The sequence below is a fragment of the Pogona vitticeps genome, chromosome 5 (genome assembly GCF_051106095.1).
Source record: "Pogona vitticeps strain Pit_001003342236 chromosome 5, PviZW2.1, whole genome shotgun sequence".
Classification (NCBI taxonomy): domain Eukaryota; kingdom Metazoa; phylum Chordata; class Lepidosauria; order Squamata; family Agamidae; genus Pogona; species Pogona vitticeps.
In genome coordinates, this window is record NC_135787.1 from 8,473,886 (window position 1) to 8,545,974 (window position 72,089).

Sequence of the window (72,089 nt, forward strand, 5' to 3'; positions counted from 1 at the left end):
TTCCGATACTTGTCTACCATACAGTAATATTTCATGTGCAACTCATGGTGCTGGAAGGAATTCTTAGGGATGTCACTAGTGTCAAAACATGTCAGCATCTCGGGCATCCTGTCAATGTGGCTATTACAGGAAAAAGGAAACACTTGAAAATGAGACAGATAACGTGGGCCCCATGCATAAATTCCAATGTGTGTCTAAAGAAACTGGAGCATTTTAGGCTCATTATGTATATTTAATGTTGGCTTCCATGACTGTGTTTTGTATAGCCAAGATGTTGTTTTCTTTGACAAAACTCTGACCTCGGTAAAACTTCCTTTCTCCTGAAACGAGAACTCATTATTTTAGCACTTCAAAGATTAAAGCTTATCCATTGTAAATCAGTTGACAAATGTTTTGCATTAGCTAATTCCTGCTCCTAATGTGAGGATAAGGAAATCAACCCTGAGTGCTCACTGGAAGGACAGATCCTGAAGCTGAGGCTCCAGTACTTTGGCCATTTCATGAGAAAAGAAGACTCCCTGGAAAAGACTTTGATGTTGGGAAAGTTTGAAGGCAAGAGGAGAAGGGGACCACAGAGGACGAGATGGTTGGACAGTGTCATCGAAGCAACCAACATGAATTTGGCCCAGCTCCGGGAGGCAATAGAAGATAGGAGGGCCTGGCGTGCTCTGGTCCATGGGGTCACGAAGAGCTGGACATGACTAAACGACTAGACAGTAACAAATGTGAGGATGTTTATGTCATCAGTGCTTGAAGTGTTCATCGCCATCGCTAACAATACAGTTGCCATTGGCTGTATCTCACTTCCCGTGGTCTCCGTTCTCCTAACTCAACAATTAGTTCCCGCCACTCAACAAATAATCATTGATCCACATGGCACAGAAACATCGTGGTGCAATGTTGCATTCCACCTGTCTGAAGGATCAGATTGCAGTCCACCAACGCGACAAACGTCACTTTACAGGTGCTATGAGCCTTTATTGTTGCTATATACACCTTGAAGCTGACTTAACATGGCCATCTCTTCAAAAATCGTTGTCTGTTTTTGTCAGGAAACGGGTTTGTGCATCACTGGCGCAGATATGGGACAGCCGGAGAAGCGTGGGTCAGTTAGGGTGCCCTCCAAATCACTGAAGGTTGCTTCAGAGTTTGGGGAGTCAAAAATGCTGATATTTGAACAAAAATCCTTGGTTTGCCTTGCTATAGTAAAGGAAGCGAATGCCAAAGTCAACTGGCAACTCCAATAAAAGCCAGAACTTCTTAAGGTAACTCTGCTCGTTGAGCCCTAGGAAAGGCTCAGATTTACATCACTGGACACTATTCCCCAGCCACCCAATTAAATGACTCTTACACCACAACGCATGGCAAAGGGAGGGTGACACATCGCTTCTTAGACTGACTGCATTCTAGGATTTACTTGTTTTTTTCTCTCTTTTAAATAACCGCAGAGACTCTTCCCTGCCCATTCAAATGAGTGTCTGGATGAACATGGGATGGGTAATCGGCTCTTTTCTATGTGCTTTCTTTGGGAAAACTCTTATTTCACAGAGTTTCATCTCGTCCTGTTCCCTTTTTCAATCCTTTCTTCTTGTAACAGTCCGCATGGCGAATGGGTTTATTCAAGAAAATAAATGAATTAACAGTTTATTTCAATTGAAAAAGAAAGGTCTACATCTACACTTCCTGTTCCTTCTCTCCCCTTCTTCCCAATTTCCTCTTCCTCTTCTTTGCTGGATCTGAAACTTGTGATGTCGAGGAACTCCTGGTTCACTGTAGTACATGTAGGATATTGGAGGACTGTAGAAACAAGTGTTTGAACAGTAGACTTTCATGATTTAATCAATGGCTTTAGACCAGGAAGAGGAGGGAATGTTCCTTTCGATAGCAAAGACATACTCTCCTATGTTGTTCTGAATTTCTGGTTAAATTCCTCTAGTTGTGCAGAAGTGCAGGGATTCATAGAGCAGAATAGCTTCATCTTCTCCAGAGCAGACCACTCATTTCTCATTAACTGGCACTTACAGATTCAATAACTTGTTCTGAGACGTTAGCAAGAAAAAGAATAAAAAGTATCATTGCTTACAATTGATCAGACCAAACAGCAAACTGACAGACATGACTACTTTCAGCAACAGACTTAACAGACTCACTGCTTTCAACAGACAACAGAAAAGGGAAAAAGCACTGAGCAAAGAGGCAGAGCAGTCTTTGAATGCAGAGGCAGGGAAAGCATGATTGGTTAGTGCTGGATAGATTGATTGATAAGCCACCCCAACTCAGAAAGGTGGCTTCCAGCCAAACCTGCTAAAGACAGCATGCGAGGTTGCGAAACCTCCAACAATTTCAATGCAGTGAGTTCTACAGGCAGAAAGAAAGGTTGCCAGAGCCTTCCAATGTTAATATTTAAAGCCAAATATTGTTTGGGGTGGATAAGCATCCCCGCCAATGTCTGTTTGCCTGCCACAAGCCCTCTGACTTTTATCTCTGCCAGGCCAAGGATACCTTCCCTGTTCCCCCCACTCGACAATTAATCATTGATCCAGAAAATTGAAGGGGTATAAGTAGCAGGGTTAGGGGCTCAGCTATTTTTGCGAAGCAGCCTGAAAAAAGCAAGCTGGGATTAATCTACACTTTCCTTTATGCAAGTGTAATTGCTGGGAGCAAGAATGAAGACTGTGGCCATCAGCATCTTTCTGCTTGTCTTAACATACAGTCATGCTCTGGAGAGAGGTAAGCATTTCATACATTATACAGAGAGAGATCGAGGGAGGCCCTATGTTTCTCCTGTGAAAAAATTGAACTAAAATTGCTTCCATTTCTCTTTGACAAGAAAGAACAGGCTTTGACGTTTCTCTTTTTAGACATAATCCGTAGATATTTGCCACTGAACAATAAACTGTGGTTTAAATGGGCTGATAAATGCCTTGACTGCCTTTGGCCCTTTCATGGTGAGACTCATTGCTGCTCGCTGGGGGCAAAACGTGTGATCTGGATTCAGAAATATAAAGGTGTTCAGAAAAACTCATTAGGGCATGAAAAGAGTGGCTGGGGAAGAATGCAGGATAGCGTATGCCCGGCCTCCATGCAAGGCCACCTCTGGCATGTGCCAGAGAATCCTAAAACCATCCGGGGGCTGATGGCACAGACTATCTACAGAGATCAGGCATAACCTAAGGGAATCCACATTTCTGTCTCGCCCAAGAGCTCCTGAAATGCTGGAGTCAACACTATTCCACATGTTCATTTTAGGATCAGAAAAAGGTCTTTGGTTAGCTGTACCCTTAGGCAGAATGAGGCACCCAACTCAAGTGGCAGATCCTGAGCGGTTTGGAGGTAGCAGGGCCCTTGACGACTCCTTGTTTTGTAGGACAGGACTCTGTTGTCGAGGGAGCCTGCCCTTCATGCCATAAGCCAGCCCACTGACTTTGAGTTCCATGGGACCACCTACAGTGTTGTTGTTTAGTCATTAAGTCGTGTCTGACTCTTTGTGACCCCATGGGCCAGAGCATTCCAGGCCCTCTTGTCTTCCACTGCCTCCCGGAGTTGGGTCAAATTCATGTTGGTCGCTTCGATGACACTGTCCAGCCATCTGGTCCTCTGCCGTCCCCTTCTCCTCTTGCCTTCACCCTTTCCCAACATCAGGGTCTTTTCCAGGGAGTCTTCTCTTCTCATGAGATGGCCAAAGTATTCTCAGCCTCAGAGCCAGGATCTGTCCTTCCAGTGAGCACTCAGGGTTGATTTCCTTCAAAACGGATAGGTTTGATCTCCTTGCAGTCCAGGGGACTCTCAAGAGTCTCCTCCAGCACCACAATTGAAGAGCATCATTTCTTCAGTGACCTGGTGGTAATTTTTGGCTATTAAAGTCTCCCCTGTCCCTGGTTCAAGCCCCCCAAATGCTTCCGTCTGTCAAAATGGAACCCTAAGGAGCCTTAGAACCTTAAACAGGAGGACGGGAACTTTTCATTTCAGAATTAATTAATTAAAATTAATTAGTGGTCTTGCCGGTTCTGGATCTTTTGCCTCTACAATGTAATTTTGCACAAACAGGATTTTGGCCAATGTTACAGATCACCTGTCATTGCGAGAGATTAAGTCCTTGAGGACTGTGAGTACGTGTGATGATTGTTAATAGCAGGAGCTTTTCTCTCACTTCCCATAGTTTGCAAATGTGCTTGCTTTGTTTTGTGATCGGTTGTTGGAAGGGCCAACAGGGTGCCTGTTTGCAATCATGGATTGCTCAGTTATGTAGGTCTGCCTAAATCATGTATCTAAAACACAAGATGATAGCAGCTCTAATGTCGGGTTTTCTGGAGTTCAGAGCTTGCACTTTGAATCACCAGTCATTTAGCCCTTGAAACATAGGGAACACAGCCTGTCCTCTCCTCAGGCGGCAAAATATTGTGGGTCAGCCCTGCTCTTTTCACTGAACTGGATCCCCTGGTTTTTTTTAACATTCTTGGCCACATGGAGATTGGAATTCTTCCTCATAAATATATGAAGTTTGGGTTTGCATGATCTAGAAAAGCTTATTATGGGAAATCAGGAACTGAACTGAAGGTTGTTATGTAAACTGTCTTGAGTCCCTTTATTGGGAGAAAGATGAAATAAATTAATTCGGGGGGGGGGTGTAGTAGTCCTAATTGGTCCTATTGTGGATTGCACAAAACTATTCACTGCAACTTGCATAACTTAAAAATAATTATCTGGAGCAAATTACCATCTTTTTAATGAATGTTTTTGTGAGTCAGAGAAGATTAAGAAAGACTTTACAGGTAACTCTCTGACCTCTCTGTGTTTATAAAATTCTTGGCCTGCTCACTCGCTCTGCCACCTCTCACAATGTCTCTCTTATCGATCAATATTCCTCAGGGAATATCAATAAATTCTGAAGAGAACAAAACTAATTCTGATGCAGGGGCTGAAATCCTGTTGTTTAGCATAGTAACTCATGCTTTTTTTCTTTCGAGAAAAGAAGACCGACGGGAGATATGATCTTACTTTTCAGATATTATTCTGGCTATACAAAAAAACCCAGCATTTTGAGAATGGAGATAAGCAAGGGCTGAGCACCGTCTGCCCTCCAGATCTTTGGCACTACAATTCCCACAGTTCGTTGCCATTAAAAAACATGGCAGCCAACTGGGGCTGGTCACGAGGATAACGTAACCTCCTGTGACAACAGCTCCACTGACGGCCAATCTATTTCCACTAAGAATTCAAGGTGTTACTTCTAGCCTATAAAGCCCTAAATGGCTTGGGCCCAAGTTATCTCAAGAGCCATGTCTCCTTTTATGAGCCTGCCCAGGTGTCAAGATCATCATGGGAGGCCCTTTTCTCGGTCTCACCATCTCACAGGTGTGTTTGGTGTGGACAAGGGGGAAGGCCTTTTCTGTAGCTGCTCCTAGACTCTGGAACTCCCTGCCACTGGAGGCCCGACTGGCCCCATTTTTGTTGTCCTGCCGCAAGCAGACAAAGACCTTTCTCTTTAGGCAAGCTTTCCCTGAGTGACTGGCCATCAGTGAGGGGTTTTTAAATGGAGTGTTTTGCCTCATTGCTTTGATTCTGTTTTTCATGGTTTATGTTTACCATTCTTAGGGTGGTTTGTGTTTGATTTTTTAATAAAAAATATTTGTATACTTAGGGTTTTAAATATAGTTTTTTTAATGATATAAGCTACCTTGGGTCCTTTTTAAGGAGAAAGGTAGGGTAAAATAGAGTTTAAATAAATAAATAAACAAAACAAACAAACAATGCTTAAAATATATGGGGGTGGGGCATTGGTTTCTCACCTATGGTCTATGGTGTTCCTAAGCAGAAATAAACTTTTGGCATCAGAATATCCCCATTAAGAGCAGAATTCACAATAAATGGTTCATTTTTTCCCCATCAACAGCAAAAAGTCAGATTTTTCCATTCTGAAAGTTACCAAAGCAAGAATAGTCAGGATGGGAGGAAAAGGAAAAGCCCCATTACTAAACACAAAGATTATTTTGAGGAATTCTGCAAGTAGAATATGCTCTTTGGTGAAATTCTGAACACACCATGAGTAAAGCTGTAATCCTCTCCTCACTTAGCTGCGATGAATCAGTTTCATTGTACTTTGTGAGACTGGCTTCTGAGTAGACATGGATGGCTTGCCTGGTCATCTCTCCTCGTTATTATTACCTTTGGAACTTACCGTATTTTTCCATGTATATGACTATATTTTTGTCTAAAATCTTTAGACTAAAAAAATCAAGGGTTGTCTTATACACAGAAGTAAGCTGAAGAAAGAACAAAAACAAGTGGAGGGGAAAGCAGGGATCAAAGTGATCCTGCAGGGCTTTGATCCCTTTCCCCCTACACTTGCTAAGCCCCGCTTAGATTTCTTAATTTTGGATTTTAAAAGTGGGGGGCATCTTATACATGGGGGCATCTTATACACGGAAAAATACAGTATAAGCAGTGGAAGTTAAATGGGTGCCACTCTCCCTGGGCTGAACCTGGTCCATTTAGCCCAGCTTTGTCTACTCTGACTGGCAGAGGCCTTCCAGAATCTTAGCCAGTGACCTTTCCTTGCTCAGTTGCTTGAGATCTTTTCAGTGGAGATGAAGCACCCAACCTGATGTCATCTGCCTGATGTCTAGTCAACACTCCCCAGTGGGTTCCGGTCACTTCCAGATCCATTAAAGCAGTGGTTCTTAACCTTTGTTACTCGGATGCTTTTGAACTGCAACTCCCAGAAACCCCAGTCAGGACAGCTGGTGGTGGAGGCTTCTGGGAGTTGCAGTCCAAAACTCCTGAGTAACCCAAGGTTAAGAACCAGTGCATTAAAGTAGCTCCAAATAAGAGAATTTGAGCCAGGGGTGATCGGTGTCTAGTTTTGGAAGGATCGGTTGATTGACCTTTTGTTTCTGTCCATGGTTGACCCTCCTTGGAAAAGACCCTCATGTTGGGAAAGTGTGAGGGCAAGAGGAGAAGGGGACAACAGAGGATGAGATGGTTGGACAGTGTCACTGAAGCGACCAACATGAATTTGACCCAAATCTGGGAGGCAGTGGAAGACAGGAGGGCCTGGCGTGCTCTGGTCCATGGGGTCACGAAGAGTTAGACACGACTTAATGACTAAACAACAAAGTTGGTTAACTTGGTATTAATCCCATTAAACAAGAGGGATTTGGAGCAGTGTTCTACCCTCGGGGAAAGAGCCAAGGAAACAACCACTTAAAGCTCATGTTCTCAGCATCCACATCTCATTTCAGCAGATTAATTCCACCTTCACTTTCAAGGCCTTTATTTTCAATACACCAGTTTCCTGATAAACACATTTTGTTGTTTTTGCAGAAATGTGTTCTGTCCTGCCTCCCTTGCTCGATAAGCCCCGCCGTATTTTCCTGGGCTTAAAGATTGCAAATTATATGGTAATTAATTCTTCACTTGATTTGGAGAGGCGGTCGTAGCAGTGTTGTGTTTTATCAAGCTCCGAGTGGATTTTCTTGACGTAAGAAACTGGAAGTTTGCATGTAAAACATTTGAAACTGGTTTCAAGGCCAGCAGGAATGTTCCAGGAATGCCTCTTGGTGTGGAGAGATCTTTGGGTGAGCAGGCAAGCATCCTAAAGAAGGATAAAGGGCTTGTTCACTTCTGTTGCTCTTTGTTTCTCATGGAAGTAAGTAATAGTTTTCCAGAGGACTGGACGTGGACATGCTGGAATCACTGTGGTCCACAATCTCCAGGCTCTTCCCCCCACATGCACCACTTTCTCTATATTCTAGTGTTCCAAAAATATTGCAGAAGAACAGTGCAGAATGATTCATTAGGGTAAGTGGGGTACTGCACCCCCACTCCCCCTAATAACTTAATGAGCCTAACCCAAATTAGCCAACTCCTGCTTGTCTCTTTTCCAAAGGCAGAAGGTCACAGATCTGCTTTTCCCTTCCAGCTGGGCTCCCAACTAGAGATGGGCACAGACTGCAAAAATAGTGGTTAGTGACGGTTTGTGGTTCATCGCTATTCAGTTGACTAAAGACTACTTTCCTAGGGGGACCAGCTTTGGAGGGCTATACAATGGACATTTCAAATCCAATCTTTGCCAGAGTTTGAGGAGATGGGAAGGATAGTCAACTGAAGAGAGTCAACTGAAGACTTACTATGAGTTTGGCATCTCAACCTCAAGCAGGGGTTGTTCTACCACTCCCAGAAATCCCACATTTCAAAAACCACGAAGCGTGTGAATCTGCAACGCCAATAAGAGTTTGGCATCTCCTTTCATTCTGGGAAAGCACGTTTCTCCAAAGCACACCCCCCCCAAAAAAAAAACACCAGGAAATGGCCCAATTTGTAGGGTTATTTGTCTTTTTGGTTTGGTTTGTGCCCATCTCTCCTTGCAACATCACATTCTGTGTATTGGGAGGGAGAGGGATGCAGGAGAAGGTAGTAGCATTTCTAATTTGAGGTTTTGCACTGTGCCACTGAGTTCTACAGTGAATGAATGAGGTGGGAAGTAGTAGGGCAATGTCTGAATGAATGAATGAATGAATGAATGAATGAATGAATGAATGAATGAATGAATGAATGAATGAATGAATGAATGAATGAATGAATGAATGAATGTCTGCTGCCTGGCCAGCCTCCATATTACTGTGTGAAAGTATGTAGGACTGAATTCCCAAATTTGTCTCAGCTTTGCCTGTTGTCTCCCAGTCTCCTCATCCCTGGGTGCTCTGCCTTCCAACCCACCAACCACAACGGGCCTTAGTCACCGTGCTGCAGAATTGTTTTACTACAGAGTTGAAAGATATGTGAGTGTATGTGAAGAGCAGGAAACTTGCATCCCTTTGCCTCAATTCACGTGGCTCTCTGCCTAATTCCAAAAGTCCTTCAAAAGCAATCAGATGTCTAGAGGTATAATCTGCCCCCTATAAGTGTGCTGATGGGGAAAGTTACATTTCCTGTTTTCATGTTTCCATAGTCACAAGGATTCACACACAACAGCATATGGCCTGATACAACAACTTGATTATGTGCCAGTGCCTATTCTTCTAGAACGGTGGTTCCCAACTTTAGGTCCCCAGATGTTCTTGGACTACAACTCCCAAAAATCCTGGCAAGCACAGCAAGTGATAAAGGCTTCTCGGAGTTTTAGTCCAAGAACATCTGGGGACCCAAGGTTGGGAACCGCTGCTTCAAAACATTGTTTTGACCTTGTAAAATGGTGGAGGGAGAATTAACTCATCCTCATTGTCCCTAGCCTTCTGGAGGAGCCTCTCCTTCAGTAACCAGGAGCTACAGTACTTTAGGGACTCTGTGGGAGACACCTTCCTCTCTGTTCATTCAAAAACTTGTTGTAGGATTAATTTATTGGTTTGCTCTACAATTGGCCAGTGAGTGATATTCTAGATACAGATACAGCAAAGGACCAAGAAGGATCTTGGAATCGTTGTAGATCACAAGCGGAATATGAGAGCCAACAGCGTGATACAGCTGCAGAAAAGCCAAATGCTATTTTAAGCTGCATTAACAGAAATATAGTCCCCAAATCCCATGGAGTACTCGTTCGTCTCTACTTGGCACTGGGTTAGGTCTCATCTTGATAACTGTGCGCAGTTCTGGACCCCACACTTCCAGAGGAATGCTGACAAACTGGAACCAGTTTAGAGGAGGGCAGGAAAGATGATCACGGGACTAGAAACCAAGCCCAAAGAGAAAAGACAGAAAGAACGGGGCATGTTTAGCCTTGAGAAAGGAAACCTTGAGGGGAGGAGATATGATAGCATTTTTCAAATATTTGAAAGGCTGCGCTACAGAGGAGGGGCAGGATCTGTTCTCAATCATCTCAGAGTGGAAAACACAACAATGGGCTCAAGTTACAGGAAGCCAGATATCAAGAAAAACATCTTAGAGCAGTACGATAATGGAATTAGATACCTCAGGAGACGGTACGTTCTTCAATCCTGGAGGCATTCAAGAGAAAATTAGACAGCCATCTGTCCGATGTAGTTTGATTTGGATTCTTGCATTCCAGCAAAAGTTTGGACTCGATGGCCTTAGAGGCCCCTTCCAGCTCCATTATTCTCTGGTTCTCTGCCAAGAGTCAAAAGAACTGCACTTGTTGTTATAAAGCTGCTAATTATTAGCTACTTTCTCATCCCGACCTGCTTTTGCTGATTTCCAAGAGCCCTTGCAATATTGCTGGCACTCGAAGAGACCAGATGGATGTTTCATAATCTCTTGTATCGTGATATTGTTTGACATCACATCTCCCATCTCTGGGCCAATGAGATCCTGTTTTGGCAGCAATGTAAAAAACGTCCTGAAATTACCGAGAGACACAGACGACTAGAAACAGCACTGAAGTGCTAATTAAATCAAATATGAACACAATGTTTTGCAGACAATGGGAGAAAGTTCCCCCTGCTCCCTGTTTTGAGGGATGGTGCAGGAAGGACTTCCTCTTCCAAACATCTTAGCAAATTTTTCCAAGGACTAAACAGGGTGAAGAACATCCTGATGGTAAGAACGATTTGACGGTGGAATAAACTAGCTTAGAAAGTAATAGACCCTCTTTTATTGGAAGTTTTTTTTATCAGTGATCATCAATCAAGTATTCTGAAGCTGTGCATTTCCTGCAAAGACAGGGTTTGGAGTGGGCGACCCTTGAAATCTTTCCAATTCTGTAATCCCATGATTTTATGGTGGGTTTTTATGATATCATTCTTTAGGATATATATTTTTGGACTACATATCCCATAGCAGTTCTCCTTGACAGAAACCTAAATGTGGCTCAGCTGGAAGAAAGGCCTCAACGGGGAGGCTCTGAGTCACTGCTGGTAGGACCAGGGCTTTGTAGCATTAAAGGGTGTGTGCAATAGCTGTAATGCAAGGTTTTGGGCTTGATTGGTTGGTGTATTGCTCCTGCTTGTGCAAGGGGATATCCAGGGCCTCTTTGCTCAAGTGTAAGTTGTCTAATTGCAAGAAGAGTTTCCTCCGGTGTACCAGGAACATTTGTACAAATGAACAGTCTGAAACTGCTGTGCTTCCAAGACTCAGCACGCCTACAGTGTTTAACAGACGCCTGGCGTGCTGGAGGCGGGACTGGGAAATCAACTTAACTAGAAGAACAAATAACCAAGCCAAGAGGTTAATTGCTTTTCTTGATCTCCCAGAAGCTGTTAATCATCAACGCCTAGTAGCCCTTGCTTTGGTGGCCAAACTGTCTGTCTATTCTGAGAAACACTGTCATAGGAACAGAGACAGATATCTTGGACTGATCCATCTTAGTGCAGGGGTTCTCAACTTTGAGTCCCCAGCTGTTCTTGGACTATAATTCCCAGAAATCATGGCCAGCACAGCTAGTGATGATGGCTTCTTGGAGGTTTAGCCCAATAACATCTAGGGACTCAAGGTTGGGAACCACGGCTCTCGCTCCTTATTGCCTACAATGACCGGTTACGCTTCCAGGGTTTCAGTGGAAATACTTTCTTTGTCCTAACTGGCAATGCTAGGGATAATTCTAAGGCAGAGTGTTTGCCTTTGGACCAAACCTCTGGGATCCAAATTTAGGGGTCCCCTCTTTCTTTTTGAAATCAACCCATACTATTGAAAGCAGAACAGTTGTTATTTGGAAAAGAGGTCATAAGGAGCCACGCCGTGTTAGATAATAATCCACAAATTTGGCCTGACTTTTGACTCACCCCGTCTCTCGGGGGGGGCGGGGAACGCTCTTTGAAAGCTCATGGAAGAGCGACATTCGTGGCTTTTAAGGTTGCCTCTTGCCTTCAGCCTAATGGCAGTATCTTGGGAAGTCCAACCAATCGCCTTTGGCAACTAAATCAGCAACCACTTTGAGGGATTAGCCATTCCTTTGTAACTCCTCGGGCCCACGCTGTGGCCTCATGAATCATGGTGGCATTGCCTTTGGAGGTTTCGTAATAGAGGCACAGTGTGTCGTTTGTGAGGATTATTCTGTGTAAGGTGAAGCACAAACCAAAACCAACATCCATCCTTTCAACAGTGGGAAATGCAATATTACCCTCTGCAGGACACTTCCAGGAACAGCAAGCATTTATTTCTCCACAGCTGAGGATCCAGAGGACTCAAAAGTGTCCTAGCTTGAAGACGGCATCAAAGTAAATGCCTCGAGGCTGACGAGTAGCTTTATGAGAGAAAGACTATGGATATTCAACAACAAAGTTTGGCTTGCCACTCAGTTGTAATTTTTATAGCTCTGTTTGTTTCCACGTTCAGCGTTCTGCCTGCACTGAACATAAAAAAAAGGATCATGCTGCGTGGTGCTGTCTGGTTATAATAAACAGGCTTACCGCTGAGGCTGGCTTTAAAGCAATGCCTGGATCACAGCAAGGATGCAAAAAAAATCTCTAAATAATGGCTGACTTTCTCCTTCTCCTCATTGCAAGCTGATTCAAGTCCCCACTGGCATCAATTTGCAAAAACTGGCAAAATAAAACAACAACACCTGCACAAAACTTTCATATTTCATGTACATTTCTCTTCATGCATACAATTCCATAGCCTTCGCGCTTTCTAGAAAAAAACATCTGTAAAGTTTGTGCTTTCCTTTAATCATGCTTATAAAAATGTATCTCTCTGCTTGCAAACCGGATCACCGAATTCTGAAAAGTGCAGATTCCAGCATGTTCTAGTTTGTAGATAAGTCTAAATTTCGTTCCTCTCTTGTGGTATTGAAAGGGCTGTTCCCCTGGCCTCAGGTTTTGGCTCTGAAATTGGAGGGCGTGGGATGCTGTTGAAGTATCAACCACAACTCTCTCTGGTTAGGTGAAACAGGATGATGGACTAAATAGGTTTTTAGCCTGACCCTGCAGAGTTTTCCTTATAGTCTTCTATCTGAGTAAAGAGGCCCATGGCAAGACACTCTGTGCCCTTCCATTTTTAATAACATCATCTTCAAAGCATCCATTAACCAGTGAAAGCTTGCCTACTCCAAACCTAAAGAGCTTTCTTATTTTGCAGTACAGTCATTTCTCTCTTTCTTAGCTTTTTAGAAAACTAAACGCTGTAAGAACACTGTTTAATTTGCTTTAAGCTAAAAGAAATTAGCTTACACACACACACACACAGAGAGAGAGAGAGAGAGAGAGAGAGAGAGAGAGAGAGAGAGGAGTTATTTTTCCAAAGAAAGTCTTTGTACTGCTTGGTTGCTATGGTCAGAAATTGCTTTATGGCTGCACCATCCTACCCTTGGAATTTGGTACCAAAGAAAGTTGGTACCCCTAAAATATAGTGTTCAATGTCTCTAAAAGACTCTTCTGAGTACCTAAGTACCTTGTAAAACTACAAATCCCAAGTACTGTACTATAGAGGAAGGTTGTTCAATTCTCACGTGCCCTCGTCTCCAAATGAAAATGCCTTGTTTTTGTTCTTGCTTAGTGTATCAACAAGGGAGAAAGACCAAATTTCATGCATCCAGGTGAATGTACAAAATTTAACAGCTGCCTTCCTGTACGAACATTGAAAGAGCTGGAGCATGGAACAGATTGTGTGCATCTGTGTGAACAACAATCCCTGTGTTTTTCTACTTGATCTCTGTGCATCGTCAGCTTCAGAAAATAAAAAGGTTCTCCACAAATTGTCCAGAATACAGTACAACAGAATGAATAATTCAGAATAAGTAACTCAATTCTTTATGGTCCAGTGAGAGGTGGACCATAAAGAAGGCTGGCCGCCGAAGAATTGATGCTTTTGAATTGTGGTGCTGGAGGAGACTCTTGAGAGTCCCCTGGACTGCAAGGAGATCAAACCTATACGGTCTGAAGGGAATCAACCCTGAGTGCTCACTGGAAGGACAGATCCTGAAGCTGAGGCTCCAATCCTTTGGCCATCTCATGAGAAGAGAAGACTCCCTGAAAAAGACCCTGATGTTGGGAAAATGTCAGGGCAAAAGGAGAAGGGGACGACAGAGGACGAGATGGTTGGACAGGGTCATCAAAGCAACCAACATGAATTTGACCCAACTCCGGGAGGCAATGGAAGACAGGAGGGCCTGGCGTGCTCTGGTCCATGGGGCCACGAAGAGTCGGACACGACTAAATGACTAAACAACAACAACAGAATAAAAAGCTGGTCACTCTTTTTTAAAAAAAATTAAAATTTTCCTTATAAAGGTAGGGTAAAGTAAGGGGCAGCTGGGATGGGGTACCCTCAGAGAGAGCGTGGATTTGAACAGACACATTACAAATCAATATTTTTCATAGTACTTCTATACATTCTCTTCTAGTAATAGTTCCACATATCATGAAGAAATATAAACAGTGAGTGAGAGGGAAAAATCAAATTCAGACAGATATACATATTGATTATGTATAGCTGATAGTCTTTATCCATCATTTATTCTGTCTCTTCTGCAGCCATACAGATAACTATGTGTCAGTCCACTATTCTATCCATTGTGTAACTGTTTATATAATTGTGACCAAATTTTCCGATGGTCCTTTTTCTTTTGCATCTAGTCAATCTGATAGTATGTCCATTTCTGCAGTTTCAAGAGGGTTTTATCTATCACTTCATTTATTTGCAGTGTTCTAGGTTCTTTCCAGTGTTTCGCAAAAACTATTCTTGCTGCTGTTATAATATGAATAGTTAAATATGATTTTTTTTCTGAGTCTTGTGTATCTGGCAAGATATTTAATAGGAACAGTTCTGGTACCATCGGTATTGAAGTTTCTAATATCTCTTGTAGCATCTGATTCACTTTACTCCAGTATCTTTGGGTATCTTCGCATATCCACCACATGTGATAAAATGTTCCTTCTTACTGTTTACATTTCCAACATAGATTTGAAATCTGGGTGCTTATTTTAGCCAGTGTTGTGGGGGGTCATGTACCATCCGTAGAACATTCTGTATATATTCTCTTTAAATACAACAGATTTAGTGAATTTTATATTTGTTTTCCAAATTCGTTCCCATTGATCCAGTTCATTATGTCCTGCATTCTGTGCCCATTTAATCATATACATCTTTACCACTTCCTCTTGTGTTTCAAAATCTAACAGAAAATGATATAATAACTTAATATATTTCCCCTCTGATTCGAGAAGAATTCTGTCAAAAGGGGATATTTTCTAAGTAAAAGCCCTGTTGATTATCTTTAGCAAGCCTTGATAATAATTGCGATCGCGCCCACCAATCCATTTCGATGCCTTGATCTACTAATGCCTGTTGAGTTTTGATAGAACCATCAAGATTTAAAACCTCACCATGTCTTATTATTTTCTTGTTTTCTCTCAGATATGGTAGAGCAAATGCTTCAATTGGTGTCCCCCAATGCGATACTTTGATATACCTTTGGTTTTTCACTTTATTCCACATCGACAGAAGTGCCTTCCTTAATATATGGTTGCTAAATTGTTTAAAATCACCAGTCCTGTCATACCATAAGAAGGCATGCCAGCCCCATTTCAAAGCTGCTCACACTTGTTCCAGAGACAAGAATTCTTAAACTAGCCAGATATTCTTGAAAGGCTGTCCCGTAGTGTGAAGACAGCTCATCTCAACCAAGAAAGATGTGCAGGGTAGACGCAAACAGACATCATTCTGTCTAATTATAGAGACCCACTGAAAGTCTGGAGGTACTTTCATGTTTTCCAACATCACAGGAATGTAGGAGCAGCACAGCTGTATGCTGTCTTAAGATGTGGTGGGGAAGACATTGAAGAGAGTGCCATCGATCTCATCAGGTGTTAGACACTGACCTGAAAAGTCCTAGTTTTGCTGGAACCAGAAAAGAGTTCAAAGCATTGGAAGTATCTGTGGTTCATTGAAGCCCAGCATTGGGGGAAGAGGGATATTTATTTGGTTTCGGTTTTGCACAAAAGATCATCCAAAAATATATTCTTTTAGCTTTCTCACTGTTCAAAACGTAACAAGGATTTTAGACCACACATGTGACAGCCATGCAATTGGATTAATAACCCTTCCTCCTGTCTGCTTTTTCAGGAAAAGATTACTTCAGAGAAAAAGTTTGTCAAGAATTCAACCTCATGGGAAAAGACAAGTTCCATACCGTGTATGTATTTTGAAGCTTTCCCACATGTTCAGCTTTGCTGGCATTCTGTGCAACAGCCAAAACATGGACTATTGACTAGTACAGGAGATATATACTATCACTTATTATTTCTGGGCAAAGGTGCTCCTGTTTTAGTTTCAAAAATACTAACAGGAAGGCCTGACAGAGTCGGATCCTGAGCAGAAACTGCTGGATTAGGGCTGGTGGAGGCTGGTGAGTCAGAGATCCAGAGTATAATGTGGCAGAACATCATCTTCTAAAGTGGAAATGAGGCCTTACAAATGCAATGTGACAGAATCTAGAATCTATTAGGCTTTAAATGGCTGCTAGTGAGGGTAATGGAGTATGGAAAGAATATAAATCATTATGTACTTGTGGAGTGGTGGAGGGATAAACTTTGAAGGAAATGTACTCATCACAGTAGTTTCTACAGTAAGAATGGGGAAAGTGTGGCGTTAAAACCACCTACTACTGCAGATTTTTGACTTTTTGGTAAAATTCCCCTTGTGATGCACAGCAGAAGTTCAAAGATTAACAGAAGAGAACAGCTTCAAGTTCCCCATATAGTCCACCCCTTTCTCATTAGCTGGCACTTACTGTCTCAGTCACTCACTCTGAGACTTTAGTAGGAGAAAGAATTAAACATTTCAGTATTTAGAGTTGGGAACAGCAAACAGCAAACTAAACAAACAAATAAACGTACTGCAACAGGTGAAACAGAAGGAAACAGGATGGAATGGAGGGGCAGGGCTCTCTTTGAATTCAAAGGCACTATTGGTAAGTGCTGGATAGATTGGCAATCACGCCAGCTCAGAAATGTCCCTTCCAGCCATACCTACCGCAGGCAGCATGCAAGCTTGCAAAAACTCCAACCCTGACAGCCTTCCAGACAGTCTTTGTGGCCCCTGAATATCTCTCAATAAAAATACATTCTGTCTCCCCACCCCACCCCCAGAAATAGTCAGTTTTCACTCCTGGAATTCACCAGGAGCAGTGGTTTAGAGTAAAGCCCCCAACTCAAAAGACACAAAAAGGAAATTGGAAGCAGGTTTGTAGAAACATTTGGGATTTTTTTTTTCGTACATCAATCCCTGCTGGGTCCTGGTGGTGGGAAACTAGAGCCTCAGATCCTCTGAAGATTGTTCCTTAGCTGTGGCCCCGTATGAAGTCCAAAAACCAGGCAATGATATTGATCCCTTTCTGCAACAAGTACCAAGAGAAGGTTTTGTAAAGCTTCATTCTCCACTGGAAGCCAAATCACCCCAAAACTACTTTGTTTTACAATAACAGTACATTGCTAGCCGAACAAAATCTATTGTTGTCCAAGTCTTCTGAGAACTGAAGCTCACCTCAGAAGGACCAGAGAAGTTGAAGGAGGACAAGAAATCGTACTCTTCGCTCATCACACTCTCACCTTGTAAATTTGGGCTCCACTGTGCTCCTGGGAAGGGACGTGATGGCACTGTGGGCTAAACCGCAGAAGCCTGTGCTGCAGGGTCAGAAGACCAAGCAGTCATAAGATCGAATCCACCTGACGGAGTGAGCGCCTGTCGCTTGTCCCAGCTCCCGCCATCCTAGTAGTTCGAAAGCATGTAAAAATGCGAGTAGATAAATAGGGACCACCTCGGTGGGAAGGTAACAGCGTTCCGTGTCTAAATCACACTGGCCATGTGACCACGGAAAGATTGTCTTCGGACAAAACGCTGGCTCTATGGCTTGGAAACGGGGATGAGCACCGCCCCCTAGAGTCGAACACGACTGGACAAAAATTGTCAAGGGGAACCTTTACCTTTACCTTTACCTATGCTCCTGGGATTATGTTACCAGATAATTCGAATCTTGGGTCTTTGTATTACTGCTTTTCATCCCTTTTTAAATTGCCAACTTTTCCTTTAAAGGGATAGCAAGTTCTCCGAATCATTTCAGACTATTAAAACCCTTCCATGAAAACTCTTGGGTTTTTTTTTTCGTTCCTTAAAAATACGAATTTGCTTTCATATCTTTCATAAAAGAATTTCAGTCGTCATCTCCAAAACATACACAAGTTTCTAACTGGATCTTTAACTGATGTAAACCTTTAAACAAATAGGAAAGATGCTACCATCATGTTATTATTAGAAACAAGTTCTGTTTAAAGTGGAGCCTGTGACTCTTAATTAGAGCACAAAATGAACCACGAACCGAGTACCCCAACGAACTGGGTTGATTCACGGCTGGTCTCACTACCCAGTTCGAGGATCCTGTTTTGCCGAAGCAAAAAAGAGACACCGACCTTTTCTGCCTTGGGCATTTCATTTGCTTCAGCAAAGGGGGATCCCCGCCTGCCCTCTTCACACTGCCCTCGTCGCTTCCAACTATCTGCTCCTGCCACCTCCGCCTTGGGTGGCATCGTCATAGGCAACAGACCCGGCTTCCCTACCAAGAGCTTGTCAGTGTCTCTGAGCATGATCCCACAGTGGTTCATTTGTCAGGGTGGTTTGTGGTTCATGGTTAGCCATGGACAACAAACCACAAGTTTTGCCGTCCATGCTCATCTCTACTCCTAAGCTAAGAAGATGGGGGTATTTGTATAGGAATATGAATACCCCACACACAGGTGGCGTTAACAAGGGTCCAGCCCCATGGGGTTGGACGGTCCACTCACCGATCTGCCATGGACACATACATCACAATTCTATGAATGGTGCCGCAGCGCACAATCCGCTCGCCACTCTTCGACCTTGCAGTGAGGCTTGTCCTCCTGCCTCCAAGAGTAGTGAGCAGATCGTGCACTGCAGAACCATTTGTAGAATTGTGCCATCCACATCCACTGTGAATCGGTGAGTAGACCATCTGGCTCCATAGGGCTGGACCCTCGTTAATGCCACCTGTGCAAGGATCTTCGTATACGAATACCCCCATCTCTAATGTTTATTCTTATTTTTGACCTCAATCTGGTGTTTCTTTTTTAAAAAAAAATGTAAAGAGATTTTTCAAGGTTACATTAAACCTACTTATTTTGGGGGGGGGGGAAGAATTAGATTATGAATCCTCTTCAGAGATTATAATGACTCCCTCCTTTTTTTCTACGCAGAGCAATTGCCTTAAACAGCAAAAAATATTCCAATGCCACCTACGAGGAAGTCACCAACATTGTGACTGAGATCGTAGCCCTTGCAGAAAAATGCTGTGTGGAAGGAGCAGACCCTGATTGCTATACCACCGAGGTACGTTTCTGTAAGGCTCTTTCATTCTATTCGGCTCCTGTCTTTCTTAGCTTAATGATGTCATTATGAAATTAATGGATTATTATTATTATTATTATTATTATTATTATTATTATTATTATTATTATTATTATTATTATTATTATTATTATTATTATTATTATCATCATCATCATCATCATCATCATCATCATCATCATCATCATCATCATCATCATCATCATTATTATTATTATTATTATTATTATTATTATTATTATTATTATTATTATTATTATTATTATTATTATTATTATTATACGGGGAACTTTAAAAAAATATGCCTCTGTGCTTCAGATTTGCCACAATGCCTCAGAGCAATGCGGTGTCGGGCCTTGTGGGAAATTTAAATGTTGGCTAAATCCAGTTGTCTAATGATGCTGAGAGAGCCACAGCTAAACCAGTTTTCCACTGCTGAGAAGCCCATTTAGCCCCAAAGGAAAAGAGCCTTTAGATGATGCTTGGCCTATGCCACGACCTTCCAAATTCTACAGCCAGCCATGTTTAATTAGGTAACCCTCTTGTTTGCTTCTTGGCTATGATTCCTTCCTGGAAACTGTTATTTGTCTCATTAAGGAAACCAGCTCGAATTCCTGCACACATATATGTAAACAAACACATATGTGTGTAGGATGTGAAGCATACCCATTGTATTCCTTCTACTCATCTATTTAATCATCTTCCTCCTCAACTCAATGAAAAAATTGTCACACCCTTAATAGCCAGCAGAAAATCAAGACAAGCAGTTCCCTTAAGGCCTTTGCGATTTGCACAAAACCTTTCTGTGCAAAATTAATTCAATTCATTTAAAAAAAACCTTCCGTTTTATGAATGTTGGATGTTGTGCTTCATCATTAAAAATGCCAGGAAACGGCCCAATATTGCTGCACAATATTGTGCCCGCGTTGCCAGCAGGAAAAAAGGATGCCAAGCTTTACACAGCAAAGGGCAGCCTGAATGTTGACAACACCCATGGCAGCAGCCAAGATGGTCTACTGGATACCCTCTTCTGCTCGCTACCATTCACAAAGGAAAATTCCAGAAGCTGATAGCTTTTTCCATCCGTTAACCCCTTCTCACCCAAAACCGTCAGGGCTGCTTTTCGACAAATGTGAATGGTAGTTAGCGGGTGATATAATGTATCACCTGCACATTAGAGAGTTTTCAAAGAGGTGTGGGCACCTTCATGACACAGAGATTGGGCAAAGAGAGCCCTTGTTTAGGAAGACTAAATATATAGTCCATTTTCAGAAGCAACAAAACACTTAGTACCATGTGCTAGGGACGTGATGGTGCATTTACTGATGACTGAGAAAACAAATATGCACGAGTAATAGCACAGTATTACTTGAATCCCTTAAACTTGTTTGCAAACTTGGAGGTATGTTTCACCTGGCAGAGGCAGCTTCGGAGTGGCAGATTTTAAGGATCGTCATTGTGTCGTTCACTTCAGCAGCAAAAAGTCTTGAACCATTCTCCCTGGGACAGTGAAATCACGATGAAAACATTAACCACCTCCCCCTGCCTTTCCCTCCCTCCTCCTGCTGTTCCTGTCTCTCTCCTGCCCATCATCTCCAGTCTTCAGCCCTCTCAGTCAAGTCCTGCGATCCAAATGCTGTTTTCCCAAAGCATCCGGGGACGGCTGCTTGTTGTACTGAGGAAGGCTTGGCTCGGAAGCTCTGCCTGGCAGCCTTAAAACACCCACCCAAGGAGTTCTTCTCATACGTTGAGCCCCAGAACGATGAGCTGTGTGAAGCCTTCAAGAAGGACCCCAGAGGCTTTGCAGATAGGTAAGTTATAGAACGAGGTGCTCACTTCCAGTGTCCCATTAATTGAAGACTAGACATGGGAATGAATATGAAAATGAACCAGGATATTTGTTAAATATCCCCGATTTGTCAGATATTCGTTGCTTTGTACTCTTGGGGTCCAGAGACCCCAACGAATATGAAGCAACAAATATAACCCTTTTAATATTTGTCCCTTTGTTCCCTATCTGCTTATGCTTCTGTGGATCAGCTTTTGCTCAGAGGGATTTTTCCCTTTGGGCGGCTTGCTTAGCAAGTGGAGGGGGGAAAGCAGGGATCAAAGCAATCCTGCAATGCTTTGATCCCTGTTTTCCCCCTCCATTTGCTAAGCCCTCCACAGGAGGCTTAGCAGGTAGAGGGGGAAAGCAGGGAGCAAAGTGCTACAGGATCGTTTTGATCCCAGCTTTCCCTCCTCTTGAGGGAAAGCAAAAAACCTGAAAAAACCAACCAAACAACTGACAAATGACGAATTGATTTATCACAAAGGGACAAAGAGCAAAGGAAAATTCCAGAAGCTGACGGCTTTTTCCACCAGTTAACCCCTTCTCACCCAAAACTGTCAGGGCGATTTTTTTTTCTTCCTCAAGTTACTGGGGGAGCAATTCCTGGTTCATGGGTTGTCAAGTCTGATGACCCATGAAGCAAGACGCGCTTCGTCCCCATCTCTACTGAAGACTCACATTCCAAACCAACATTTTGCTGTACTTTTCAACTGTTACAATGCGTTTTTTAAAAAACAAGAATTTATTTCATTTCGCTTTATTCCAATATAAGGGCCCACAATGTCTTACAAAATGGTTAATAAATATGCATGGCTAAAACCTGAGATTACAATACAGTAAGACTCCCTTATCCATGGGATCAGTATCCGCTTATTCACTTATCCATAGTCTGAAAATATTAAAAACATTAAAAGAAAAATCCTGAGAACATGTATTTCCAAAGATGAAGTTATCAGAACAGGCCACTAGAGGGCACAAGAGACCATGCTATGTATACCATTCACTATATAAATAGCATTTGCTATAACCCATGTTTTTCTGCTTCCATGACAGGCCTTGGAACCCATTTAATTAGTAAATTAAAATATTTTAAAACAATTCAAAGTATATCATAAAAAGCTAAAAGGAAGAAACACCGCATTATGCTTTAAAAGCCATTTGTTCAGCTGCCTGTTTAGCAGCCCAAAGCCTGTACTTTCTGAAGAAAACTGGAATGGAGATCTATAAAATCTTCCTTGCCTGAGAGCAGCCACTTTAAAAAGGTCCTCTCTTGTGTCCTCACCACCTATCAAGGTACAGTGGTGCCTCGCTAGACGATGATAATTGGTTCCACTGAAATCACTGTTTAGCGAAATCATCATCTAGCGAAAAGCATTTTCCCACTGGAATGCATTGAAATCTGTTTAATGTGTTCCAGTGGGGAAGAATCGTTGTCTAGCGAAGATCAGCCATAGGAAAGCTGCTTTGCGAACCGCTGATCAGCTGTTTAAATAGCTGTCTTGCGAAGCTTAGGTCCCGAAAACACCTGTTTTGCGAGTGCGGAGGGAGCTGTCAAAATCGTCGTCTAGCAAAAATCGGTTTGCAGGGACCAAACATTGTCCAGCGAAATTCCCCCATAGGAATCACTGTTTTGCGAATCGCTATAGCGCTCGCAAAAAGTCAATGTCTAGCGAAAAAACTGTCATGCGGGGTAACTGTCTAGCGAGGTACCACTGTATTGGGATTAAAAAAACAGCCTCCCCCAAAGATATTAAAACCCTGGGGAGACTCATGTGTTAAGATGCAACCTGTTTTGTGTTAGAGGAGTGCTTCCCAGTCTTGGGTCCCCAGATGTTCTTGGACTACCACCCCCAAAAATCCTGGCCCGCACAGCTCGTGGTGAAGGCTCGTGCTAAAGGCTTCTGAGAGTTTTAAGCCCAGGAACCACTTGGGCACCAAAGGGTGGGAAGCACTGCATGAGGTTCTGTAAGAAACAAGATCACCTTTGGGATCATGTGGGACAAACATGAGAAAATACAAGTACAAGAACAGGATTTTTTTTTCAATGAAAGACTATGATGACTAGAATTCTCTCCCCACTATGGGGAAAAATCCATGAGGCGGGACACCTAAAAAAAATGAACATCTCATCTGGAAGTCTCATCCGTGTACATTGGCGATAAAAAACCCCAAGTCTGTTTTGCAGACAATTCTTACTTTAAGTTGACTTTCTGGGTTGAACTCATCGCACGGCACCTTCTTAAGGTCTCTTCTGTGTTCCACTGTCTAGGTTCCTGTATGAATACTCCACCGACCATAGCCATACCCCAATGCCGCTGTTGCTGGCCTCTGCAACAACTTATCTGTCCATGGTTGGGACTTGCTGTGTCCATCCGCAACCCACCGTCTGCTTCCTGAAAGAGGTCAGTGCCTTCCGTTCTTCTCCACACAAAAATGCCTCTCATGTTCTTGGCTGTGTTTCCCTCCCCCCAAAAAAAGCAAAAAGGGAATTGTAACTCAGCTTAATGGCAGCCCAAAGCAGAGGAGCGAAGACAAGATCAAAGGCAAGTCAAATGTGGAGAAGTAAGACATATTTGGGACCACTCAGCTCTGTGGCTTCAAACAAGAAATGTAAACTCTAGATGCAAACTCAACTTTCCATCTGCTAAACTGGGCAAAAAAACCCTGCAAATTACTACCTGCAGGTGGTTAAAGCACGGAGTGGATTTCTGTGTCCCTGCCAAGCTAGCGGCAATGTTCAGGTCCTACAGAGAGGAGTGGCCAGTAGGGCCATTTGGAAGGCCTCCACTCAACCAGGTGTCATACCATCATGTATACTGAGAATAAAACCAACCAACTGTAGTTTCTTAGCTATAGAAAACTCTCCTTAATGGGCCCTCTCAGATTTGCTTGGAGCTGCTACTGCTGCTAAATATGAACCAAGAGATTTACCCAAGGTGAGGGAAGGAGTCTAAATCCGAGTAGACATGGTCTAGAGGTAAAAATCCAATCAATCAGTCAATCAATCAATCAATATGGAGGCCGAACGACATTCAAGCCAGAGTGATGGGGGTACAAATGCCAGCCGTGGATGACGTTACTCCAGTGCTGGCATGGTGTTCCAGTGTCACGCATTCTGCAATTCACTCACAGAGAGAGAGAGAGAGAGACACAGAGACACACAGATACAGACAGACAGACAGAGACAGACAGACAGACACACACACACACACACACACACACACACACTGTGTGGGAAGGTCCTGCCTCGAGAATGGAGGAGGACTTCTCCCTGTTTCGTGCGACCGATTTGTCCAGCTTTGTGCAAAAATGTACTCTTTGCCACCGCGAGGGCCAATTGAGAGCCACAGGAAATCTCAGCCAGCCCTTGCAGGTAGGGAGAAGAACATGCTGGTTCTCGTCCTCACCTGCCAAGGTGAAACAAAATTGAATCTTCGCATCCCTGCTGGGAGGGAGAATGGGAAATTCCTCATTTGTAATCCTTGACCGGAGGTGAGGCCAAAAAGAAGCTGGCAGGCTAAAGTGGGGGATGGTTGTGGGCCGTACGAAAGTATTCCTGCAACTGGTTTAATCTCTTCCCTTTCATTCCCATTTCATTTTGCAGAGATTGGAGCGGAAGCCTCTCCAGGGCCTTGTCCATCTGTCCCACAAAGCGTGTTCCCGGTATGAGTTGTTTGGGAAAGAAAAAACAACCCTCAGGTAAATCCTTGTGTGTCCTTCAGAACCACCACCTTGGCCTCTGACCCAGAGATAGCAATAGTTAAGAGGGAGATCTCTTTGGGCTCGAATAATCACAGCACAGAATCCTATTTTACTGCCACATGTCAAGGGATGCTTTTAAATTACTATTCCCCAAAATGTGCCAGAGCTAAGGAACCCTAATTCTAAAGGACTTTCTCCCGGGTAAATGTGTTTGGAAGTCCTTTTTTCCCCACCAGGCTCTTTCCTCTCTCTTTTTTTTTAAGTGCACTTTGGTGGCAGCAGAATAGTTCTTTCCTAAAGAAATTTTTGAAGTGTGCAATTGGACTTTCCTTACAGGGATAATTGGGATTGGAGTCCCATTACCCCCTTGGAAGTACAGAGGTGGCTGGAATATATCCCTGTGTCTTGGGATCCATTGACTCAACAGGCTGTTTACTGGAAGCAGCAAAGTTCATTTTGCTAACAAAGCTCACAAGGTCCAAGCATTGAGCAAAGGTGGTCCACATACCAGACCACAGAGAGCAAAGGGCTCCTTTCCCCCCCTCCAAGACCCAAAAGACAGCCAACCACTCTCCACTGCCTCCAACCAGTCCCCCTCTTCCTCCTCCTTTGTCTCCTTCTCCTCCTGGCGATCCATGCCCCTCCTTCCCACCCCACTGTTCCTCCATCTGTCCCTGCCCTCCCAGGGACCACCACTGAGTGACTTTGCCTTCAGGCTGCCCCAGAACTGAGGTCTCCTGATAGTCCACTGGAAGGCCCATGGAAGAGGTGGACCGCCCACTGGGAAAGGTGGAAGCATCTCTCTACAGGGGTCCAGTGAGTTGGGTTAGATCCAGGGGGCCCTGACAGACTGCATTTGCCTCAACCCCCCTCTTCTAAATTGTGTATGAAGAGGAACAAAATGAATCTCTATGTGTTCTTATTAGAGATGGGCATAAATCAAAAAATGATGATTTGTTTTGATCCATTATTCGTCAAGGTTAACGGATCAGCAGATACAAATATACGAATATTCTTGAATGAATCAATGATCTATCAATTTATCTGTGCTTTAAATGGCTATAACACTGGCCCCCAACAACCCAAAGGGAACAAATATGCAGGGACGCTTCCACAGACACTTTTCTACAACTCCTGGAAGTTTGGTGAATATTGGATCACGGATCCCCGAGTTATGTAGTCACAGAGAGGACCCCCCAGGAAAGCTTCCCCCCCAGTACTTGGAGCCTCCAGAATCTCAACAGGGCTTCCTATGTCTTTCTCCAACATGCCTGCCAACGTTGGTGAAGATTGGATATCAAACATCTAAGTTATTCACCCACAAATTGGGTCCCCCCAGGAGAGTTCACCACATGGCACAGAAACCCATTCTGCCTATTGGCCGCCAATCAGCTGATCAGCAGCAGAAAGGCAGCAACACACACACACACAGCCACCCAATACCACAGCCTACCCCACCCCTTCCCTTCCCTAATTTAGGCCCCATGCCACCCCACTCCCACTGGCAACCCCTTACCTTAATCTCTGCTGCCAGGTCTCCATCAGGCCTCAGAGCCACACATGTAAAAAGGGAGACTGGCTGCCCTTTGCAAAGATGGCAGCTGTGGCTTCATTTAGGGGAGGGAAGCTGCAGCTGCCATCTTTGCAAAGGGCAGCCTGGATTCCCTTAAAGCAGGCTAAGGGAATCCATCAAACAGGCTGAGTCCCCATCAAACAACGTATCAAATTGTTGTGAGATTTTTTTTTTCACTCTTGCCTGACAGTGGAAAGAGCAGCACTTTTTTCAGAATTGGAAAATGAACAAATACATAAAGACTTCTGTCCTCCACCAAATTTGTACTTTCACCAAAAAGCTTTCATTTTGCAAGGGGGGTGGGGAGAACCTTGGATTTTGCATATCCGATGGTGTGGGCAGGTTTGCAAAAATATGGTTTTTTTACACAAAACATAAGCAACCTTTCCAAACACACACACACACACACACACACACACACAATGTTTCCAAACGTGAAAAATCCACAAAAATTATTGTAATCTTGCCTTCAGGGAAGAAACTGCTGTATAAATAGATGGCATGCTCAATTCTGCTGTGATAACTGTAAGAAGGGAGGGTAACATGTGGTTCACTAGATAAGGCTGGACCACAACACCCATCAACTCTATCCAGTATAGTTTATGGTGAGGAATCATGGGACCTGTAGTCCAGCAACATCTGGAGGGCCAGAACATCTGCTGTCTCTAACATCTGTTTAGCAGAACCAGGCCAAGTAAGGAAGCTAATCTTCTTTGTTTTTCATGCCCACCTCCAGCTATTTAATAACATTTACTCAGAAAAGCCCCAATGGTTCCTTCGAGGATGTCCTCTCACTCGCTGAAGGTGCGTCTGAGCTGCTCTCCAAGTGCTGTGACTCGCTAGAGGAGGACTGCCTCCAGAGAGGGGTGGGTATTCAAGTACAACAGGCATTTGTGATGGTGGTGGTTGGCCTTCTAAAAAAAAACTGAGCCGTGTGGCTCAGGCTCACGTTTTCCATCTTTGTACAGCTTGGAAAGTAACCCTTCCTGGAAGTTACCACTTGCGTTGCATATAAAAGTGAACGTTAACGGTGCTAGCTTCGCCTTTGTTGTTTTCTCTATGCAGAATGTGGGTTTTTTTATGCAGCGGAATTCAAATACGTGGATCCCCCAAAGTAGAAAATGGAAGTGAAGAAGAGGGACGAGATGTTCAGATTTCTTGGACTGCAGATTCCCTAATTTCATATTCAAGAAATTCTCCCTGATTCACATGCACCATACAGACACCTAAATGTGGCTCGCCTGAGAGATGAGGCCTAAACTGGAAGGCTTCGAGGTTTAGAAAAGCCCGACTCGGCCTAGCGTCCTGTTCAGAAAGAGATCTCCCAGTTAGCACTGGGGCAGGAACAGGAAGCTCGTTATGAAAAGGAATTTATTCATTCATTCATTCATTCATTCATTCATTCATTCATTCATTCATTCATTCATTTGTTCGTTCATTCGTTCGTTCGTTCGTTTGTTCATTTATTCATTTATTTATACCCCACCTATCTGGTCATTTCGACCACTCTAGGCTAACTTCAGTTAAAAAAAAATTAAAAATGGAACTGAAATGAATTTTTTACCAATATCTATTGTGGATTTTATAAGAAAACAGATTCCACGTATAAATTTTTAGATTTGAGCAAAACGTTTATCCCTTTGTCCTCATATTGTTGCAGATGAAATTGAGGAGTTGCCTCCGATGGACACAAGCATTCTTCTGCAGATGCAATCATTCTGGATTCAGATTTGTCCTAAAAATCATTGCCAGTCTTCTGTTCTCCTTCCTCCAGGTCCTGGCACACACCTCCAACATCTGCAACAAGCTCTCAGCCCATGATGAAAGAATTCAAAACTGCTGCTCCGAAAAAAATGACCTGACGAAATATTTATGCATTTATTTCCTTCCGTGGGCGAAACAAGTGGCTGATTCTCAAGATACAAAGGGAACTGAGGAAGCCTTATGTGGTGAAGATAGAGAGCGAGAAATCTACCAGTAAGTGGGTCTGAGCCATCCTCCTTTCCTGGTGGGCAACGGCCATAGGTCTGGGGTCCATTCATGCCCATCGCTGGAGTTGAGAAGGCTGGACCCCCTCCTGTGACCTCCCACTCTGAAATATTTTCCTCAGAAAAATGGAAGGATTGCTGGAAAAAAACATCATTTGCACTCAGGTGGCCAAACATGTGTTTCGTAAAAATTAACAATTTGGAAAGGGGGGGGTGGTCTCAGGTGTGGTTGGCAACCTCCTAAAACACAGTACAGTTGACCCAATCCCTTCTACAGAACACAAGAGAGCTGTTTCAATAATAATGATGATGATGATGATGATGATGATGATGATGATGATGATGATGATGATGATGCGGAGTTCAGAGGGGCCACACATGAGCTGGGTATAAGTTGACATTTTTCACCATTTGGGGTGCTTATTAGTCATTTGCAACATCACCCCCATTTTATAGAAACAATTTCTGGGCACTTTTAATTCTTACTCCATCCTTAGCAGGATGAGCAGAAGATGCTCATGTGCTCATTAATCATCTTCCCCCTATAATCTTGTATGGGGGAAGAAAGCTATCTTAGAAACATTTTATCTTGTATGGGGGTTAAAAATGGAAGCCAGAATTTGGGTTGTCTCATGACATCAATGTAAATGGGAAAAGGCTCACAGATTCCTCTCTCTCTCTCTCTCTCTCTCTCTCTCTCTCTCTCTCTCTCTCTCTCTCTCTCTCTCTCTCTCTCTCTCTCTCTCTCTCATAGGAATATCCACCACTTGGCTCAGTCCTTTACACATGCTCCAGAAGCTATTCTCACAACTTATTATGATATAATCCATGACATGGTAAATGCCTGCTGCAGCAGTCCTGACGTCCACGCTTGTTTTACCCTAAAGGTAAAAAAGGGTGTTCTACAAACTTTGTCTCGTTGTCTCTCACATAAGAGCTACAATCCCATGGCTTAGCGTAGTAAGTCCCAACTAGGGCGGGCCCATGGAGTTCATGGATCGTAGGGACGAGTTGACTCACCAGATCCCCATGAATTCAATGGACCTGGCTCCAGTTGCAACCGACTACACTCAGGATTTCAGCCATTGTCTCATCACATCATATCAGCTGAGGAGGGCAGAGGAAGCCCCTGCCCTCTGCTCACAGGCCCTTTTCTTGAATGCCTGAACAGGGCTTTTCTCTGTCTCTGCCAAGGTGGAGCACCAAGGCACCAAAACTGAGAAAGGACCAAAATTTAGAGATGAACCTACTGCTAAGGGTTAGAAAAAATGAACAGCAATGTTTCCTGGCCCTTCCTTCCTTTCCCTTTCTTTGAAAGCAGAAATTTCCTCTTCCTCTTGATGGGACACCACCTCCTCCTGTTCCTTTTCCATGAGGATCTCATGCCTATGCTGAACCGGCTGCAGGTGGGACATGATGGTTCTTGCCCCAGGTGTGAGCATAGCTAAAAGCCTAGCAGCTCCAATGGCTCTCACTGTAACATCATCCCCTCCCTGATCCTCTCCAGCCCATTCTCCTCTTCTTATTCCAGCAGCACCTTCCCTTCTCTCTCTCTTAGCTAATTAGCAGTCATCTCAAAATTAGTTCTCCCTGGGCATTCCAAAGCTGTCCGTTGCTTTCCTTGTATACCACCAACTACAGCTACTGTGTTGCCCACTATATTGCAAACTATTCTTTAGAAAAAATAGGTAACATCATTGCATAATTGTCCTTTTCCTCCCCTCAATGCCAGAGGCAAGAGAGAACAGTCGAGTTCCACGATTTGCTCTCAAAAGGAAATGCACTCTGTGCGGATTATACAGAACACCCTTTCCTTGAATTCAAGAAGAGGTGAGTGGGGATGCAAAGGTGTCCATTTGATTGTGTTTCTTGAGATCTTCCAACCATTGTTCTGTATCATATGCTGCTTTTTTTCAAATACATGAATTTTTTGTTCCATGAATAACTTTGACTATAAAAGAGGAGAGAAATAACTAGACCTCAAATTTCCCTGGAGACTTTAGCCTGATTCAGGCATTACTTGGTGTGTTGATCAAAGGGGAGTCCATTAACTTCCATTGCCCATCTGTCGTGACTTTCCTTATACAGAAAATGCTTATTCTAGACAGGATGGCTCTTTGCATCTATGGATCCCCTCCGCAGACAACAATCCTGATTTTCCAGGGTTCTTGCTCCCATGGAAAGACTCCATAGACACAGAGCCTTTACTTTTTGCAGAAGCCAAATAACACCAGAGAAGGTGGAGGGATGGGCAACCTGGAGTCCTCCAAATCCAACTCCCACCATCTTTCACCAGTAGGCACACCTCCTTGTGCTGGTGAGCATCACACACCAAAAACACCAAAATGGTCAGTTATTCTCCAACAATGGCTTTAAAGGTTCACGTTCTGTTGACCCAACTGACCTCACTATCTTCTCCATGTCAGGATGGGTGAAGTGGTGGGTTGGTTAGTTGATGGGTTTGGGGGGTTGGTTTTGAAGCTCGGGAAGGTTATGTTGTGGGTATAACTCCCATCGTGCCTCAGGCTATGCTAACTGGGGGATTCTGGGAGCTGTAATCCAAAAAGTGACTTCTCCCATTTCTGGTTTGCCGTCATAAGAATTAGCAGCATCATAACTGTACTTAACCATCCTTCAGGCTCAGAGAGAATTATCACAAACTGTTTACTACTGCTACAGAAGATGAAATTTCTGCACTGGTTGAGCGTAAGGCCACTTTTGCCTCTACTTGCTGTCTTTCGAATGCGCCTCCAAGATATTGCGGGTTGAAGGTAAAGCACAACCTTTCCTATGTGGCTCTTCAAGGAAAGAGCGTTCAGGGTCCTGGGTTCCTGGAACCATGCACAGGTGGAAAAACAGTGGAGGTTCCTAATTCCAGTGTTTCAGGAGTGTTGAATCTACTCTAGATTTATTCTGAACTCTATGAGAGCTATCCAAGGTTCTGAATCTACATTGGAGGTTGGATTCAGTGGCATGGATAGCTCCTGTAACGTTCAAGCTAAAATCTGAAGCAGATTCATCATTTCCACAAGATCACGAGCATTTACTTCTTGGGATTGCAAGATGCATGGAAAGCCTACACAGTCATACATACATACATACATACATACATACATACATACATACATACATACATACATACATACATACATACATACATACATACATACATACATACATACATACATACATACATACATACATACATACATACATACATACATACATACATACATACATACATACATACATACATGTTTTTCTTTGCAACTGCCACACCAAATATGTCAAATGATGGGTCAACATAGCAAAAGCAAAGGGGAGGGGCCAGTGGCATATTCCCAAATCCTCATGTTGTGTATGATATGTCTCTTCATGCAAGGAACATCTGTAAAAGGCTTAAGAAGCCATCGAAACCCAATATAATTGGGAGGGGTGACCAATTTAAGTTCCGTTGATTTCAACTGAATTATTCAGTCTGGCTGTTGAGTTTCAGAAATATTTATGACAGACTTTAAAGGATCAAAATATATGTCCCTAAGCAAATCAAGGTGGACACGTCTGTTTGAGAGGAGCTATAACATTGCCAGAATACCTTGGTCCTAAAATGCAGGTCTCTAAAACAAGGATTTGCAAGCCACAACTCAAATCACCCTTCTCTGTTTCCCTTTATTTTCAGGTAAGAGATAAAATTGTTCACCTGTGTACCCATGATGTCTGTGTGAAGAACTAATCGTGACGAGATTGTATGCAATTGTTTAAAGCTCAGGTAGGTGGGACATCATAAAAAGTGAGATATCTGTGCGTGGATGGAGCAAAGGCTGAAGAAAACCTTGAGGGTTTCAAATAATTCTCACAGGCATGCAAAACCTGAACTATTTTGAGAGATAATTGTCCAAGTTTGGGGAAAAATATTTTGGGGTGACTACAAATGCCAGAATCCCCAAGCTAGTCAAGGGAATCTGGAAGTTCTAGTCCACAGATTAACTTTCCCAAGCTCTCACTATCATTCAGAGTTCCACAAATGTTAGACATTCATGGGAGAGGATTAGCTCTGATGCCTGTATTGACCTTCCATATATAAAGGCAAGCTAGCTCTACACCAGGGGTTCAAGAGATAGAATTGTGAATATAGTTTTTTAAAAATACTGTACACAGTTCAGCTTAGCCAAAGAAGAGCCAAAAAGAGGATGATTTGGGGTGAAATTGATGAGAAGATCATACATCTAGCTTGGAAAAGTTACTCTCCTGTAGCCCAACAAAGGCACAGGACCTGTAGCCCAACAAGGTAACTTTTCCAAAAACTTTGGTCTTACAGAAATTAAGAGCATGACACCCACTGCATGCTTGCCCATCCAAAGTTGAAAGACCTGTATTCAGGTGACTATTGCACTTGACCTGACAGCTGAGTGATCTGTTTTCAAAGTAGGTACATACATTGTTTTTGTCACAGAGTATCTCTGATACTCTCACCAGGGACGTGGTGGCGTTGTGGGTTAAACTGCAGAAGCCTCTGTGCTGCAAGGTCGGAAGACCAGTAGCCGTAAGATCGAATCCACGCAATGGAGTGAGCTCCCTTTGCTTGTCCCAGCTCCTGCCCACCTAGCCGTTCAAAACCATGTAAAAATGCGAGTAGATAAATAGGTACCACCTCGGTGGAGAGGTAATGGCGTTCCGTGTCTAGTCACAATGGCCATGTGACCACAGAAACTGTCTATGGACAAACGCTGGCTCTACGGCTTGGAGACAGGGAGGAGCACCGTGCCCGAGAGTCGGACACGACTGGACTAAATGTCAAGGGGAACCTTTACCTATCTCTGATCCAGTGCAAACTGTCTCAACCCTGACCAACCACCCAGCTACAGACACACTCCTAACCCATGTTTTCAATGAAAATCCCATTTATTCATTCATCGTCCAAAGTGGGGAAATGATCAAACAGGACAAGGAGAAGGGGAGAGAACATGGTGAACACTTTGAGTTTGTTCCTGCACAAGCGTTTCTCACTTGCTAATGAATATGTCTTCTGCCTACATCACTGTAAGACCTCATTTTTGCTTTCTTATCTAGGTGCAACTCAAAGAGAAAGAGGAGACCAAACACTCTAAGTCATCAATGCTGATGAGCACCCTGCCTCCAGTTCCTATTAAGATCTTAATAAAGGCTCACATTCCTATTTTTTGGCTGTAATGATTTTAGTGGAAGAAGTAATCTTAACATTTTCCAAGCCGTATCTCAAAATAAAGAGAAAGCCTTGTTCATTGTGTAATTGAGGGTTATGTCATTCATCCCAACTTCTACAGGTCATCAGTTTTAATTGCAGTTTAGTTGAGGTCTGAAAGACACAATCCATGTGCCTATTTTACAAACAACAGGATTGGGTCAAGAAAAGAATATTGATACAAATAACATAGATGATAGTCAATAAATTCAAAGCCCTGAGAAATAAATTAATGCATACATACATATAAATATACATATACATACGCATATACATATGCATATACATACACATATAGATATACATAGCATTAAAATGGAAGAAAACATTGGCAGACAGACCTACCTAAAAATGTATTTTTTAAATAAAATAAATATTTGTCCTTCTTATTTTGATTCAGAGCGTGGAAATGATGAGTTTCAAATAATGTTACTCATTACCTTTACTTCATTTCTTTGGGGTCATGAGGGATAGTGAAGTTAGATTTCAAAAGTAACGTAACATGTAAAAGCACAACTGTGAACCCAGTTACAATATTCAGATGCCTCAGAATATGTGGCAGTGGTTTTTGATTCAATTTCAAATCATGTGATAGTCACGTGGCATTTGAATTGCTGTCGTGGCCAAGCTCTCCAGATAAACAAGCATCAGGATCAACAAGAAGCACAAAAGTGGTGTGTTTACAGGGGGGCAGGATGAGAAAGAAGCCATGTATTCACCATTTTTTTAGCCATGATTCAAACCATGCTAAACCCAATTTAAAGGGAGAGGGAGTGTAATTTAGTAATGCGACGCTAAACAGTAAACCTGTTTCCTAATTTCCAATTTTTAAAATTCAGTTTTAGTTGTGGTATTTCAAATTTTGGAAACATTATTGGGAGAGGCAGATTTGAAAGGAGACGTGAGATCATTAGGTTAATCGGAGGGGGACATGGATTTAAAAGAGAGAGAAAGAAAAGAAAAGAAAAGAAAAGAAAGAAAGAAAGAAAGAAAGAAAGAAAGAAAGAAAGAAAGAAAGAAAGAAAGAAAGAAAGAAAGAAAGAAAGAAAGAAAGAAAGAAAGAAATAGTGGCCTAAAGAGCAAGGTATCACAAAATATATTATAATTTCCGACGAAGTCTTTATCGTTGGTATGCTTAGTATTTTTTCCCCTGCAGATGGCAATGTTGCACCATCTGATACACAGCTGGAGAAGGAGCACCACACAACAGTTCTTTAGAACCAAAGTTCATAAATCCATCCTTAACCCCACATTTAATGACAAAGAACTTCAACATCTTTCTCGTCCGCAAAGATGGCAAGAAACATCCTCCAGTTCTTGACCAAGTCCTTCTCCTCTATGAGAATGATGTTTTGCACAAGATTACTGTTTTTCCTATGTGTAACCCAATAATTTGTGTGTTGTAGGATTGTGCAATTGTGCAAATTTTGTAACAAACCTGGCTGCTGCTTAAATTAAGGATCTGGCGCGCTGGATGGGTGCTTGATGGAGACTCTGAGGAGGGGGGAAGAAAGATCCCTTGAACTTAAAATCAGCTGTAGGCAAGGAGGCTCACGTGGCTTTGAAACTTCTTGTTCACCTATAACTAGCTTAACAAACCCATAACAAAGACAGGGCATTGGGACTTTGACCCCAGACCCCAAAACAGAAAGAGTGCAAAAAGTTGTTTCTCTAAGGATTAGAATTGACCCACCGGTATTGATGCCAGAAAGGTGCAAACCTGCCTTCTCCAGGTGTATATCACCTCCAACTGCTAATCCCTGGGCAAAGGAGGACACAAAACAGGTACAGAACAGCCATCACAGTGCTCAGACCCTGGTATTCTTCCTCATTCCTTGACCCCATCCTGCCATGCGCCCATCTCCTGTAACCCTATTTTAACCAACAGAACAGCAATGTCCCTGCACCCAATTTTAGTATTCTTTCATTTCCCTAGGACAATATGAATGTTTAGCAAGACTCTGACCCAATATCTGAATTATGGAGAGTGGGGAGCAGTCCTCTTACCTTTTATTTTTCCCTTCCCTTTTACTTTTTGCCACTGCTTTCTGAAAGTTGGAGAGCATGTGTGCTGTGTTATATATATATTAAATATCCCTTTCTCCAACATCTTCCTCATATTTCAGCCCTCCTATGACCCAGTGATGGAAATCAACTCAGTGTAACGAGAGGTCCTGTAATTTGCTGGAACTCTATTTATGTTAAGGGGGTTGTCATTTAGGAAGAGTTCAAGAAATTTTGTGCAGTCATTGAGTAAAAAGGCTTAAGTTCCCTGTGAGAGCCAGTGCTCTACAGCAAATAGAGTGTCAGAGTTGGACTGAGGGGACCTGGGTTCAAATCCCCACCAGGCCATGGAAACTCAGTGCTGGTTGACAATGGCAAGTCACTCCCTGAACATCTCTGACAGCTCAAAAATTTGGTTGGGACCCCCATCAATAAGAAATATCTTGATAGTACACAAACCGGTACACACTAAGGGTGGTTACTCTTCCTCAGGAAGGACTCATGGGGTTTCTAAGAATAAAGTTGTTCTTTGGCTTATTTCTCATTCTTTGGCCCTGTTTGTGAACACTGCTTGATGACAGATGGAGAGGAGGAAAAGGACAGTTTAGAAAAGAAGGAGGGTGGTCAGTTTCTGGCCATGCAGTTAAAAATGGAAGATAAATAACTGTGGAAAACACTCCTGGAGAAAACCATAAATGTTCTTAAACTGGAAGGATTTTTTGCACATATGGATACATTGGCATCTCCACTGAGCTTGCAGCTGTTAGAGGAGACTGGAGTGAATTGGGAGAAGTGTAGAGGGTGAGTTGATAGCTACCTGGCGCAAAGAGAAAACTAATAAAATCAAATCTTCAGTTTTTCTCCGTACAGCACTGAAAATATATTTCTCCCAGTTCAATTTGACATTTGTTATAACAGCATTTGGGACTTAGCAAAAGCTCACATTATCATCTCATTCATGGAGGTATCCACTCCCTCAAAATGGTCCTAGAACAGTGATTCCAACACTTGTGTTCCCAGATGTTCTTGGACTAAAACTCCAAGAAGTCTTCACCACTAGCTTTGCTGGCCAGGATTTCTGGGAGTTGCCGTCCAAGAACATCTGGGGACCCCAGGTTGGGAGCCACTGTCCTAGAATATACTCTATGTATGGATTTATGATAGACTTTGGCAGCAGATGTGATTCCAGAAGGGAGGCAGAGAAAACTGTAACATTCAAATGAAATATCAAACATACCCATTTTTGAATTCTCTCCCTCATTGATTTCAACTGCTAAAAACCTGATGAAGAATGTTGCTTGTAGCACACAGCATTTAGTCTCAGCTTTCATTGGTCAAGTTGCCTCATGGAAAGGTCTACCAAAAATATGATCAAGAAAGCCATTGATGGGAGTGATGACATTTTCAAGTCTACACTGATTTACAGTATCACACCATTGAAGAATGATTCATCTCTTGCCCAGCTCTTAATGTGAAGGCAGACTAGAGCTAGTTTGTTGAAAGCTGAAAATTTTCTCCAGCCTCACACCATTGCTGGTCCAGTGAGAAGCAAAGAAGTCCAGAAGGTGAAACGAAAAGAATATCATATTGAAAGAACAACCTACATGCTTCCAGAAATTAAATTGAGAGACAAGATTTGTCTCAGAAATTATTCTATGAGCAGTCAGGACAAAAAAAAACCCGTCTAGTCCTGGAACAGCTGTCAAGATAAGATATTTTGTGTGTGTGGAGAGTTAAAATTATTAAGGGGGTATAGAAGAAGCTGCCCTGAAAATGAAAGTGCTTTTAGAAATGAGATTTGAACAATAGCTTACTATAGTCATTGCAAAACAATCAGCTCTCCAGTCAAGCGAGCAACATAACATTCCATTATGTTGCAATGTATAAATATGGAGGCGGTCCATCTAATTGTCAACTTTGTTTTTTTCAATTTTCTGGTGTTCCAGAACCTTGGGACATGAGATCATTTATGCTACAGGCCTTTATACCTCAGGCTTTGCAAAACATTTCCATGGATCAATAAATTAAAATCAAAATGCATAGATAGGATTTGTAAGCGTATATATGTTGGATTGGTTAGAGTGATGGCGTAAGACTCAAGAGATCTGGGTTCAAAATCCTCATTCAGACAGGAAACTCATCAATCACTTTGGGCCAGTACAGCCTCTCAGGATTGTTATGAAGATAAAATAATGAGGAGGGGAATCATTTATGACACTTTGACCTCAATGCAGGAGAAGCAGGATCTAACTGCAGATATTGATAAATATCAATATCTTCTGATATTCTGTTTTCACCTGTGGAAAGCTGGAGGACACCAGATTCACTTCAGCAGACCTACCTCGCAGGGTTGTTGTCAAGATTATGGCATTGGAAGGAGGAAAGCCTTTAAGTTCTTCAGAGGAAGACAAACTGAACAAACTGTGATTCACAGCAGGAAAGGAAGTAAAACAGACATAGATTTGTGGTTATCATCCAGAAGAGCTACAAGACTATTTCTAGAAGTTCCCAGAAATCCATTCCCATTTCCTTCACAACAAGGAAAGATGGTTTAATTAATTGTGACCCACAGACCATTGGCATCAGCAGGAAGGGAGGGGGGAGAGAAGACCTACCAAGGTTTGATGTCAGTCTTACAATAAGCGGTCAATTATGTGTTGTGTGCATGTGATACACTTGAAAGCTTGGGGAGCAAGAGTCTGAGAAAGTTTCAAAGGACAGATTTCCATCCCTTTAAAGATTAAACCGGAGAGATCTGAGAAATGTCAGCCTCTAAAAAGCGAAGCAGGGGATGAAGAATATGAGGCCACCCTGGGAAGAGGAAATGCTTGGCAACAAGGCTCTTAAATGCTTGCATAAATCATTAAGATGCCAGAAAAGGTACTGCTCAGAAAAATCACACAAAACATCAAACCTGATTTTTTTAAAAACTTATCAGCTTTGGAATAAATAAAGAAAAATGTTGTCCTGTCCCCCTGCTCCAGTCATAGGGGAAAGATTAACTAGAGATAAAGAGGAGATTGGTATTTTGAAATATCTAAGAGTCCATATACTGCACTGGATCCTGCATTAGACAAGAGCAACTGGGCTAGATGGACAAGAGTTTCCCTACCTCTTCCTTCCAGTGATGGGCCCTCTGCAAATCCTGCACAATGAGGGAGAGGAGCTTGCTGAATGTGGGACTAATAGTGTTGGGGACTAAGGAGGATCTGTTAAAGTTGTTCCTGAAAAACCAGGCAATCGGTGGCCTTTGGTGAGCACAGTGGTTTCCAGCCTTGGGTATCCCAATTGTTCTTGGGATTCAACTCCCAGAAATTCATGGTGGTGAAGGCTCCTGGGGGCTACAGTTCAAGAAGACGTGGGTTCATCCAAGTTTGGGAACCACTGATCTAGCAGAAGGCAGATCCCACGTCCAACTTTTTTTGCAAGTCATTGCCTGCAGTGGATGGAGAAATACTGGTACATGAGAGAAAGAATTCAATGTTGGAAGAAAGCATGAAAAGGACTGCAGGGTCATAGGTTATAGGCAGGGACCAAGCCCAGATAAGATGTTGAAAGTATCTTGAAGAATTCCAGCAAATGATTCCCTTCTTGGCTTGATTGAAGTCTTCCAATCAGATGCCAAAGCCAAAGCAACATCTTGCAGTGTCTTGAGGAACAATCTTGGCTCTCTTGACAAGGAGCAAACAAAAAGTACAAGAGAAAGAAAGATCGACTCATGAAGAAATGCCTAGGGCACATCAATAGGGTATCTATGACCCAAGAGAACCAACAACAAGAAGCATAGCATAGATTTGTCTGGGAGCAGAGCTGGGCATGTTACCTTTTTTTTGGAACAAGTGCTTTTCCTTTGTCACCTCCGCCTGAAAAAGCTACTTTCTTGCTCTAAAAAATGTGAGGACGCATGCCATACTTTGCCTATTCCAGCACGAAAGTGCCTAGGCTTAGAGCTTGGAAAAGTTACTTTTTGGAGTATAATTGCCAGAATCCTCCAGCCAGTATGTCTACTGGTCAGGTTGGCTAAGGGATTCCAGAAGTTCTAATTTCAAAAATAATTAAATGTCCAAGCCCTGTTCTGGCTAGTTTTAGCAGGGAAAGAAAGGATAGAGAGAAATAAAGAGAGAGGGAACTTCTAAGGAGATACAGGGAACACCAGTCAAATTTTCAGATGATGCAACATTGGGTGGAATAGATAATATCCTGAGAGAATTGGGTATATTTAGCCTTGAGAAAAGAAGACTGAGGGGAAAATAGGATAGCACTTTTCAAATACTTGAAAGGCTGTCGTACAGAGGAGGGGCAGGATTTGTTCTTGATCATCCCGGACTGCAGGATGCATACAAATGGGTTCAAGTTACAGGAATCCAGATTTCAGCTGAATATCATGGGGGGAAAAACACATCTTAACTGTTAGAGCAGTATGAAAATGAAACCAGTTACCTCAGGAGTTGCTGAGTGTTCCAATGCTGGAGGCATTCAAGAGAAAATTGGGCAACTGTCTGTCAGATGTACTTTATTTATTTATTTATTTATTTATTTATTTATTTATTTATTTATTTATTTATTTATTTATTTATTTATTTATTTATTTATTTATTTATTTATTTATTTATTGAGCTTATATATGGATTCCTGCTCTGAATGGGAGGGTTGGACTTGATCGCCTTATAGGTCCCTTTAAACTTCATCTTTTATGACCATATGATTCTAATTGTATTAATAATAGCTCAGTCTGGGCCACATTGATAGTTACATGCAGAGTACCTATGAGAACCAACTCACATTGGTTTTTAATGCAAAGTATAACCTGATACCTTTTGCATGCTTTTTAAATTCCCATCCATAATTCCTAGCCGAGTAAGCAGAGCTGTTCGATGGAATCATTTGGACCTGCTCCCATTTATGGCTGGGTGGGCCATCCAGGTTTCAGATCAAGGCTTTTATATAACATCTGTGCTGGCAGAATTGTGTCTGAGTCACAGGGCATCATCCAGGACGTAAGAACAGGGTGTCGTTAATTTCCAAGGCACACTGGGGGGGGGGCGCCATTTCTCCATCTTAGGTAAACAACTCTTCCATCATTTATTTCAAATAATGATATTTCCCTCCCTGTTCCTATCTCCAAAGAGCAACTAAAAGCATGAGAAAAACAGCTCAGTTTATCAACGCATCAAATATTAACTTGACAGACCTATGAAAGGGTTGTCTGTGATTTAGCTTAGGATCAGCCGTGCCTTATTTCTGGAGGAACAATAAAACAAAGGGCTCAGCTGAGCTTCTGGAAGGGCATCCTATGATATCCCCACATATGCTGGATGTGACAGGTCACAAATAATATGGTCAATTGTAACTTTTTGCTTTTGGGGTAACAAGTTGTCACAAACTTATTTTTAAAATTAAAATAATGTGGGTGTTTTTTTCCCCCAAGAAGTTACATCCTGGACGGAATCTTGTTGTCGCAGCTCAGTAGGATTCCAACCAAGGAATCTTTTCAAAGGACCTTCCCCACCTTTGTAACAAGTTACATAACAAATTCCCCTTTCAAAATACGCTTCTCGATTCTATGACAAGTTACAGAATGACTTCAACGATCCCACAAACTGCACCAGAGGACAGGCAGAGTTCTGACTCCTGTCCTCTGAAGAGGCCGGCCACAGAGACGGGTGAAACATCAGGAAGAACAACCTTCAGAACATGGCCAAAGAGCCCAAAAAAACCCTATAATGACCATCAGATCCTGGCCATGAAAGCCTTCGAGAATACAAAATGATTTCCTTTATAAGCAATTTTCCAATTTCTGAAACAATCTTGGGCCAGTCTAATCTCCCTCACAAATTCTTCTTTGACTATAGTATAATCATAAGTAAAATAGGTAAAGGTTCCCCTTGACAATTTTTGTCCAGTCGTGTTCGACTCTAGGGGGCGGTGCTCATCCCCGTTTCCAAGCCATAGAGCCAGCGTTTTGTCCGAAGACAATCTTCCGTGGTCACATGGCCAGTGCGACTTAGACACGGAACACCGTGACCTTCCCACCAAGGTGGTCCCTATTTATCTACTTGCATTTGCATGCTTTCGAACCGCTAGGTTGGCGGGAGCTGGGAGAAGCGACGGGCGCTCACTCCTTCATGTGGATTCGATCTTACAACTGCTTGGTCTTCTGACCCTGCAGCACAGGCTTCTGCGGTTTAGCCTGCAGCGCCACCACCTCCCAGTATAATCATAAGACTTCAAGTCAATTCTGACTGATAGTGGTCATCCTTTTCAGGCTTTTCCAGGTTGAGAGTATTGAGAAGTGGTTGATCGTTCCTTTCTTCTGGGGGCGTCCTGGGGCTGTACAGCTTGCCCAAGGCTACCCAGGTTGACTCTACTCAAAGGAGGCACAATGGGGAATTGAACACCCAAACTCTGGCTCCACAGCCAGATAAACCACTTGAGCTATCCCGTCAGCTTGACCCCATAATGGAATAGAAATTGAAATAGTCAGTCAACCATCAATCATTAAAAAAAGACAGAAGCCTGAGCTTGAGCAAGCTACTAGTTGCGACTACAAATCCCAGCACACCTTGGCCACTCAGCCATGCTCGCTGGGGGGGTTTGGTAGTTGTAGTTAAAAAAGTGTTTTCATGCTCGGGCAAAAGGATTGCAGATATATAAAGTTTTTATGAAGATGTGTCTATGTGCGGTTATCACCAGCATTGCTCTGACTAATACACTCGAATCAACCAAAGTATTCTCGGTCTCCCCATTTAAAAGCTAGCCATCTTTTTGTTGGAAAAAAAAGAAAAATTAATAATTAGCAGAACGATCTAAGAGGACTCCATGGCAGGTCATATATTTAGCCCTATCATTTAGCAAATAAATAAATCATGCCCAACAGATTCCGATAAGAATAGTTCTCAGTGTGACGGGGCAGTTGTATCAAAGATGGTTATACAAAGGGCACAGAAAAAAAAAAAAGAGGAATGAAGTCTTCAGGTTGAAGGCAATTCCCCCCTGCCGCCAAACAAAAATGCAGGATGCTCGGAATGGCCCTCAGAAAAACTATGTGTCTAAACCCAGTGGTAAGTCCCGACTAGAGGAGACCAACGGTGTAGTGGATCCAGGACTCACTGCACTGACATCACAGGATTTTCTGAGTGGCAGGATTTGTGACATCATTTTCTCATACCTCACCCTTCCCTATTTCTTTTGAGCTTGCCTGCCATTCTTACCGTACCTGGAGATGAATGGTTTTTCTCAGGAATAACATCTCAGTGCAAGCCCGTCTTAATATAGAGGATTTTAAGGTACTTTTATCTCAAATAGCTGCCTGGATAGTTCGGTGAGTTGAGTACCCAGCTGTGGATCCAGAGTCTTGATTCCCCACTTTTCCTCCAATGAGAAGAGCCAGCCTGTTTAGCCTTGGGTATGCTGCAGAGTCCCAGGGCGCCCCTAGAGGAAGGGAAGGGTAAAGTACTCTAGGCTGAGAAAACCCTGAAAAGGGTTGCCGTAAGTCAGAATTAGCTTGATGGCACATGGTTATTCCTATGATTTATTATTCATCTTGAATGAGAAATTAAGAGCTATGGGTTTTGCAAAAGACCTGCTCCTCATTTGCTGATATGGACCAAACAAGCTGCTAGCATTTATTTTATTTTATTTTATTTTGGACTTTCCTTGTTGAGGTTGCTAACAAGGAGGAATGTCATAATGAGCCTCTGCATGACCACATTTACCACTATACCACTAGAGTGGACCAAGGAATCAATACGAACTTGGTAAATCCACAGTTATGTTTTGTTCCATTGATTGTCATAGCTAGGACAAGCAGACGGATTTAGGCAATGAAAAAGGTTGATGTCTGCCACCCATAAGGATCAGGCAATTTGTTGCACACTCTGGATCTGATTTCTGTCTCCATCTAAGTCCAATCCAAACTGAAGTCAGATTCAGCTGCCATCTTCTTTGCCTTGGCATAACCCTGGAAATCAGCCTGGATTCACTGTTGGCTTTTCTAACAGGGGTTTGTTTCAACTTTCAGGTGTGTGTGTGTGTGTGTGTGTGTGTGTGTGTGTGTGTGTGTGTGTTTGTGTGTGTGTGTGTGTGTGTGTGTGTTCCACTCTACAGCAATGGGATTTCAATACCTCCTCCTGTTCCAAGAGCAGCCCAACCGCAATGTTGACCAAAACCATAATCCCTCAGCCTCTCATGGGACAAGGAGAATGATTTTTAGTACCTTGCTTTCCTCTGAGAAAATAAGAACAGTGAGGATTTACATCCCTATTCCTTCCTATGGCTTTGTTCTTGTCTACACACTTTTTAGAGGAACGTCTCTAACTATCGCTTTCAGGGCTCTGGAAGCCAATTCGAACTGGGTTTCTCCAAAACTTCAGAATTTTCCCATGAAATGGGCAGAGGATGAGTGTTTATTTTGCAACCTGTTAAGAACCCTTTACATCAAGTGTAAGGATGTGTCCTTGGAGAAATGTGGTGCTGGAGGAGAGCTTTGTGCCTACCCTGGACTATTAGAAAGATGAACAAGTGGGTCCTAGAGCAAATCAAGTCTGAACAATCTCTGGAGGCAAAAATACTGAAGCTGAGGCTGCCGCATCATGAGAGGACAAGCTTCTCTGGAAAAAGACAATAATGCTGGCAAAGGCTGAAGGCAGCAGGAAAAGAGGAAGACCCAATACAAGATGGATCAACTCTTTAAAGCCGTGGTCCCCAACCTTGGGCCTCCAGATGTTCTTGGACTTCAACTCCCAGAAATCCTGGCCAGCAGAGGTGGTGGTGAAGGCTTCTGGGACTTGTGGTCCAAGAACATCTGGAGGCCCAAGGTTGGGGACCACTGCTCTAAAGGAACCAAGGTTTGAGTTTGCAAGAGCTGAGCAGAGTTGTTGAGGAGAGGACATTTTGGACATTGTTCATTCATAGGGTCGCCATAAGTCTAAGCCAACTTGAAGGCACATAACAAAAACAAAGATCCTAGCAATCAATTAATTCATTGCCTAATGACCCTGAATGACTCGCTTCCTGCAAAACGACTGGCCAAAACACTGACTGCATGTTTTGGTTTCCAACTCAGCTTCTGTAAGAGCAACATACTTAATTTTTTAATGAACGCCCAAAATCTGGGTCCACTGATGGGCCGAACAAGCACCAGGTAGAATGCCTGGGAGCTACTAAAACCCAGCCCATTGGGTGCTATGACAACCCGGAGAGGGGCAGATACTGGAAAGGCAAAAATTCCTTCCACTCCGAACAGTGGACCAAACCCTGGAGAATAGTTCACTCTTTCTCTGTGTTACAGAAAACTACAGAAATAGCCCTCCTCTCCCAATAATCTTCCATAATCATCATAATATACTGTAATAATTTCCCAATAAACGTAGAACTGCAGGGCTGGAAGGGACCTGATGGATCTAGTCCAGCTCCTGTCAAGGAGGCACAGTGGGGTATCGAACTCTCAACCTCTGGCTACACAGCCAGAAATTTAAACCACTGAACTGTCCAGCTTTTCCATGTGATGCCACACATACACACACAAAAACACACAAACACACACGTCTACACTTCTGCACTCACACACATTGCTCCTCACAATGGTGGACCTTTTGATAGAAATTAACATTCATGTATTAATATGAGAGACCTAGTAGTATGTTGACGTCCTTTGAGGGGGCTGCCTGCAATCCACAGCTTGCGTACTAACTCAGGGTTGACATGTGGGTTTTCTGAGCCAGGTTTGCTTCCTTACGATATTCATCTCCTATGACCTGCAGTTTTGTATGACAGCGTCTTAAGACGCACAGCACGTTGCATGTAAGGTGACATTTAACTTGATAGCTTGGCCTTACTATAAATAAAGCATAACATTACCCCTCAGCTGTAAAAATATTTTTCTCCTGAGCCTCAACCCCGTGCCAAATATAGAAAGAAAGAAAGAAAGAAAGAAAGAAAGAAAGAAAGAAAGAAAGAAAGAAAGGAAGGAAGGAAGGAAGGAAGGAAGGAAGGAAGGAAGGAAGGAAGGAAGGAAGGAAGGAAGGAAGGAAGGAAGGAAGGAAGGAAAATGAAAGAGCAGTGGAAAGGAAGGAAGGAAGGAAGGAAGGAAGGAAAGAAGGAAGGAAGGAAGGAAGGAAGGAAGGAAGGAAGGAAGGAAGGAAGGAAGGAAGGAAGGAAGGAAGGAAGGAAGGAAGGAAGGAAGGAAGGAAGGAAGGAAGGAAGGAAGGAAAATGAAAGAGCAGTGGAAAGGAAGGAAGGAAGGAAGGAAGGAAGGAAGGAAGGAAGGAAGGAAGGAAGGAAGGAAGGAAGGAAGGAAGGAAGAAGAAAGAAAGAAAGAAAGAAAGAAAGAAAGAAAGAAAGAAAGAAAGAAAAAGAAAGAAAGACTAGCAATTTAAGGTGGTCCTTCACTGTTGTACAAAACTCTGTGGCATATGAAATTAGCACTTTTCGTTTACCTGAAAGGGAGTCATACAGAGGAGGATCAGGATCTGTTCTCAATCATTCCAGAGTACAGGACGTGTAATAATGGGCTCAAGCTATAGGAAGCCAGATTTAGGCTGAATTTCAGGGAAAAACCTCTTAACTGTTAGAGCAGTAGGACAATGGAACCAGTGACCTCAGGAGGAGGTGAGCGCTCCAACGGTGGAGGCATTCAAGAGAAAATTGGACAACCATCTGTCAGATCTGCTTTGGCTGGGATTCCCACATTAAGCAGAAGGTTGGCCTTAGAGGTCCCTTCCAAATCCATGATTCTGTGCTTCTTTGAAAATAACGCCCTCTTCTACCCTAGTGGGTAGGACAACAAAGCCAGAAATGACACAAGGTGACTTACAGGTAGAATCAACTGGAAGATGTATTAATGTTCAGCACAAAGACCATTGTATTTCAGCCTGAAATACTCATGTGTAGGGTTTTCACATGTCAAGATTTGACACTGAGGCTCAAATCTGAGGCTTCGTCTTTCATCTCACACTTGGGCCATGAAATATCCCCATCTTTGCTATCCTTCTGCAAGGAGGCAAAGACTTTCCTTTTCAAGGAAACTTTCCCTTAGTCTCTGTCTGTCCCAGAGAGGTCATTTAATAGATTGTTGTGCCTTGTTGGCTTTAATATGTCTTTGGTTTTCATTTTGTTTACTATTTTTAGTGTGGTATTTGTTTTATTCTTTTTAAAAATTTGGATGCTAATTGTTTTAGCGTTTAAATATTGTCTTTTACTGATGTAAACCTTCTTGGGTCCTTTTTAAGGAGATAGGCAGGGTAAAAATATTTTAAATAAATAAAATTTTCCTCTCCACAATCCAATCTGAGATAGTCCTTCAAAATCTGTCTCACATTTGGTTCTGCTGATCATGTGGCTTTATGCCAAAATAAGAACTATATGCTTCCCCAAAGGCTGGCAGTTGATTCCATAAATTAGAAGTACACCTGAATCCACTTCTGCCAGAGGATTATGTATCTAATTATAAAATATGTAGCTTTTAAAGGGAAAAAAAATCGTTCAAACTGACCTCTTCCCTTCCACTTATTTGGGTCTTTGTGTGCTTACAGACAACTTCAAAGATCCGTCATTCCTCACATTTCATTCCTTGCTTGAGCAATAAAATGTTGTTGAATGGAACAAACCGTAAAACTTTCCAGATGTCTTTTTGCAAAGATATGTGTTTCATATTGACCCGAAGAATTCAAATTATTTTGCAAACTCATCTTCTAGGTAAGATGGTTTCCAGTTGCCAGAGCAGGAGGGGACTTACTTGAGGAAAAACAGTTGAAGGATGGAAGTGGTTTCTTTTGTCAAACATAACCAGAGGAAAAGTGTGAGTGTCTTCCCCCCCCAAAGAGCACATGAGCCTCCAACTGTTTCAAGCTGCAACTCCATATTAAGCATTAGCCAGCATTATCTAAGGGAGAATAATGGTGCAGTGGTCCTAGGCTTTCCCTTCCTTACCTATTCTGTAAAGTCTGTCTCAAAAAATTCTACTCCGAATCAACATAAATGCACTGAACTGTGCCAGAAAGTCTTCTATCCCAATAGAGTTTTTCCATAGTCACATAACACTCCTTCATATACCGACCCATGGACTGAAGCTATGTGGGATTGCACACAATGTTCCCATTTTCCAGTCTCCATGGCCAGAATCTTTTTGGTATTTTACTTAGGAGTAAGTGAACCATGTAAGTTGTAAGAGTGAATTGCACTTAATTAACAAGGTGCCAGTTGTGTACCTGGTTGTGCACTCGGTCACATGATGGGTGTACAAGCAGGTATGCGAGTGGCACCTTGTCGAGCTGCAACTTGCTACCATGACATGCAGTTTCATTTCTGGAGTAAAAGCCCAATAGGGTTCTGCTCCACGTGTTGATTCTCAGCTCTCAGAATCATGTTGTCTGAATTTGAACTGCATAGATAAAAACATACATACACAGCTTGTTTTGATTTACAGCCTTCATTTAAAAAAAAAAAAGATATACAATATGCATATGGAAACCTCAGAATGAAGGCTGATAGAGTAGGGATTGAGGACAGCACCAGTCACCATAATCCTGTTTAGTCCCATCAACATATTTGTTGTTGTTGTTGTTTAGTCGTTAAGTCATGTCTGACTCTTCGTGACCCCATGGACCCGAGCACGCCAGGCCCTCCTGTCTCCCACTGCCTCCCCGAGTTGGGTCAAATTCATGTTGGTCGCTTTGATGACCCTGTCCAACCATCTTGCTCTCTGTTGTCCCCTTCTCCTCTTGCCTTCACACTTTCCCAACATCAGGGTCTTTTCCAGGGAGTCTTCTCTTCTCATGAGATGGCCAAAGTATTGGAGCCTCAGCTTCAGGATCTGTCCTTCCAGGGAGCACTCAGGGTTGATTTCCTTCAGAACGGATAGGTTTGTTCTCTTTGCAGTCCAAGGGACTCTCAAGAGTCTCCTCCAGCACCACATCAACATATTAACCACAGATAAGTCACATGAATAACACTACAAAGAACATTTAAATGGGAAATGCGACTAGAATTCAGTCTGAAAGTTTAAGGCTCAGTTGAATCACAAGGAGAGGGCATGGCTTCTAGCAAATAAAACTACAAAGCCTTAATCCTGATACACCATGGCAACAATACCAAAGAATATATTTATAATTCTCCTGTTGTAGGCGGAATAAGTAGACTCCTCTTTGGGGATGGGGGTGGGAAAAGTGCGGCCCCCACTTGTTTGTCCAGGGTTTTCTAATATTCCAAAAAAAATGCACATATGCTACACCTCAGGCAAGGATGAAGTAAAGCATGCTTCATCAAATACACAGAGCTATTGTCTGTGGTTTCCATTTTTCTTTCTCCTTCTGATGTTTTCGAAGCATAGATTTCGAGACCAAATAACCTGCCAAAACAATGAATGGCATGTTGCCTTTGGTCACAGGTATGCGTTCGTGCTGTGTGCTTTGAACGAATTGGAATCCAACGTGCTTAGGGCAAGAGACCATCTCAGTTCAAAACGTCTCGCCGATGTTACACCATTTCGGATCCAAGTCAGCCCAGTTTCAGAAGCGATCCAAGAACCACAGACGTATGGCATGTCCGTTCATGCTGCATCCAAGGCGTTCAGACAGTGTTTGTGTGGTGCAATAGATAAGGGGATGGGCTGACTGGTTCAGGTGGCCTGGCTTCAAATCCCTGCTCCCTACTCAGCCATGCAAACTCATGGGTAGGTCGGCACTGGTAACCTTTAGATTCATAGACATTTGCTAGATCTTCCCAATGTATAAACCCCGTTCTAGTTAATGTCTAGATAGTGTCTAGATAATTTTCCTAGCTAATATCTAGAAAACTCTAGATATACGGCATCTAGAGTTTTCTTTTTGTGGGGAATGAATTATTCTCATCATTCAGAAAGACAACGGATTCCTTTGTTTCTATTTTTAAATGTATGATCAAGTTAATAACATTTGCATAATTACTCTTGGGCAACCGGAGGGGTTTTTCAAAATGAAGCACAGCCTAGCTATCTCACGAAAATCTGCTGGGGAGTCCAAATTTTGTTTGCTCTGCAAATTCATTGTGCCAAAAATCATTTTGCTCTCAGCAAATTCTCAACATGTGGCTTCACCAGCCGCATGATGTTCAGTTTTGATGTGTGGTTAGTATGGATGGCTGACAATCTCACTTTATTCTTTTTTTAAAAAAGAACTTTCCAATATTTGAAGGTTGCCCTTATAATATCAGTTTTAATATAGATTTTAGATTAGCCATCCTTCAGTCTTGAGAGACTATGGTAACGAGCTCTGTATGGAGGACTTGGAACAGCATCTAGTGTGGCTCAGAAGGCCAATTCGAGAAGAACAAACCCTTCCACATTGAAGACAAATACAATCTGTCCCCTGTCCAGCTCCCTGATTTTGCTGCTTTCATGACTGCCTCATTGCCTCAGCCTGCTGGACAAAGGTCACTTCAAATTGGGAGAGGCCATGATGCACCGCCTGCCTCCAGGCTGAACGCTCAGATGTCAGGGTTTTCCATCTGTTGAGGTCCATTCCTAAGGTCTTCAGATCTCGCTTGCAGATATCCTTGTATAGCAGCTGTGGTCTCTATCTCTGGGGCGATTTCCCTGCATTAATTCTCCATACAGGAGATCGTTCAGAATCCTACTGTCAGCCATTCTCACGACATGCCTGAGCCAAAGTAGACGTCGCTGTTTCTGTAATGTATACATGCTGAAAATTCCTGCTCGATCTAGGACTCCTCTATTTGGAACTTTGTCCTGCCAGGTGATATCAAAAATGTGTCGGAGACAATGCATGTGGAGCGTGTTCAGCTTCCTCTCCTGCCGTGCACAAAAGGTCCAGAAGGGATGGTCACTCTCGAATTGGCCTTCTCAGCCACACTAGATGCTGTTCCAAGGAATCTATTCAGAGCACATTATCATAGTCTCTCAAGACTGAAGGATGCCTACAACTATTCTTACAGCAAAAGAAGTCAAGTGACAGAGTTGTTATTCTCTCTCTCTCTCTCTCTCTCCCCTGGCTGCCATTTGACAACAAATGACCTTTCCATGGAACTTCTCAAAGCCTCTAAATGCTACTAAACCACCTTAATTGTCCACAATCCCAGAGGAACAGAAAGTTCAAGGCACTTCAGTAATCTCACGGACAAAATTCCCACAAATTCAACCAGCTTGCAGTCATGCTAGCCAGAAAAGACCTCTGAACAACCCAAGATTCCACCACCCCATCTCACTTTCTCATCTGAGATGTTGCTAATGCATTTCTCTACAAATTTCAGGAAAATGAGTAGAAATCAGGCAGGGCTTCCCAACGTAGAGGAAATCCCATTTGAGCCCCAGCAATGGTGGAGGTTCTGAACTAACTGTCTGGAACAAGTCCAGGCAAAATGTGCCTTCCAGCCACCAAGTACAGCTCTCCTAGATGCTCAGGCCAACGAACAAGCTGGAATAGAGGTAGTTGGCTAGATAGCTCAGTGAGTTAGTCATCTGGGTTAGGTGTGCAAATCCTCACTGTGCATCCCAGAAAAGCCAGCCTATATGGCCTTGGGCAAGCTGCGCAATCCCAGGCTGCTCCCAGAAGAAAGGAATGATAAACCATTTCTGAATATGCTCCACCTAGAAAACCCTGAAAACAGTCACCATGGTTCAGAATTGGTTTGACAGCACATGAGTATTTATAGAATAGAAGTTGGATGGCCACTTGGAAGGGGTGAATTAGCTCTAGATTTTCCTTTTTCAGCAATTATATGTCTTGTCTAGTTTAACCGTGAGCGTCTCTACCATCCAGTGTCAAAAGGGTAAGGGTGTGATGAATATTTGTAAACCTTTTCACTCTTGTCTCAACATATCAAGAGATCAAAAAATTCTACACTGCTGTAAGACTTTTTTAAAAAAGATTTTTTTGCTCCTGTGCAGAAGCTAAAGAACGGGCATTTTCTTCCATCCTTAGCAAGCAGGGAGGAGGGGGGAAAGCCTTCTGTGTTCTGCAGAAACTTATGGTATGTGCAAAACCCACCCACCCAGGATTTTAAACTGAAAACGTCATTACACAAAATAGCAAAGCTCTTGCATTGTTGTTGTTTGTGGGAAACGATTCCCTGAATTCTTCACGCAAAAAAAAATTCAAAGATGCAAAAAAAATGTGCAAAGTATTGTAATTTTGTCCAATAGGGACAAACCGTTTGGAAATGTTTGTGCTTAATGCAAGGACATGCTTTGATTTAGATTCCTGCCTTGAGCAGGAGGGTTGGACTTGATGCCCTTTGAGGCCCCTTCTAACTCAGTCATTCCACGATTCTATGATTCTGTGAAAGAATAATTTGCACTCCCCACCTGTATCCGAGCTGCCAGCTGAAAATAAAGTCTGAGATCCTTCCCAATGAAATTCCAATGGTGGAAATCATGAGTGGAATCATGGGCCCCTTTTAGACTAGCCATCACAGTCACCCACCAGAAACAAAACAGACTTAGAAAAAGAAGCCAGCGTGCCCTTCCTCTCATCCCAGATGCCAGTGAACGGTGAAATATCCACTTTCTTTTTTTTTTAATTGTTTTCTTTAATGGAATGTATTTCCTGGTTCACCTTTAAGGGGTTTTAATGCTTTGAAAACGTCAGAGAAAAACAACGTGGGAAGAAACCCGATGCAATACGAGATCAAAGCACGTCCTAATGTATCATAATTATTGAGTTCCAGTCAGGACACCGAGAGACTTATCTTCAACACTAAGTGTCCCTTGGACATTTCCAATGGGAAAAACAGAATTCACTCGCTTCCATGGGTAAATAGGTGACACCCACCAAGGCAACAGGGGATGGGTGACCTGTCGTTATTAACTCTGACGAATGTCTACAAAGCCCTACCTGAAAGCCGACCCAGAGGCATTACACCAGAACCTATCCAATAGGAGCAGGTTGTTAAGGACCAGAACTTGGGCAAGTTACTTTTATATATAGTAGAACAGAGAAAATAAATTGTAAAAATTTATGTATTTATATCAGAGCACCGAACAATTCTCCTTCATGGATTGCTGCCTTGTCGCGGCGAAGGGGCTTGAGTAACTCAGAGAAGCTATGGGCTATGCCGTGCAGGGATACCCAAGACGGACAGGACATAGTGGAGAGTTCCGACTAAACGCAATCCACCTGGAGTAGGAAATGGCAAGCCACTCCAGTATCTTTGCCAAGAACGCCCCATGATCAGAAACAAAAGGCTAAAAGATATGACGCTGGAAGATGGGCCCCTCAGGTCGGAAGGCGTCCAACATGCTACTGAGGAAGAGTGGAGGACAAGTACAAGTAGCTCCAGAGCTAATGAAGTGGTTGGGCCAAAGCCGAAAGGACGCTCAGCTGTGGATGTGCCTGGAAGTGAAAGGAAAGTCCAATGCTGTAAAGAAAAATACTGCATAGCAACCTGGAATGTAAGATCTATGAACCTTGGGAAGCTGGATGTGGTCAAACAGGAGATGGCAAGAATAAACATCGACATCCTGGGCATCAGTGAACTAAAATGGACAGGAATGGGCGAATTCAGCTCAGATGATTATCATATCTACTACTGTGGGCAAGAATCCCGTAGAAGGAATGGAGTAGCCCTCATAGTCAACAAAAGAGTGGGGAAAGCTGTAATGGGATACAATCTCAAAAATGATAGAATGATGTCAATACGAATCCAAGGCAGACCATTCAACATCACAATAATCCAAGTTTATGCACCAACCAGCATTGCTGAGGAGACTGAAATTGAACAATTCTATGAAGATTTACAACACCTTCTAGAACTGACACCAAAGAGCCTCGTGGCGCAGTGGTTAAAATGCTGTACTGCAGCTAAAACTGTGCTCACGACCTGGGGTTCAAATCCCAGGTAGCCGGCTCAAGGTTGACTCAGCCTTCCATCCTTCCGAGGTCGGTAAAATGAGTACCCAGCTTGCTGGGGGGGCAATGTGTAGCCTTTATAATTAAAATTGTAAACCGCCCGGAGAGTGCTTGTAGCGCTATGGGGCGGTATATAAGTCCAATAAATAAATAAATAAATATAAATAAAGAAAGATGTTCTTCTCATTCTAGGGGACTGGAATGCTAAAGTAGGGAGCCAAGAGATAAAAGGAACAACAGGGAAGTTTGGCCTTGGAGTTCAGAACGAAGCAGGACAAAGGCTAATAGAGTTTTGTCAAGAGAATAAGCTGGTCATCACAAACACTCTTTTCCAACAACACAAGAGGCGACTCTATACATGGAAATCACCAGATGGGCAATATCAAAATCAGATTGATTATATTCTCTGCAGCCAAAGATGGAGAAGCTCTATACAGTCAGCAAAAACAAGACCTGGAGCTGACTGCGGTTCTGATCATCAGCTTCTCATAGCAAAATTCAAGCTTAGACTGAAGAGAGTAGGAAAAACCACTGGGCCACTCAGGTATAATCTAAACCAAATCCCCTATGAGTACACAGTGGAAGTAAAGAACAGATTTAAGGAACTAGATTTGGTGGACAGAGTGCCTGAAGAACTTTGGATAGAGGCTCGTAACATTGTCCAGGAGGCAGCAACGAAAATCATCCCAAAGAAAAGGAAATGCAAGAAAGCAAAGTGGCTGTCCAACGAGGCCTTAGAAATAGCAGAGAGGAGAAGGGAAGCAAAATGCAAGGGAGATAGGGAAAGTTACAGAAAACTGAATGCAGACTTCCAAAGAATAGCAAGGAGAGACAAGAGGGCCTTCTTAAATGAACAATGCAAAGAAATAGAGGAAGATAACAGAAAAGGAAAGACCAGAGATCTGTTCAGGAAAATTGGAGATACTAGAGGAACATTTTGCGCAAAGATGAACATGATAAAAGACAAAAATGGGAGGGACCTAACAGAAGCAGAAGACGTCAAGAAGAGGTGGCAAGAATACACAGAGGAATTATATCAGAAAGATTTAGATATCCCGGACAACCCAGACAATGTAGTTGCTGACCTTGAGCCAGACATCCTGGAGAGCGAAGTCAAGTGGGCCTTAGAAAGCCTGGCTAACAACAAGGCCAGTGGAGGTGATGGCATTCCAGTTGAACTACTTAAAATCTTGAAAGATGATGCTGTTAAGGTGCTACATTCAATATGCCAGCAAGTTTGGAAAACTCAACAGTGGCCAGAGGATTGGAAAAGATCAGTCTACATCCCAATCCCAAAGAAAGGCAGTGCCAAAGAATGCTCCAACTACCGTACAATTGCACTCATTTCACACGCTAGCAAGGTTATGCTCAAAATCCTCCAAGGTAGGCTTCAGCAGTATGTGGACCGAGAACTCCCAGAAGTACAAGCTGGATTCCGAAGAGGCAGAGGAACTCGAGACCAAATTGCTAACTTGCGCTGGATTATGGAGAAAGCCAGAGAGTTCCACAAAAATATCTACTTCTGCTTCATTGACTATGCCAAAGCCTTTGACTGTGTGGACCACAGCAAACTATGGCAAGTCCTTAAAGAAATGGGAGTGCCTCACCACCTTATCCATCTCCTAAGAAACCTATATGTGGGACAGGAAGCAACAGTCAGAACTGGTCATGGAACAACTGAGTGGTTCAAAATTGGGAAAGGAGTACGGCAAGGCTGTATACTGTCCCCCAGCTTATTTAACTTATATGCAGAACACATCATGCGGAAGGCTGGACTGGAAGAAACCCAAGCCGGAATTAAACTTGCCGGAAGAAATATCAACAACCTCCGATATGCAGATGATACCACTCTGATGGCAGAAAGTGAGGAGGAATTAAAGAACCTTGTAATGAGAGTGAAAGAGGAGAGTGCAAAAAACGGTCTGAAACTCAACATCAAAAAAACTAAGACCATGGCCACTGGTCCCATCACCTCCTGGCAAATAGAAGGGGAAGATATGGAGGCAGTGTCAAATTTTATCTTCCTGGGCTCCATGATCACTGCAGATGGAGACAGCAGCCCTGAAATTAAAAGACGCCTTCTTCTTGGGAGGAAAGCGATGACAAATCTTGACAGCATCTTGAAAAGCAGAGACATCACATTGCCAACAAAAGTCCGAATAGTCAAAGCTATGGTTTTTCCTGTCGTGATGTATGGAAGTGAGAGCTGGACCATAAAGAAAGCAGACCGCCGAAGAATTGATGCCTTTGAATTGTGGTGCTGGAGGAGGCTCTTGAGAATCCCCTGGACTGCAAGGAGAACAAACCTATCAGTTCTAAAGGAAATCAACCCTGAGGGTTCACTGGAAGGACAGATCCTGAAGCTGAGGCTCCAGTACTTTGGCCATCTCATGAGAAGAAAAGAGTCCTTGGAAAAAACCCTGATGTTAGGAAGGTGTGACGGCAAGAGGAGAAGGGGACGACCGAGGATGAGATGGCTGGACAGTGTCTGCGAAGCAACCAACATGAACCTGACACAACTCCAGGAGGCAGTAGAAGACAGGAGGGCCTGGCGTGCTCTGGTCCATGGGGTCACGAAGAGTCGGACACGACTAAACGACTAAACACACACAAACACACCGAACAATTAAAAACTGTGGTTGTATATGAAATATAAGCAAAAATTAAAAGCACATTAAAACATTAAAATGATGAGACAGTTTTCGGCCAGAAGTCGGCAACTTCAATGGCATCATCCCGACCTTTGATTAAATCTTTTGTACATATGGTGGAGCATCAATTGCATGCGCAGAAGTGCTGTCTTGATTGAATTTCTCCACAGTCACAGAAAATGTGTCCTGTCGCCAAATAGCACCATTTTACTTGATTATTCTTCAATTTTCCTACTTTGCTTTGAAGTCTGCAAAGGGACTTTCAGTTGGTTCAGTCTGAGTCTTGTCCTGGTGGGAGACACTCTTATCCATTTGGCAAGGTGTGTGGTTTTTTTGCCCCCGGTAGGTTTAACCTAGCCTCTTCCGCAGGACTATGATGTGATGTAGACGTGAATGGGTGCCCACAAAAGCCACTTCATGGGTTAATTGTGGGAAAGGGGTTCCATGTCTTGGCCCCCATCTACCCCTCCTACTCTTCCCCCCCACACACACACACACACCTTGGCTCTGCCCAGCTGCCATCAGTTGATTGGAAAAGTTGCTTTGAAGACTTTCAACTTGCAGAATCCCCGCCCCCCTTCAGGAGCTTAGCCAGTGAGAATCATAGCCCCTAAAGGTCATTTTTCCAAATCGTGTTGATCAGTAAATGCATTGAACTTCATGGCCAGGGTCAGTTTTTCAAGAAAACCTTGTAATTCTTCCAAAAGAGAGAATTCTAGCCCTAGTCTGGTGTGGATTTCCCTTCATTCTCTGTGGGAAGAGAGACAAAGGAAGCTATCCAGCTTCATCTCACTCCTTCTCACTGATCACTCCCTGGAGGCCTATGCCGATTCCTCAACGTTTCCCCCCCATTTCTCAATTTTTCCCTAATACATGGAACTGATGGTAGCTGATCCTTCTGCCTCTTTTCAGGGAAGCCATGCATCCATTCTGGGTTTTACTGTGCATTTTGCAGATTATTGACACTTATATCTAAAATAGGTTCAAGCGTTTTGGATAACTCTTCTAAATCGTGGACTAAGACCCAGAATGGATTCCCAACCCCCTTGAAATTGGAATCACCAGACACCGATGGCATGGACTGCATTGTAGAAGACCTAGAGTGGGGTATAATTTTAGAGGTCAACCCATGATGGACGCCCATAACGGAGTTTGCATGGGGTGTAATGCCTGAATAGGACTCCTACCCCACTCTTTTGACACACGAGTCTCTGCTCTCCCTACACACCGGAATGAGCAAGACAAGGTCAACTCACTGTGTCAACGAGTCTGGAGGAAATTAATTCGTGTTGTCCAAATTATAGAATCAAGAAAAAACTCTTGAAGTCACCTTCACAGTTTTGAAAGGCACCGCCCAAGGGCTGCTTTCTGCGTGCTCGGACCCTGTTCAATAGTATCAGTATTGATTTTTCTCTTTCAAATGCAAATTTAATCGGCTATAAACCTCTCACGCCAGATTACGCGCATGACAGAGCTGACTGTAATGCTAGCAAATTGCCTTCATTTCAACTCATTAAAGACAAGTCTGGATAGAAACACTTATATTTATACATATGTCCCCTTAAGAGCATGACTCATCGTTTGGGAAGGCTTGCAGGGCAATAAAAGAAAGTACATTAGCCACTCCTATGGCGGTGATTATACATAATGAGATGTGATTTAATGAAGGGACTTTGGAGTCTAACAAGACCACATGACTGAATAATGAAAAAAAAAAGTCATGCGCTGCTCCCAGGGAAGAGTGGATAAGAGTCAACGTGCAATCCCAAAGTTCATGTGTGCATTGTATTTGTGTATATTGCCCTTTGGTGTGAATCATCTTTTGGTTCAAGAGCTTCAATACGTTACCTTTTGCACTACATGTCCCAGAATTCTATAGTTGGCATGACCAGCATGCCGCCTATATTTCCTTTGGAGCCATGGAAACCTGGCCTGCTTCGTGACAATATGTCACAGATCTAAAAATGTTGATCATTTTATCTCTTAGGGTTCCCACCCCGGGCTACACATAGCCAGCCCACTCAACCATTCCTCATCAGGTTTGACTTCCACAAGGATGCATGGATGTCTTGGTATCCCTCCTCTGAACATGTTCTAGCTTGTCAATATTTTTCTTTAATTCGGGTGCCCAAAACTGGACATAATATTCCAGTTGAGGTGTGACCAGTGCAGAGTAGAAAGGTCATTTAAAGCAACCTTGGAAGGTTGGAACGCTGAACGAACCTTGAGGTGGCTACCTTGAACCTATTGGGATCGAACTCAGGTTGTGAGCAGAGGCCACAGGGCTCATGAAGTCCTTTACAAAGATGTTGAGCTAAGCTCTACTTTTTAGCTATAGCCATTGACCAGCCATCATCTAGACCACTGGTTCTTAACCTTTGTTACTCAGATGTTTTTGGACTGCAACTCCCAGAAGCCTTCACCGTCAGCTCTGCTGGCTGGGGTTTCTGGGAGTTGCAGTTCAAAAACACCTGAGTAACAAAGGTTAAGAACCACTGATCTAGACCATCCATTCTTAACGGGAGGGGGCATATGGCCCCCTGCTACCCCTGAAACATTTGAAGGGGGCCACAGATGGGAAACAATTCTCCACATACTACCTTATAAGGTTTGTTACAAGAACATAAAAACATAAGAAGAACTCTGCTGGATCAGGCCAACGGCCCATCTAGTCCAGCTCCCTGTATCTCACCGTGGCCTCACCAGATGCCTCTGGGAGCAAACAAGACAACTAGACACCTGTTCCCTGATATCCCTCCCTTGCATCTGGCATTTTGAAGTATGACCTTCCCAGCTCTGCTGTTCTATTATTTGAATTCATGCAATTTATACAATTCTGATTCAGCCTATATTTCTTTCATATTGTGTTCATGTCCATGGCCCACAAAGGTTGATAAATCATTGATCTAGGCTACCAAATTTGCCACAAAACTATCAAGATATATTACATCCCCAGCAGTCCCCTGATCTACCAAATCTGTAGCTCTAGCAATAAATATATGTATAAGAATAGTCTGGAGTCAGCTGTTTTTCAGAAACCTACACTGAGTTCTAGAACATTTCCCACATTCTGTGTCAGAGCATTGGTGGCCTTTCAGATGTTGAAAGCTAGGCCCAGCATCCCCAGATGCTGTGAAAGGGTGGTGGGATTTGTAGTGCAACACTATGAGGAAAGCCCTGCGGTATTCCTTCTATCCTCCAAAGAGCTAGATTTGTCCATGATCAGCCTTGAGGCGGTTTAAGAGCTACAAAGCCCTTTGCCAACGAGCCTCTGAGTTATGCACTTTTGCCTCAGCCTAAGTGAGAGGGAAACAATGGGGGCCATGTTAAGTAATTCAGATAAGCCTCCACAAATCTGGGAAAAAGAATCAACTGCGGCTCTCAGGAGCCACATCTGAAGTCAACTCATTAATCCACTTAGGTCCCATGTCACCAAAGCCTTAGACGCTGGAGGGGGATTTTCTAAATACCTTTGGGAACAAGAGCATTTTTGGTCGCTGTTTTACATTCGGATACTCCGCTGAGGCCCACATCGAACCGTGAGAAGCTGCCACCTGCACTTCTTCCCACTCCATGTAATGATCAACTCGAAGTGAAGGCCAAGGACGACCGCTGATGTGTCCTGGCTCCTGTAGAGTGGTAGCCAGGCACAATCCGTCATGCGCAACAGTTAGTGGTTCTGGGTGAGGATGGGCAACGCCACAGAGATCAAGGGACACAGCCAGCCACTTCAAAGAGAACAGATGCCCATCCCATTGGTAGTGCATGCCCACCCGGCAGTCAGATATTTAGCCCAGTGGTTTACATATCTGGCTGAAGAGCCAGAAGTTGGGAGTTCAATTCCTCACTGTGCCTCCTTGACAGGTTGGACCCGATGATTCATCGAGTCCCTTCCGGCTCTGCTGTTCTATTTTTATATATTACTATTATTATTCCAAGCATTCTTGATCATGCAGGCTGCTGATGGTATTATATACAGATTTTGTCTCACAGTCATTTTTTTAGGAAGTTAGGTTGACCTCCTCAACATTGCTACTGGGGATTGATTCCTGCACAAGTTTGTCTAGGAGGACATTGGCGAGGGATCAGGCTATGCCAGTCTAGAAGGATGTGATCAGAGCTACAGATCGCTCCTTTCCTGTACTACAACTCCCATAATCCCCTAGCCAGCACCATCTGCACTAGATGAACGATGCTGGAAGCTGTAGTTGAAGGCACTGATTTGTTCCACCCTTAACTATGAGGTCACACGTCACGCCTGCAATCAGGTAACCCAGTCTTGCACTCCTGCTTAGCCAGTTCTGGACACTGAAGGTGTATATGCAGGGAGAGAAAAGGCCAATTCTTCAGCCATCAAAGTCCCAGGCCTTTCAGAGCTTTTAATGTCAGCATTAGCACCATTTGTGTTCTAAAAAATGTAATTTTTTCAAGCTTGCATAATGCAGTGGTGCCCACCTCGACTTAGGCATGCATAGAACTGTGACTATGAATATCCGAATTCATCCCTATCCAATCATGCTTGAGTCGCAGCTATCTCAAGCACCACGTCTCGCTCTATGAGTGTTAAGGTCATCAGGAGAGGCCTTTCTCTTGGTTCCACCACCTTCACGGGTGCATTAGGAGGGGACACAGCAGAGGGCCTTCTCTGTGGCTGCTCCCAGACTGTGGAACTCTCTCCCACTGGAGGCTCAGCTGGCCCCATATTTTCTGTCCATCTGAAAGCAGGCAAAGGCCTTTCTCTCCGTCAAAGTGTTCCCTGCGTGACTGACTGCCTGAATGGGAATTTTAAATGAATTGTTGCACCTTACTGCTTTCAACGTGTTTTGTATGTTGCTTATGTGTGTGGTTTTTTTTTGGGGGGGGGTATTTGTTTGATCCTTCTTAGTGGTGTTAGCTTTAAAAACTGTCTTTTAATGATGTAAGCTGCCTTGTATCCTTTTTTAAGAAGAAAGGCACACACACACACACACACACACACACACACACACACACACATACATAAGTATTTTCACATTCAAACTGTTTGTTTGCCTGTTCATCTATTTTTTGTTTGAATACTTTCTAGCTTGCTCTCTATAGACGTATTTCCATGGTCTTCGAATAAACCACGTTGGTTGTTGTTTGCCTGGCAGTCCTACGCATTTGGACATTTGACCAAGAACTCAACAGCAACCAATTTGGTTGGATGTGGGTTTAACATTGAGAAGCCGGGAAGCTTCCATCAACGTGCTCCACACCATTTCAAGTCAGCCTAAAATGTCAAGTCCTTTTGCAGAAGTCTTTCAGTCGTCCGCTAGAGGGTACCCCATCCACACCAAAAAGCTAGTAGCTCTCAAGTTAATCAGTCCGGCTGAATGCTATGAGAGTGAACTATGTCGGTTTGCTTTGCTGCCATGACTTGGCAGTGTCAAAAGTAGTGCAGGGTTGGGTGCCTCCCTACAGCGTACTGCCCACCACCAACAGGGAGCAATGATGTGAGGTGGATGCAGGGCAGAATACAACACTGTGACCTCAGGTGGCCACCCGTCCCATACTGTATTTAACTAAACTCCAATTTGGCTCCTCAGTAGAGATGGGCAGGAACCACGAATTCGGCAGTTCGTGCTGGTTCGGCGCTTCCTAGGCCCAACTTTTCCAAGGGGGCACCCTCTCAGAGGGTTCCTTGCCCCGCCTCCTCCAGGAGCTGCCCCTGAGTGGGCGCCTGCCAGAGGAGGTGGGGCTAGGAGGTGCGAAACACCTGTTTGGCCAGTAAACAAACCAGCATGAACCACCCAACCACACACACGCACACACACACTTTTTAAAAATGAGGACAGATGACCCAGGAAGTCCCCTTGTGCTCTCCAGGAAGGACAGGAGAGAAATGTTGCCCCACAATATCCATGTCCTTTCAGATTAAAATGAGCAGACTCCTCTTTGACTTGAAATAAGGTTGGCTTGGGCATGTCGTGAGAATGGCTGATGGTCGGATTCCAAAATATCTCCTGTATAGAGAATTAGTGCAGGGAAATCGTCCCAGAGGGAGACCACAGCTGCGATACAAGGACATCTACAAGCGGGATCTGAAGGTCTTAGGAAAGAACCTCAACAGATGGGAAACCTTGACATCTGAGTGTTCAGCCTGGAGGCAGGCGGTGCATCATAGCCTCTCCCAATTTGAAGAGCCACTTGTTCAGCAGGCCGAGGTGAAGAGGCAGTCCTGAAAGTAGCCAAATCAGGGAGCTGGACAGGGGACAGACTGTATTTGTTTTCAGTGTAGAAGGGATGGTCACTCTCGAATTGGCCTCCTCAGCCACACTAGGTGCTGTTCCAACCCCTTCTGAATACTTTGTACCTTAAAAACCCTGAAAAGGGTCACCACCGTGATTGCAAACTGACTTGATGGCATGTAATGAATTCATTACTCTAAGTGTTTTATTATAGATTCATTGGCCACATTATAACTATCTCTATTTATCCATCGTTCTAATTCCTGTAATAACCGCCCTACTATTGATTTTCTTTTGTATTGCATCTTTTGCACCTTTTCAAACTTTTAATTTTACTTTACTTAGTCATATTATTCTGCTATAGTCTCTAGTCTCATGCCATAGACGTTCCTGATTGAGCTGCTTTTTGACTGGAGAGATTTTTGTTCTGAAAGAGCACCTTCCTTCCGGGACATTTCGTCCTTAGATCGGGCCCCATCAATCGACATCCTCAAGTGAAGGAAGAGAGGGAAATCACCTCGGGTCAATAACCCCATAAGAAAAAGGGTGCATGTTTCTCACTGTCTCCATCCTAAGAGAAACAGATAGCCAGCCCTTCCATCTGCTTAGGTTTCCTGGTTGTATCTGCACTCCCATTAATCTCAATTATTCATGAAAAAGAGTTGTTCAGCTTCATCATATGCCCTACGGAGATAATTAAAATTAGACAGGTGATAGCACATACCTAGCTATTTTTAAAATGGCATCTGTTGCAAATGACTACTTAAAGCAATTGTTCTCTCCCGCGCCCACACGTATAATTCTTTCTTAACACTCATCATTTCTAAAAAGCCTTCTACTTAACCCCTCCATTCGGATCCCCCAGTTAAAGCAAACCGCAATTTTGGGCAACCTCACATAGACAGAAATAAATACAGTGCAATGGTGCGAAAGTTTGACTAGGACTCCCTACTGAGTCATGAAGCCCTTTGACTTTGGATCAGCCGATTGTTCTTAGCCTGAGCAACATCACAGGGTTGTCATGAGGGTGAAATAGAAAGGGTGGGAGCCGTGAATGAAGGAAATGGAAAAGAAAATTTCTTTCTTAGCCATGGAAGGAAACGTAAAAGCAAAACGGTGCTCATATGCCATCCTGTAGCACTCAAAGCATTCTCTGGGTAGTTTACAGTTTAATTATGCGGGAGGGCCCTCCCCAGCGGGTTGGGGACTCCGTTTTCCGACTTTGGAAGGATGGAAGCCTGAGTCAACCGTGAGCCTGCTGCCTGAGCCCGCTGGGATCAAACTCAGGTTATGAGTAGAGTCTTCACTGCAGTACACTGGTGCCTCGCTAGACAGTTACCCCACATGACAGTTTTTTCGCTAGACATTGACTTTTTGTGATCGCTATAGCGATTCGCAAAACAGTGATTCCTATGGGAGAATTTCACTGGACAATGTTTGGTCCCTGCTTCGCTAGACAACAATTTTGACAGCTCCCTCCACGCTCGCAAAACAGGTGTTTTGGGGACCTAAGCTTCTCAAGACAGCGATTTAAACAGCTGATCGGGGTTCGCAAAACGGCTTTCCTATGGCCGATCTTCTCTAGACAGCGGAGATTCTTCCCCATTGGAATGCATTAAACAGGTTTCAATGCATTCCAATGGGGAAATGCTTTTCGCTAAAAATGATTTTGCTGAACAGTGATTTCAGTGGAATGGATTATCATTGTCTAGCGAGGCACCACTGTATTGCAGTTTAAACACCATTTCATTAGGCTCCTATGTAGCAAATAAATGAGATTCATGAATAAATTATTGTGAGAAGACAAAGAGTAATGCTAGGAAAAGTGAAAGGTAGCAGGAGAAATGGGAGAAGTAATGTGAGATGGTTCGATTCGATATAGGAAGCCACGGCCTCCAAATTGCAAAACCTGAGAGGGCAGTTAGTGACAGGACTTCCTAGAGGTCATTAATTCACAAACAGAGGACAGCAGACTGCAAACTGTTTGGGGCAGAGACCTATCTTTATCTAGATATATTTCTTCCGAAGAGAATATGTATTTATATACGATTCCCAGTGTGGTGTAGTGGATAGAGTGATGGACTAGGACGCTGGAGAACAAGGTTGGAATCCCCACTCGGCCATGGAAACTGACTGGAGGCGTGGAACTGGAAAAACAACTCCCTAAATATCTCACTTACCTTGAAAGCTCTATTAGGGTCACTATAAGTTGTTTCCAACCTGGTGGCTCAGAACACAGAACACACAGTATGTGATAGTATGGGAAATGGTGGTGCTATATAAATTATCTTAATGTAGCAATATCATAAAGAAATAATTAGGAGTAATGTAGCATCCTTGGGAAACACCTGTGTTCCCCCACCCTTCACTATTGGCTTAGCCTGATTATTATTATTTTTTAATAATAAACATTTTATTATATTTTTTCTACTTTTCTATCCGTTGCAACCAGAGTGATTTATAACAATATGTTCCGATCATTTCATCTTGTTTTATACTCTCTAACATAATATTAATCTAATCCACTGGTTCTTAACCTTGGGTTACTCAGGAGTTTTGGACTGCAACTCCCAGAAGCCTTCACCACCAGCTGTCCTGACTGGGGTTTCTGGGAGTTGCAGTTCAAAAGCATCTGAGTAACAAAGGTTAAGAACCACTGATCTAATCTATTCTACTTAAATCGGTGTAGATTTCATCCCGGTATAAAGAAGTTCCTATTTATTATTATCCAGTCTATTAGTGTATCTGTCAAAATATCCATTTTGGCTTAGCCTGATTATTCGGTGGGCAGATGACCTTTTTCATAATCATCTTCTTCAGAGTTGTGGAATTTTACAAGACATGGGGGGGGAAAACAATTCAAATTTCTACTCTGAACCCATGAAGATTGAAAAATAAAAATAAAGAAGCAATAAGATGAATGTGCTGGTTTTTCATTACTCTGAACTATATTCTCTCACTCCTACCCTCTGGCTTGAATGCCAATCCATATTGGCTTTCGGTAGATCTGAGCAAGGAACGGACAAATATCTGTTCATTTCCTGAAAACGGCAACGTAATTCAAGAAAAGCCTCGAAACGACTCTCCTTCAGCACAGGATGCAGTGGCTGAGGAATTAAAGACTTTCCTGTGAATTATAGATGGGAGTTCCCAGGGATGTTGGGAAGTATTGGGTTCGAGTCCCAGGTCTGAATCTCAGTCTGAATCTTTGGTACCAAGTTCCGGCTCTATTAAAAATAAGCTTCCCCCCCTCCTGAAAAAGTGAGGAGGTGGGTGGGTTCTGAGTCATGAGTCATTTAAAAAAAAACACACAGAGAGAGTTGAGTTCGAGTTGAATTGCCAGTGCAACTGAACTCCAGCTTGACAGCAAGTCCTGCAACTCGAGTTCGAATCTCTGGCATTTCCACAGATTCTTGTCCACTGACTGCAGAAACACCTGGAACCCAGTGGTGGGATTCAAATAAATTAACAACGGGTTCTATGACCTAATGACAAATAAATAAATAAATAAATAAATAAATAAATAAATAAATAAATAAATAAATAAATAAATAAATAAATAAATAAATAAATAAACAAACAAACAAATAAACAAATAAACAAATAAATAAATAAATGCCCAGGACAGTGGGATCTGATGAGGGTTTCTTCCACAGTGGTCTCCCAGCGGTATGCGCAAACAGTGTATCTGTTTGGGCATACTGCTGCTGTTACCCTCACCATGGGCATGTGCCAAACACACACACACAAACAAACACACACCTCACAGTGGGTGCTTATGACCAAGTTTGACAGAGAACTGACACATCTCTCCTTCCTTTTACTTCCCATTTTGCCCTATAGCTCACCAGCAAAAATTGCTTCCCTCCCCTTTCCTGCTCCTGAAATGACTGATAGCCTTACTTGTTGTTACCTGGAGCCCGCCTTTATGCACCTGTTGTGGAGTTATTTCCCCCCCCCGCTTCCTTTTGGCTTGGTAGGTATGGTCTCTTTTCAATCTGTCACCACTCTACCTCAACCCCACCACCTCAATCGTCCTTCAGTTACTGACTCCTCTGAGGTCTCCTCCTCCTCCATCTTTCCCTTCCACCCCGCGCCCACTGCTTCTCCTCGCCAGTCGCTTTGAGGGGTGTTGGTGGAGGCGCTGGTGGTAATGATGGCTTCCCTCAGAGCCCTGGCAGGCTCCACCTCCCCCACTCACCCTCAGCGGCCGCTTCCGAGAGAAGAGTTTTGATTCCCCTTATCTATTCATATGTTTGTGTGTTTTCCTTTCTTGGACCTGGATATATGGCCTTCAAGAATAGTAAATCTTACTAGTGTTAAAATACTGATAGCTGTCTTCCTCCTTCTAACAGAGTGGGCCATGTGTGTGCCATTTGTCTCCCGAAATTGTCAGTTTTGGGGCAGGAGGAAGAATTCTTTGTTATTCTAAATGAGGCTTGGAGGTTTGATCTCTTTGTGGTGTGAGTGACTTTTCTATTGCATACCTTGCTTGTGTGGATCAGTGAGACTGTCACCACTTCATGCATTGGATATTCTCTAAGATTTTTTTTAAAAAAACTGTTTCTAGGCAGAGCAACAGTCTTATGTGGTACCTTTAACTTGAAAAAAAGCATAGTAAAACGAGGATGGTTGGGTGTTTGACTGAAGCGGTCTTACTCCAAAACTTTTTCCCTCTGTGTCCTGCCCTCATGCCTTGTCAATCCCCCCCCTCAAGGAGTCATCCTCCCCCCTTTCCCCCCAGTGATGCCTCTGCTCTTTCCAGGGTTCTATCTCTCACTCCCACCCCATCTCAGATGGCTCAGTGTGGCACGGGAAGGGAGGCAGCTAATTGTGCCCCCTTCCCCCCCCGCTCGTCGCTGGTCACCTGGCCCCTCCTCCTTCATTCTCAGGCCAGCAAACGGTTCTACGAACCAATAGTACATTTAGGAACCGGTTCTATAGAATAGGTGTGAACCTGCTGAATCCCACCTCTGCTGGAACCCAATGGTGTGGGTATCCCCCTCTTATGCAGGGGAAGCTCTACCCAGAATAATTGGAAATTGGAAGGACAGCAAAGTTGGAGAAACAAGGAAAAGCTTAGCAAGTTATTTTTTTCGGAGGGACCACACTTTCTGGGAATCCCACACACACACAGTCAGCCCAGGGTGGTAGCCATGCTGGCGAGGGGATTTTGAGACGTGTCCTTTGAACAAAAGGACTTTTCTGAATGTTGGAGGAGAGAAAATGGATAGTGAGAGGCGAAGAGAGCTTTGAGGCGTCGGAAAGCAGAAAGAAATAGGGAGAGAAATTGTGGTCTCCCCACCAGTCCTGAACATGGAAGAGTCAAAGAGGAGCAAAGAATCCCCATGAGGGCTCTCCAGATTCCGTTTTTCAAAGGAGCAGCTGTGTCGATCTGTGCATGGCTTGTTGGTTGGTTGGTTGGTTGGTTGGTTGGTTGGTTGGTTGGTTGGTCTGATCTCCCCTCCATTTTCCCAAGGCATCTAAGCCACTGCTCTGTTGAGGGAATGTGAAGCAAACGCGCAAATGTTTAAGGGTTCTTGCCCAGGGATGTCGGCAAGTCTTGGGACCGGAGTCCTGAATCCAAGTGTAAGTCTTGGTACCAAATCCTGAGCCCCAAGCCTTGAGTGCAAATCTCTAGTCAATTGCCCTGCAACGGACTTCAGTTCCTGGAGCTGGCCCACTGTCACAGGGCATGCACCCACCTGTCAGACAAAGGGGTCTTTGTCGTGAGTCAAATAGAGGGAGTTCTTTAAGTGCTGAAGATTTATGATTATTGCTGCAAGAACTTTTCATAACATCTATAGCTGCCTGCAAATTGGTTTGCTCTGTTTTTTTGATTGGTCATCAGTAAGTGCAAGCTTTGTCTGCAAGCCTGTAAGTTCCTTCAAGGGTGAAGGTCAGCTGGAAACATATCTGTGAGGCACTGTTGGGATCCTAGCTTCTAATGCTGTGCTATTTATAATGTAGAGTTTAACCCTCAGGTTTGCCAGGCTGGGGCGGGGGGGAGCAGAGGGGCAGACACATTTTCCTTGAAAAAGTCCTAGGTGAAATTTTACAAAGCCTTTTGACAGGCTAAAAGTGGGCTGGTTTTATTTTATGCAATCGTTGGTGACTGCAGCGCGTGCAGGGCTACAATCTATAAAATCTTACGCCAAATAAATGTTAGTTTTTGCGATGCCACAACAGATTTACAGATTTACCTTTTCTCCTTGATTTTTTGTTTTGTTTTGTTTTTTTGGCAACATCATTTTAGCATCCTTGAGGGAATCATCAGAGGCTTCCCTACCACCCTCATATATTTTCCACATACGGTGCAATTTTCACACGGACGTGTTTTCAAGTGGCCACCCACAAACGGTCCCCCTGTGAGATCTTTATCAGTTCAATGGCTGAGCTGATTATGGTCCAAGAAAAGGCAAGTAAAATGATCAGAGGTTGCAGATCATTTTCCCCACGAGGCAAGGTACTAATGTTGACCTATAAAGCCCTGAACAGTTTGGGACCTCGGTAACTATCCGGACGCCTCTCCCTAAGATCAACTTCCTATGGCATTCACACCTCTGCAGCTTTGATACTGCAGGAAGACACCTCGCAGGAAGCCAGCAAGTCTGTCACTAGAAGCCAGGTCTTCTCCATGGTGGCCACCTCTCTGTGGTATGCTCTACCTCTGGAGGTGGGCCGGGGCCCTTCCCTCCTAATATTCACAAAGCACATAAAAACACCGTGTTCAGGGACGCATTTCAGGATACACTCCCTCTATAACTGTTTGTCACTTAGCCTTATTTTTGTCCATTATATTTTGTAGTTTGTAGCTTGTCCATTGCCGCCATCTTGGACTTTTAGGTGTTTTCTCCTTTTATATTCTATTTTTATATCTGTGGTTTGGATGGGGTATGGTTGCACTTTTTAATGTTTATTTTCCTGTTGGAAACTGGCCAGAGTAGTGGTGATGCCACTAGATGGCAAGGAATGAATGGATGGATGGATGAACAAATGAATGAACACACAAACGAATGAACGAACGCACGCTTAAGCAAGTGGTGTCAATAGCCTATCGCTAGGTATGTCTTTTTTGTTTTACCTGTTTTTCTGATCCCACAAAGGCTACATTTGACACAGGAGATCCATGGGAAGGGAGGTTTGCAGTTCCACCAAGTGAGTACCCCTGGGCTTTTGGAAGTTCCCAAATACCTCTGATCCAGTCTGAAATATTGAAAATACTGTACATCGCTCATCTATAGCCATAGATGTTTTGTTAGAATGACTAACAAAACAGAAATTCTGGAAATATTACATATACTTGTACAAACATACAGTACGTGTATCCTGGCTGAAAATGATAAAACTGCAAAATGTTTACTTAGCAGATGAGGCTTCATCTGTAGCGGTTTCAAACAAACCCAGGAAGAGTGTCTCCTGCCACTTTTATCTATTCAAAAATGTAATAGCATAATCTAATGTGAACAATTATTCATTATCCTTCAAATTCGAACTACGCCCAGGCCATCGGCCACTTTGTCGCTAACTAGGTCGCTTGCTAATATTTAATAAAATTCCCTTTCAACTTTCCGCGTCTCCTGATCTTATTTATTTTTGTTAGGTGAAATGCCCGACAGATAACATTCCTCTTCTTCCCCCTCTCCACCCCTTTGAGGGGAAAGAATAACTTCCATCTCCTCAAGTGGAAAATATTTTCTTTTATGGGGGCTACAAATGTTTGCGTGTATTTGCTTTAGAAGAGCAACGGATTTCACGATCCACCAGAACATGTGAGGAATAAAAGCAGGAGGCTGTTTTTTTTCTTTTGAGTTTTATTTATGAACAACAGCCCTCCTCATTACTACCAGAACTTAGATGCAGACCCCTTGTGGAATTCTTTTCGGTGGGGTGTTGACACTTTATGCCCATGCGTTGACCCTTGGCTGTTTGGCCGAGGGAGGCACATTTCCAAATTTAAAGTGGAAATTACATGAGGTAGGGTGGGGGCCAGTTTGGTGGTGGATGTTTGCCCTGACAGGATCCAACTGAAGAACTGGGCCCATGGATGTGAAATATTACCTTTTCCAGATTACTGTTGACTTAACCACTGAGGAAGCTAAGAAGCCAGGATTGAGCATCACCTCCTTAGAGGCAAACAAAATCTTGAGCCTACACAACTGCAGAAAAAAGCCTCAACTGGAGCCTAGCAATCCAGGAAAATTTGTTCAGAGGAAGCAAGATGTTTCTTTAAAGTGGGATGATCCGCATATTAAGAAGAACATTTGTACCCGGCTTGTCTCGCCTGTACAAACACTCTTGCTTGCTTTATCTTAACATGAATAGACCTGAAACAACAAGATTTTCACTGGATATGCTGGTTATCCTTTTTTTAAGGCAAATAATTATTAGTATTTCACCTGTATATTAATAGTCTTAATCAATGTGTGCTAAGTCATGACTAGAGTAGGCTCATTTGATTCAATGGAACTTTTGGAAGAGTTGACTCACCAAATCTCCACTGATTCAACAGGCCTATTTTAGTTGTGAATGATTACAACTGCCCAGTGCATCATCGTAGAATCATAAAGCTGGACGGTCTATAAGGCCATCAAGTCCAACCCCTGCTCAATGCAGAAATAAAAATCAAATGATATCTGTCTGGTGGTTGTCTAAATTTCTCTTGAATGCCTCCAGTGTTGGAGCACTCACCAACCCCCCAAGGTAATTGGATCCCTTGTCATACTGTTCTAACAGTTAGAAAGTGTTTCCTGATATTCAACCAAAATCGGGCTTCCTGTAACTTGAGCCCATTATCCTGCGCTCTGGGATGATGGAGAACAGATCTTGCCCCTCCTCTGTATGGCAGCCTTTCAAATATTTGAAAAGTGCTATCATATCACACTTCTGTCTTCTTTTCTCAAGGCTAAACATGCCCAATTCTTTCAGCCTTTCCTCGTAAGGCTTGGTTTCCAGCCCCCTGATCCTCTTTGTTGCCCTCCTCTGAACTTGTTCCAATTTGTCAGCACCCTCCTTGAAGTGTGGTGTCCAGAACTGGACACAATACTCAAGGTGAGGCCTAACCGGTGCTGAATAAAGGTGGACTAGCATCTTGTGGGATTTGGAAACCATACTTCTGTTGATGCAGTCTAAAATAGCATTTGCCTTTTTTATAGCCACATCACTCTGTTGTCCAGAGAAATGCACTCCAGCCCGACCCCAGTGCAAGCCTCAGCTGGAACATTTGAGTCCAGCTGTACAACTTGTCCTTTTCAGAAACCGGCTGGAGGGACTCCCTGGCAGTAGGGCCTATGGGTTACCACCATCCCCTTACTGCACCTTGCCCCTGCTTGTTGGCAGGGAAGGATGTTAAAGGGTCTACTTCTCCCAAGTGGAGAACCAGGAAATAAAATGCGAAAGCTGATGGAATGAACCAATGACTATTCCATTTGTTAGATGGGGGGGGGCGTTAAGGAATTGTTTGGAAGTGCTGTTGCAAGGCAGGAGAAAGGGAACAAAAGCCAGAATCCATGAGCCCCTCCAGCTGTCGATTTTGGCTTCCCTCCCACGGACCACCCTGCCACCCACGTCCTGATGGGTATCAACCAACCACCACTGGGAGGGTATCAACCAACCACCGCTTGGCGTACTCATCCTCACAGTATTCCCACTCTGACTCACAACGAACATCCTCAGAAGGCCAGCTGATTCCAGGTACCATCCGATCCACCTAGGTGGTCTCCATCGGCCAGAGACTAGAAAACCTAGCATTTTGAATGGCAACACGTGGAATCCCCCACCCAAACACAACCGTGAATTGTAGCCGAGCTGAGTTGATGGTTG

General features: G+C 43.3%; 1 protein-coding gene across 1 annotated transcript; it reads left to right on the forward strand.

Annotated features, from left to right (window-relative positions):
• The first annotated feature begins 1,946 nt into the window (after positions 1 to 1,946).
• GC (GC vitamin D binding protein) lies at positions 1,947 to 33,611 on the forward strand. Its single transcript, XM_073002091.2, has 13 exons — positions 1,947 to 2,730; positions 15,955 to 16,024; positions 19,098 to 19,230; positions 20,848 to 21,059; positions 23,349 to 23,481; positions 24,684 to 24,778; positions 27,091 to 27,220; positions 28,129 to 28,331; positions 29,097 to 29,229; positions 30,075 to 30,172; positions 30,981 to 31,113; positions 32,022 to 32,111; positions 33,413 to 33,611. The coding sequence occupies exons 1-12, from the start codon at positions 2,667 to 2,669 to the stop codon at positions 32,073 to 32,075; spliced, it is 1,458 nt and encodes a 485-aa protein (XP_072858192.2). The 5' UTR covers positions 1,947 to 2,666; the 3' UTR covers positions 32,076 to 32,111; positions 33,413 to 33,611.
• Positions 33,612 to 72,089: the final 38,478 nt, after the last annotated feature.

Coding starts and splice junctions, on each gene's coding strand:
- GC (XM_073002091.2), top strand. CDS start 2,667: ATGAAGACTGTGGCCATCAGCATCTTTCTGCTTGTCTTAACATACAGT. Junction 27,221..28,128: donor AGGACTGCCTCCAGAGAGGG/GTGGGTATTCAA, acceptor TCCTTCCTCCAG/GTCCTGGCACACACCTCCAA. Junction 28,332..29,096: donor AGAGAGCGAGAAATCTACCA/GTAAGTGGGTCT, acceptor TCTCTCTCATAG/GAATATCCACCACTTGGCTC.